At 45.0% G+C, this 72,089-nt stretch overlaps 1 protein-coding gene across 1 annotated transcript; it reads left to right on the top strand.

Moving 5' to 3' along the window:
• The first annotated feature begins 21,185 nt into the window (after nucleotides 1-21,185).
• LOC144766906 (uncharacterized) lies at nucleotides 21,186-69,264 on the top strand. Its single transcript, XM_078650630.1, has 3 exons — nucleotides 21,186-21,414; nucleotides 65,209-65,636; nucleotides 65,686-69,264. The coding sequence occupies exon 3, from the start codon at nucleotides 66,199-66,201 to the stop codon at nucleotides 67,138-67,140; it is 942 nt and encodes a 313-aa protein (XP_078506756.1). The 5' UTR covers nucleotides 21,186-21,414; nucleotides 65,209-65,636; nucleotides 65,686-66,198; the 3' UTR covers nucleotides 67,141-69,264.
• The last annotated feature ends 2,825 nt before the right edge of the window (nucleotides 69,265-72,089 follow it).

Genomic DNA, 72,089 nt, shown 5'->3' with positions numbered 1-72,089 from the left:
AGGAGTATTCTGGTCCGGCTGGACCATCGAGATCGCCATCACGACCGAGCCGACTCGACAGAGGTGAAGCAGCCAGTACGATCGTCATCCCGTACCCCTCCGGCTCGAGGATTGAGAGCTGTGCGCAGGGTACGCCCCGTACTGTCCCAGAGACTAAAAAGACTGTCCCGCTTCCCCCTACCCGAATCCTCAAAGACTTTGTGGTCCCACGACCACTGTGTACATAAGGGTGCTTTCTTCGTTTTACTGCTATATATAAAGAACCAGTTACTATAATCCAACGGTGTGGTGTCTGTTCGTAGTGTGGTGTGCGCTCAGTGGGTACGATCCTAGACTCGAAGTCCTCCCCGGTGAGGACCTCACGATAAAGACTCGGCAAGTTCTGTGGGAGAGGTGGGTCTTGGGGTGACCAGGTGAGCCTTACCTGGCCCTCTGAGATTGCCCCTTCTAACAATAGTCGACAGTGTGGACTGGGCTGTCTGTTTAGCCACTTGATCCGCAAAAGCACTCCCCTCACCCACTTCATCCACCACTGCCTTATGTGCACTGCATTTTATTATGGCTACTTTCTTGGGTAAAGTCAAAGCAGCAAGTAATTGCACCACTAAGGGACCATTCTGTATTTTCTGACCTTGAGAGGTGAGAAAACCTCGTTCTCTCCACAGCCGCCCAAGGCTATGGGCCACGCCAAAGGCGTATTGGCTGTCTGTATAGATGTTAACCTCGAGCCCCTCGCTCAATTCACAGGCTCGTAATAATGCCTCTAGCTCAGCAGCCTGAGCTGATCGATAGGGAACTCGAGAAGTCTCAACTATCGTTTTCAGCGTGGTGATTGCATATGCAGCTGTTGTTGTACCATCTGCTAACTTGAAACAAGACCCATCCACATACAATTCCCCTTGGGGGTCAGATAGAGGAATGTCGGTGAGGTCAATTCTCCCCTTCGTTTCTTCTTCAGTCCGAAATATGCAATCATGTACATCATTTTTAGTTCCACCCGAAGGGAGAGGTAGCAATGTGGCAGGGTTTAAAGTGGCACATCGCTTAATTGTAATATGCGAGGCAAACAAAGTCAATTCATAACCAGTAAGGCGTGCACTTGTAAGATGCTGTGTTTTTGTTTTATTTAGCAATGCATCCACAGCATGAGGCACCATCACCGTTAGACTAGAATTTAGAACGAGGCCCTCCGACTGTCGGATGGCCACCGCTACAGCTGCAGTGGCCCTCAGACAGCTAGGAAGCGCTCTGGCAACATTATCCAATGTGGCCGAGAAATAAGCGCAACCACCAAATCCTTGCGTTAACACTGAAAGCAAGCAACTGTCGACCTCATGCACATAGAGTACAAAAGGTTTACAGTAATCAGGAGTACCCAAGACGGGTGCAGAACAAAGAGCAGATTTCAAAGAGTCAAAAGAATGCTGACATTCATCAGTCCATGGAAGAGGTTCATGCATGTCTTGAGTAGTTAGATGTAGCAAAGGTTTAGCAAGAAGAGAAAAATTAGGAATCCATTGGCGACAGTACCAGTTAATGCCAAGAAAAGCACGAACTTCACGCTGGGGGCAAGGCACAGACATGTTAGAAATAGTAGTAATACGTTCGGGAGTCAGGCGCCTCCCCTCCTTCGACAGCAGATGACCTAAGTAGGTCACCTCCTGTCGACAATAGTGAAACTTGGACAGGGACACCTTATTACCCTTTGCAGCCAGATGGTGTAATAGCTTAACAGTGGCGTCTCGACATCCTTCTTCGGTGTCTGACGCAATCAACAAATCATCCACATATTGCAGGAGCACATTACCATTGGGCAAAACCAAGTCGTCCAAAATCGCTTTAAGGGCTTGGCTATAGATGCTCGGTCTCTCAGTATAGCCTTGAGGTGCACGACAGAATCTAAAGCATCGGCCAGATAACGAGAAGCCGAAGATCTGACGGCTATCAGGATGGACTGGGATGCTGAAGAAAGCATTCTTCAGGTCAATGATCGAGAAATACTTAGCAGTTGGTGGGATCATTGTAAGTATAGTAGTGATATCAGACACCACAGGGTACTGAGGTACTACAATCTTATTAACCTACCGCAGGTCGATTACAAAGCGATACGTATCAACATTTCCAGAAGTCCCAGAATCAAGAGTCTTTTTCAAAATCGTGAGAATAGGGCTGTTACAAATATTTGCAGCTGTTTCCTCAACCACCCCTTTATCCATCAAATCCTGTATAATAGAGAGTAAAGCTCGCTCACCAGCCGGTGAAATTTTATATTGTGGTATCCGAGGCAATTTTACACCAGGCTTCAATGTAAAATGGACGGGAGGGATGTCTAACTTGCCGACATCCGCATCCCCTGTTTCCTGCAAAGTAGTAGCAATGGCATCAAATTCAGGTGGAAGGGGTTCATTTTTAGCAAAGTACTGTTTCATATTTTCATTAGGGGGTTGTATCGTCAAGTAAACACCATCAGGGGAACAGTACATTTTCGCATTCAATCTCTTCAACATATCTAAACCTAATAGATTTTCAGCACAATGTGAAGTCAACAAGAAGGGGGAGTCAATAGTCGCTGGACCAATAGTGAATGGGAGTGGTTTAGAAATGGGGCTTACCACCGGAACTCCTGAAAATCCCACTGAAACATTATTTTGCCTGGACAGAGCCGCCCCTGGAACCAATGATCGAGCAACAGAACTATTCATTGCTGCTGTGTCAATTAGAAAATTCTCGGAAGTCCCCATCAATTCCCCCTTCACATAGGGTCCTTGTTGATTGACTGGTATCGACACTTGGCCCCTACTCTGTCCTTGGCTGTCCTATGTATAAACATACCCATCCTGCTCTCCAAATGCATAGTCCTCATTAAAATATTGCCTACCTTGAGGGTTGTCCAAATGATTCCGTTCGGACTTGACTTGCGCTGCCTCTTCTCAACGCATATCACTTCGGTCTGGGCCACCTCGACCACGTCCCCGCCCTCGAACAGCCCCGTTTTGTGCTAACAGTAACGGACACTGAGCCCTCCAATGTCCTTCCTGTTTACAATAGGCACACTGGTTTATTCCCAATGACGGGGCCGGGCCTCCACCTCTTCCTGTCCCCACCCCTCTGGATACTGGCCCCCGGGCTCCTCTTCCTCCTCCCTGTCCTCTAACAACTTGCTGTAATTACACCTGAGTCTTAAGGTCCTTAGCCTTCTTTTCCATTTTATCCTTACTCTCATTTTCCCAGTGTTCATAGTATTGAGCCATACTCAATATTACCGAAGGAGTGGAGGTAGTCCAGGTGCTCTCGGCGGCCTGTAGCCGGGTAGAGACTTCAGGTAACAAATTTGTCACAAAACGATTCCCAAACAACCGGATCCCGCCTTCCGTGGCAAGGTCCTGTCCACTAAAATCAATAAATGTGCCTTCAAATCGAGTGAAGAAATCAGAAACACTTTCGTCTTTCTTTTGTTTACATGCGGTCAGCTTATCCCAGTCCACCTTTCGCGGGGTAATCAAGGTGTGCATATAAGCAATTATTTTGGCTGGAAGGGTAGTTATTTCATTTTTTGGCTTGACCCTGGGCTTGCGATCCTGATCCCATTCTTTCAGCTGTTCCCAGGTCCCCCCTAACTCCGCTGCATGATCAGTGTCGTGAACCTGTCGCCATAGATCTACATGAACCAACAACCCGAAAAATAATTCAACGTCAGCCAAAGTCATTACAGCTGAGGATGCAGCTTCAGTTAATTCCTTATAGTAAGCTGTGGGATTCTTACGAGGGTCAGGAAGCTGTGATTTTAAAGCCAAGACTTCACTTCTCTTCTATGGCGTGTATACCCACTGTTCCTGAAACCACGCCTCTACTCGGTCTCTTGTAACTATATTTTGATCATTACGTACTTCGGGTACTTCAGGGTGAAAAATGGGATGCACTTCCCTCATGGGATGTTGAGAATCCCAGTTGGGACATTTCACAAACATTCTACCTCGATACTTTACCAACGTTTCTACGTTCTTATACACTTCTGCCGGACTCAAATCAAACTTGTGAGTTTGATCCAAGATATCATACAGTATCTGAGGAGCCAACCCGTCCCGAAAACATTTCTCCCAAATTTCAATGAGGAAGCGAGACATTTGGTGCAAAGCATGCTGTTGCATAACTGGTTCAAGGTCTCTTATAGTACTCCATAAGTCAGCCACTGCATATATATCTTTCCGCATCCATTTAACTGCTTGTTCAGCAATAGCTTCCTTTTCACCATAACCCAATGATGATCTTGTAAATAATCGCCTAGCGTTCAGCCCACTTGGATCTCCTAACGGGGTACGATCCCCCATTTCAGGGGTCGCACCAGCCGATTGAGATGTCAATCAATCAATCAAAGACATTTATAGAGCGCACTACTCACCCGGAGGGCCACAAGGCGCTGGGGGGGGGTGCTGCTACTGCTCGAACAGCCAGGTCTTGAGCTTCTTCCTGAAGGAGAGGTGGTCCTGGGTTAGGCGGAGGTGGGTCGGAAGGGAGTTCCAGGTCTTGGCGGCCAGGTAGGAGAAGGACCTTCCTCCTGTTGTCGCTCTTCGGATGCGGGGGACGGCGGCGAGGGCGTGGTTGGTCGATCGGAGGTGGCGATGGGAGCGTAGAAGTTGAGGCGGCTGTTGAGGTATCCTGGGCCTTGGTTGTGTAGGGCTTTGTGTGTGTGGGTGAGGAGCCGGAAGGTGATTCTTTTGTTGATCGGGAGCCAGTGCAGGTCTCTCAGGTGTCTGGAGATGTGGCTTCGTCTGGGGACGTCGAGGATGAGTCTCGCCGAGGCGTTCTGGATACGCTGGAGTCTCTTCTGGAGCTTGGCGGTGGTTCCGGCGTAGAGGGCGTTGCCGTAGTCCAGACGGCTGGTGACGAGGGCCTGGGTGACCGTCTTCCTGGTCTCGGTGGGGATCCACCGGAAGATCTTGCGTAGCATGCACAGGATGTTGAAACAGGACGAGGTGACGGCGTTGACTTGTCTGGTCATGGAGAGGGAGGAGTCCAGGATGAAGCCCAGGTTGCGTGCGTGGTCTGTCGGTTTGGGTGCAGTGCCCAGGGCGGGGGGCCACCAGGAGTCGTCCCAGGCGGAGGGCGAGGAGCCCAGGATGAGGACTTCCGTCTTGTCTGAGTTCAGTTTCAGGCGGCTGGTTGTCATCCACTCGGCTACGTCTTTCATCCCTTCGTGCAGGTTGGCTCTGGCGGTGGCGGGGTCGTTGGTGAGGGAGAGAATCAGCTGGGTGTCGTCGGCGTAGGAGATGATGTTGAGGTTGTGTTGGCGTGCGATGGCCGCGAGGGGGCTCATGTAGACGTTGAAGAGGGTGGGGCTCAGCGAGGATCCTTGAGGGACGCCGCAGATGACTCCGGTGGCCTCTGACTTGTCCGGTGGTAGACGGACTCTCTGTGTTCTTCCGTCGAGGAAGGAGATGATCCATTCCAGTGCCTTCTCATGGATTCCAACGTTGCTGAGGTGCTGCACTAGGGTGCGGTGGCAGACAGTGTCGAAAGCCGCGGAGAGGTCTAGGAGGATGAGGGCCGCTGTTTCTCCGTTGTCCATCAGGGCTCGGATGTCATCAGTGGCAGCGATGAGGGCGGTCTCGGTGCTGTGGTTGGCTCGGAAGCCAGACTGTGAGGGGTCGAGGGATCCATTCGTCTCGAGGAAGGTGGCCAGCTGTTTGTTGACGATCTTCTCGATGACTTTGGCTGGAAACGGGAGGAGCGAGATGGGGCGGTAATTCTTGAGTTCAGTGGGGTCCGCTGTAGGTTTCTTGAGCAGGGCGCTGAGTTCGGCGTGCTTCCAGCTCTCCGGGAAGGTGGCGGTGTCGAAGGAGGTGTTGATGATGTCCCGCAGGTGGGGTGCGATGACAGCGTCGGCCTTGTTGAAGACGTGGTGAGGGCAGGGGTCGGTTGGAGATCCGGAGTGGATGGAGTTCATCGTGCGGACGGTGTCTTCGGTGCTGATCGGAGTCCAGGCGCGGAGGGTGGTGGTGGGGGGCGGTGGTTCGGTCGTGGCGTGCGTCGGTTGAGTGCTGAAGCTGTTGTGTATGTCCGCGATCTTGTTGTGGAAGTAGGAGGCGAGGGAATTGCAGAGGTCTTGCGAAGGGGTGATGTCGTTGTTTCCGGCGTTGGGGTTGGAGAGCTCTTTCACGATGTTGAAGAGTTCCTTGCAGTTGAGTGCGTTGTTGTCCAGCCGGTCCTTGAATGCAGTTTTCTTGGTGGCGCGGATCAGTTGGTGGTGCTTCCGGGTGGCAAGCTTGAGGGTGGTCATGTTGTCCGGAGTTGGTTCCCTTCTCCAGTCTTTCTCGAGGGCTCGGCAGTTCTTCTTGGAACTCATGAGTTAGTCGGTGAACCATGGGGCCTTCTTGCTGCCGGGTCTGTTGGGCGGGGTCCTCAGTGGGGCGAGTTCGTCCGCACAGTTGCTGATCCACTTCGTGAGGTTGTCGGCGGCCTGGCTGGGGTTCGCTGAGCTGGCGGGAGGGTGCTGGCTCAGGGAAGCGGCGAGCTGGTCGGCTGTGATCTTGTTCCAGCTTCTTCGGGCAACCTGTTGCTGGTGGTGGTGAATCGTCGTTCTTCTGAAGGTGAAGTGGACGCAGCTGTGGTCCAAATGGGACTCGGAGTTGCCAGAATTACACAAGAATTTCCCAGGGGCTGCTGTGTATCAGTGATAAGGGTAGCCGTGTCTCTCAATGAGGTAGGTGTGGCACGAGACATACCTGTAGGGGCTAGAGACACATCTACCTCCGGGGCTGAAGCCAAGGGGGTAGTGGCCGGGTGGAGAGGTACAGCGGGGTATATACATTGTGGAGCATATGGAGGGGGAGGTTGACCATTTAATAAATCCTCTATTTCATCTTCAGCTTCATTTCGAGTAACATAACTTTTGTCTACCTGTAACCTAAACTGTCTATCCGAACAATCAATATTCTGCTCAGTCTGATTTTTATCATATGCAATGGCTTTCTGCGTCACAGTCTGTTCTTATTTTATCTTTATTAATTTCTCTGCTCTAATCCGTCTCCGCTTCGCTTCTTTCTGCCATGTATTGAGAGAGTCAAACATGGCCTGTCTGCTTCGTTTAGCAAACAGAAGGTCCTGTAAATACGGGATCTTTTTTACTATCAAAGGACCCTGTCAGGGGCCACTGCAATTCAACATTGTCTTTGGTGTATTTATGCTGTAAAAATCTAGAATGTCCCTATCGCATATATCTAATGGACAGCTGCTCTAGTCCAGAAGAATCTATGCTTCCAAGATTGAAGTATTATTCTGCTTCTCTTGAACAATTTTAAAACATGGATGTGTACATTTTTTTAAATATCTTGTATAACTATAATGATGTATTGAAATTGATACATGTATGTATTTTTAACTGTGTATGAATATATTTGCATGAAGCAGTATAAATATAAACGTTTTTAAATATAATTTTTTTATTCATTTTTAAAATTTATTGTTGTAAAGACTTGCTGTTTATCTGCATACCTTGTGTTCTGTGAATGGTGTTGATAATTCACCAACATTAGTAAGTTAGACATGGTATTGTCATTTCCCCTGTATATGAGTAAGTTTACAAAATTAGTGGTTGGTTGGTTACCCTTAAGAATAGAGTTATTAACTACTTCAATCTTGGAAGCATAGATTCTTCTGGACTAGAGCAGCTGTCCATTAGATATATGCGGTAGGGACATTCTAGATTTTTACAGCATTATTTCCCCTGGTCCCTTAATTGCTACCTAAGGGGGCCTCCTGTGTTTTTCTCTTTGGTGTATTTATGCTATAAAGTATTAAATAAGAGTGATGCAATCCCATGCTTACAATACATATCATGGCTGGGGCTCCCCTCCGGAGGGGCCGGCTGGCTTTCGTCCAGTCTCATACCCCTCCGGCAAATACAGCCGAAACATAGCTTGCTAAAGCACGGCATTGTCTTTTCTATAGTCTAATTTCTCTAGCTGCAAAGGAAAAAGGTTGTTTACAATACTTTCATACACATGGCCATGTTCAAATCAACTTCAATTACACACATACAATAATTCAAACAACAATCTTTTGAACAACATAAAAAACAAAACAAGTTTTGTACTTAAGCAAAAAGCAGAGCACGTCGACTCCTGCCTATGGAGAACTCGTGTACCTTTCCAAGTTTTTCAAAAGCCCAAAATCAAGTAGTCTTGTCCTTAGACTACCTAGAGATAGCCACACAGGTTTTCAAACCACAGACCGACCTATGGGCCATCCGGCAGCCTTCATGGTTCACCTCCCGGACTATTCTGGTTCAGCCCGCTTTTTCAAGCGTTGCTCCAGATCTGTCCAGGGGCTACACAATCCCGGCTGCCAGCACTCCCGAGAGCAGTCCGGCCGGATGTAAACTTCTTCCACAAGTCACACCAAGGCGTCTGGTTCAGATCTCTATTATTCACCAAGTTTGCCCAAAACAGGAGCGTCTGCCCGTGCAGTCTCAGTACTGCCCCGTCAGACCCCCTTCGAGTTCCCTGTGGTCTTAAACCACCAAATAATCCAAACCAAAACCAAAGGGATATCCAATACAAAACAAGACGAATCACTCACCTGCTTGCACTCCGGTTCAATTGCAAGTTTCTTCACTGCCAACTCCTGAAGACCAACATGGTCTGCTTCCGGGTTACACCAGTAGGACTCCGGCGTGGGGTCCCCCTCGACCAAGATTACCCTTCCCAATGTCCCGCTTTCTTCCGTTTATGGAGGGACGACCCCAACGCGGAGTCCCGGCGGAGTCGCCAACTGAAGTACCGAAAAATAAATAAAACCATATAGAGCTATACTTACTAATAGCCCCCAATACCAATTACCAATAACCAGTCAGTTGGCAGTGTAGAAGGTTCAATCGTTTATTAAACAACAACTCTGCCAGAGGAGCCTCTCATGACCTAACCCCTCGAGGTCCACCGAGAAGACTGTTGGCACATTATCAGGAGATCACATATATACTGTTACATTTTGAAACCGTTACCTAAGAAGGAAAAATACAAGTTGGTACAGGTTGTTGCAAAGGAAAGACCATATATGGGACACAAAGCATCCTCAGTTTAGCTCAGCTCGTTATAGCAAGGTCGATGAGGGTGACTCCCTTCTGCTAGCTTTAGGAGAGTCCGTACAGCGCCTCCTGGAATGTGCTTATCCAAGCTACCCCCACCTATAACCTTGACAGGCCTAACACGCAGAAGCGGCAGCTTGTTACATTTGTCACACTTTCTCAAGAGAACGGCTCTCGCTAAATGCAATGGTAGGTTTCTATGGTGTTGTAATGGTGTTTGTATAACATGAATTTTTAAACACGCAGTATGATATGAAAAGGGTTTTAAGAATTGTAGACCATGGGTTAAATAATGGGTCGCTAATATATGTTCTATTGTTATTTACAGTATGGTCCCTGACGAAGGACCTAACGGGTCCGAAATGCATTGGACAATAAACAAACTGCTTGAATGGAACCTTGCATTACTTCGTGTTTTTGGTCAAGAGGTTCGGATGGCCCGCCATTACATGAGAAACTTTGAAAATTTGCAATTGCCTCGCATGATGAGAAGTTTAAGATAGACGATTTGAATGAACGTGATTGCGCAGTATATAAGTTATGGTTTATAACATGATTATAAAAAGATGAAAAGCTAAACATGAAACAATGGATGCATCAGCACATTTAAAAATAAGGCTGTCGCCGCTGCGGTGGGGTCAAAGAAGTACCCCACCACTTTTGTGTTTAGGTTTCTACTTATGCCACGAACAGATTAGGCCACAAAATGGCGCTGTTCGGGCTAATCTATATTGCTCGACAAAAGACAAAAAGTAATATAAGGTGTGTGTCAATCTCCAAGTTACTATGTGTGCAAGTTTATTAATGCCCCAGCACTCCCACTGAACTAAATAGGTACATCACGCTAATTTCTAGCTATCACTATGTGTCTTTGGTTTGCTCACAGGGCCTAATTCAGATTTCAGTTCCTCACTACAAGGACCTGTGTCAACCCTCTGGTCTACCAACCACTCTACACACCGCCATCCACCATTTCCCTTCTCCTCCACTATCCCCGAAGCATCAACCCTCCTCTGCACAATATTTAGGGCTTTTGATAGTGTTGGTTCATCCCTTGGTGTCTGACAATGTCTGTTTGTTTACGGATAGTTGATAGTGACGGTTCATCTCTGGGTGTCTGACCTTGCCAGTCTATGGGTATTTGATAGTGACGGTTCATCTCTGGATGGCTGACAATGTCTGTTTGTGTATGGGTAGTTATTAGTGACAGTAAGTAAAATTCTTTATTGCGCGGTTAATTAAAACCATTACAATGTATAACATTCTGCAAGATTAAAAACAACTTTTAAGGAATGGGGAAGGAATAATAAGTAGCAAGGGAAGGGGAAGAGAATTTAAAAATGGGGATAAAGCTATGTTACAAAAGACTGTCGCTGGTTCCAGTGGGCTTTGCTGGAGCACAAGATTGTCCTTCAAACAGTGTTCTTAGGTCTCGACGAGAATCGGTTCGATGGCTATGGGCCTTGTTTTTTTCGCAAAACTGTCCAGAAATTTTACTGATCGGCAGATCAGTTGTGGGTCCACTGAACATAGAATCTGTACTATCGCGGATCGACAGGTGCGGACTCCTTGCTCGTTGAGTTTGTCTTTCAGCCAGTGCCTCCGATCTTGATACATGGCAGGACAGATACATACTATGTGCATAATGTCTTGTTTACCTGCCCCACAAAGATCGCATTCGGTTATTTCTTGCGGTCTCCATTTAGGTTGGTCTAGTTTTGTGGGCAGAATGCCCATCCGTAAATGGAGGAATTTACGTTTAAGTGGCAGCGAGAATGCGGTGTCAAGGTAAGCTGCTGGAGTAAGCCTTGTGTACGATTTAATGGTCATCCAGGCGTGGGTTCGAGTGCTGAACGTTATTTTGTCAGTGAGAAACGAGTGTTTCTTAGCAATCCTTTTAACCACCTGGTTGAACGAAGGAACAGGCAATTTTGTTTCCCACAAAGTTCCCAGCTCGGTTGCTTCTAATGAAAGTTTTAGGTACTTTGAGTAGTCGGAGTTCGGACTAGACTGGATTGCTTTCCAGAGAGTGCTGTTCATCATCCAGACATTGTACCAGAATTTGATGGCTTCATATTTTTTCTGCAAAACTTGAGATTGTAGTCCAAACTCAAGTCTAACTTGAGCTGGAGAGGAACTATTTGCTAGCATAAAAACCCGTTTGAAGACTTTAGTTTGTATTTTGTCCAGGAGAGTGGCACTTTTTCCATGATGCAAGACGCTGCCATATGCTAATGTGGGCAGTAATTTTGCATTCATTGCGGTTAGCAAAGGGGATACGAGAGGACCCTTTAGCTCGGTTGCCAATCTGGCAAAGGCGTGCAGTAGGGTTGCCCCCTTATTTTCTATGGCTTTAAAATGCTCTTGGAAGTTTAGGCCCTTGTCTAGGTATACCCCTAAGTATTTGTAGCTGTTCACGGCTTCCAGGTGATCATTATTTATTTGGAAAATTGGCTGATTTTGCGACATCGTGTTATGAGCAATGTCTTTGTTTTCCTAATGTTTATTGTAAGTAAGTTCCTTTTTGTATAGCTGGACAGGTCGTGTAGCAAGCGTTGAAGGCCGATTCTTGTCTGGCTCAACAGTACCACGTCGTCCGCGTAGGATAAGTGCGTTAGGCGAAGGGTACCTAGCCTGGGAGGATGTGCGTTGACCTTGTCTAGGCATTCTGTCAGATCACTCATGAATAAGTTGAATAAGTGTGGAGACAAGACGCAGCCTTGCTTTAGTCCATCATCTGTGTAGATCTTCCTGGTCAGATGGCGTCCGTTGTTTATTTTTACCTGCATCCACATTCCGGTATGTAGGTTGATAATGGGCAAAAGAATTGAGTCCGGTAGGCCCTGATGTTTTAGTTTTGCCCAAAGCATATGCCTGTTGACACGGTCAAAGGCCGCCTTGAAGTCCACGAAGCACGTGTAAAGCTCCTGGGAATTCTGTAGACTTTTTTCAGCGATCAGGCATAGGGCCATAGCGTTCGTCATTGTACCCATGCCGTGCCGAAATCTGGTCTGGTTCGGTGGTATTTTACTGTCCGTTTCAGACCATTCGATCAGATCAGCTAGTATCGATGACGCGTAGTATTTTGATTCTGCGTCGAGGAGGGAGATCAGACGATAGTTGTTCGGATGCTTGCGGTCTCCTCCTTTGTAGATAGGAGTTATGATCGCCCCCCTCCAGCTCTCGGGAATGGCACCTGTGTTGGTTACCGATCGAAACAGTAAATTAAGTTTATTAGCCCAGTACTGTGGATCCTCCTTATAAATGGCTTGCGGAACGCCGTTTGAACCTGGGGCGCTATCTTGTCGACTTTTCCTGATTATTTTTGCAATGCTTTTTTCATCAGCTTGCCTGAGGCATAATGCAGTTGTTTCGGAAGCCTTTGCGCAGTTCCCTTGGTGAGCTCGGGAGGTGTCTTCCTGCTCGTAATTTTCTGTTGTTTCCATGTTCAGGGCTGTGGCTGTGCTCAAGTTGTTGATTGAGAATGTTTCCGTTATATGTTTGGTCCATTCAGACTCGGTTATGCAGGCCATGCTTGCTGATTGGGCTGTCCGATTTACGGAGTTAATTTGTAGCCAGAAGGCCCGCGAGTCCGCTCTCTTTATGTTATGCAGTAGTTTGGACCAGAACTCATTCTGGAGTTTCTGTTTTTCGATCCATAATAATTTGTTATATTGGGTCTTGGCCTTACGTACTGCTGCCCAGACACTGGCATGTTGGGTTTTGCCACGTGCTTGGTGTGTTAATTTATTCAGATGCCTTTTTAGTAGTAGTACTGATCTATTGAGTATGATGTTAGATTTAAAAGGTAATTTTGTTTTATTGATTAAGTTTGTCCTTGGAAGTTGCTCCAAGTAGTTGTTCCAGGCGTCTGGACTCCGACGGAGAGATTCACTTGTCCACTTGAGCCGCTTCAGGTTAATTGTTGTGACATTACCTAGTAGCATAGGAGCAGGTGCAAGTTTAGGTATGTCCGTCATGATCTCAAAATATTGTTTAGAGTGGTCGCTGTCCGAGGAGCAGATTATGTGGAAGTCTTGTATTCGGATGAGCAGGGGTAGTGTGACAAATGTGTAGTCCAGTACAGAGCAGGAGTTGTGGCCTATGTAGGTCATGGAGGGGGGGGTTGTCTTGGTTGATTCTTCCGTTTAATGCTCTTAGGCCAAGGCTTTCAAGGTCCCGCATGAGTTGTTTGCCCTCCTTGTCGGTCTTCCTTACCTGAGGGATCACCTGCGGCGAGAGGTTCCAGATTTCATTTGCGGCGTTAATATTGACCTCATCCTCCGGTTCTTGCAGAAGGTTTGAATTGAAGTCACCCGTTAGAATTATCTCCCAGTCTGGGTGTTCCAAACGCGTATTTGAGATCACAGAAATAATGCGTTGGAACAGTACTTTTTTGAGAGTTTTTTTTGGGTTTGCATATATGTTGATTAGGATCAGCGTTCTGGTGGTGGCCGTTGTTGTGCTCTCTAATTTTAAGATTTGCATGTCCGTGGTTGAGTCAGAAAGTTGTGTTGTTCTCAATTTTAGAGCTGTTGATATATAGACGGAAAGGCCCCCACGGGCTCGCCCAAAACGCTGTAAGCGAGTCGCACTTACGTGATAACTCAAACGGCCTGGGATGTCGATTGGTTCAGTTTGCCACGTTTCCTGTAACGTTATTATTGCGTATGGATCCCAGGTGGCGGCTTTGCCCTTTTTGTTCACAATGTCTTTTGCGCCCGCAATGTTCCAGGAGAGGATTTTTATTACGTGGCTTTCAGTGTTAACGGATCTGTCGGGGGTTCAATTTGGAGGTGACATTTGCGACTGTAGGTGCTCATAGGCTGAGATTTCAGCTCCTCTAGCTCCATGAAGGACCGAGCGTGCTGGTTGGTTCCTCAGTACTAGGTTTGCACTCTTGGTGTGCCTTCTTAGGAGCGGGGATGGATATGCTGGCTTAACCATTTCCTTCAGAAGAATTCCCCATTCCTTAAATTTGACTGTTTCTGAGAGGATGTGGGTCGCTAAACCATCATCCCCCTCCAAGTCGTGACTGTGCATTCTTTCTTTAACTCGTTATCCGTGGTTATAAACTCAACCGACAGGAGGTCAGCTGAAGTGAGATAGCCGAGGCTGGGGATAGCTGATGTTAGACGAAGTATGTTCCTGCTTGCTCATATTCAGGAATAAAAAGAAGTTTCCCCGCTTTGGGGGCATCCTCCTTGTCGATTAGTGGATTGTCACAAGTTCTGACGATTTTGCGCTGGATCGTTCGATTGTAACTTCCAGAATCTTTTGCATTAACGATATGGCTGTTACCAAGAGGGGGGTGAACGCCGTTCAAGGATTGCTTGTGTGGGATGCTTAGAGGTTTTTCTTCATTTTCTGGGTTTGTCGCGTGCCTTGTTGCTGGTAAGCAGTCATTTACGTTAGCTAGGTTCACCGTGCGACGACTTTCCCCCACTTCTTTACTTATTTCGAAGTTAGCCCCCTTTTTGTCAGTTGAAAAGGTTATTTTAAGGAGATCGAGGTTATTCCTAGTCGCATTTGTTACTGCCGCTTGTCTGTCAGGTTCTGCGGCCGTGCTGGGAATGGTGATTAAGATTGAAGATGCTGTGTCATTAGTTGCTGTCTTTTTTGCAACTTCTCTGTTAGGCCTGTATTTTCCAAACGTAACAGTAGTTGGTTCTTCCTCAATACGTGTTGACTGGTTCTGCTTATTCTGTAAACTTGGGATCTGTTTGGGAAGTGATTCGGGTTTTCCCGATATGGATAAATTAGTTACGGGTGGATCAGTAGACTGACCCTCAGGAGGGTCTTCTTGGTCGGTAGTGACGTTTGGTCCCATTAAATCACAAAGCTCTACACCCGGAAGATTCCCTGTGCCCAAGGCTTTTGACGGGGTGACTTCTACTGGGTGTGATGTTCTGTTTGGCGAATTTTTCTGGGGGTACGTATTGTGGGGGTCAATTCTCACGGCATGTGGCTCAGATATTGCTGACGTCCTCTGGTCCACGGTGTTTTTGTCTATCGGCGTTGTTGTCTGAGGTGAGTTAGGAGTTCTGGCACTCGTAATTTTTGCTTTGGTTTGGTCAAAGATAGGGAAGTTTGGTGTCATCTGCTTATGATCAAGCTCGCTGCTGTGACATTGATTTCTATTTTTTCTAGCCCTTTTTTTAACGTTTGGTGAGTCTTATCCCGAGGTCAAGATCAGGGGATTGATCACTGGTAGGAAGTTTAATGCTGCTCTGCTGATTAATCACAGTGGTGTCAGGTTATGGGTTTTGCTTCTCTGGGTGGTTGAGTATAGTGAAAGTCGGATTGATGCATTTGTCGTTTCCTTCTATCAGCTGTTGGCAGGGGACAGCCATGTTAGCTGCCTCTATGGTCATGGGCTTGCTTACGTTGTATGCTTGGAACTCTTTGTGGTCAAAGGAAATCAAGTTGTTACTCGGTCGAGTACTTGCAGCGGTTAGGTTGGTCTGTTTGCATTCCTGCAGGATGTCCTTCAGAATAAGTGGCAACTCCTGAAGTTTTTCCAGTATGGGGTGACAAGTGCAGGGGGCATTGGCTTACTTAGGTAGACTTGTTCTGTTAGGAGGTTAAATGTGCCTGCCATTGCATCAAGTTTTTTGTTTATGCCAGCTATGTGTTCCGCTATTGTGCCCATTAAATATATTTGTACATCTAGTTTGTCCGACTGCATGTTCAGGGTTTTTATCGATGTTTCCAGTATGTGACCCAGCGCCTGGTGTAGCGTGAGTATGGATTCTAAATTACTTTTTACATCTGTTTCAACTGCTGGTTGTGTTGTATGTTCTTTGTTATGAATAGTAACCGGGTCCGGATCGATCTGACCATTTGGCAATTTTGCGTGTTTTGATTCGTGGGTTAACTGTTTAATGGTAGAGTTTCTTTCGATGATTGCAATGTCTGGTGTCAGGGAGCTTGAAATTTCTAATATGGACACTGACTTTGAGTTATCCTTTCCACAGATGCTTGCATATGTAGATAATGCATTTTCTTTTATCAATTCTTGTGCCGGTTTTGTTCCACTGAGGGTTGTTGCCTGGTTGGTGCTCGAAGGACCTGTAATTGGTGAAAGGGGTAGGATTACTGACTGCGTGTCGTGAATCGTTATTGCCGAGTCTAGTGCGGCAAGCAGTGATTTGTCGTTTATGTTGGGTTGCTCCGTTCCACTTCCAGTTGTGTTGGTGGGCGGGTAGTCCCTGCACCTTGTGGGCCTGTCGTTGATGGCTGTTGTGGATGTTTCAGGGTTCCGTACCTGGTTTGAATCTGTTATGTTAGCTGTCTTCAGTTTTAGATTTTCGTTTGAGCGTGGAACCATTCTAGGGGTTGAGTGATAGTTGAGGTAAACCTTGTCTGATGGCTCGCTCTGGTAATTTTTAGGAGGATTGTCCCTTTTACTGACTGGTCGCTGGTTATTACGCGCGTCAAAATTGGGTTCCTGTTTTTTTGGCGTAACGCTGCACGTGTGACCCTCTAGTAAGTGGACCGAAGCTGTGTTTGAGTCTCGCATTATTGCAATTTTTTCCTCTGCATCGGTTCCTGCTGCGGGTTCGTGAGTATTGTTGTTCCTGTGTACTAGGGCATGGCATTGCATTGTGCTTTTCGTTGACTCATAAGCTGGTTCCGTACAGTTGTAAGCCTGCTCTGTTCCGTGCGATGCTGTAGGTGTGACTGGTTGGTCTGGATGGGCTACCGACGATTCATTTTTCTCCGTCGTTATACTACAGATGTTTGGAGTCATTGGCTTCTGAAGCCGTTTGGAGTTGTCGGCGTTGAGTAAATTACTGACATCGGGTCCTTCATGAATGTGAATTTCCCAGAGGGTTTTGCTGATCCGAAAATTGAGTAGGTAGGGGATATTATATTGGGGGGTTGGTCGGCTGACTGGGTGTGGGCAGGCGATTTGGGCTTAGCCTTGGCTTTCTTCCTGATATTTCTTGGTGGATTTACTCTCGGCCTCCCTGATCTCATCTTTCCACTCAATTGGACTTGGGTGGTTTGGTTTATAGTTTTGTACTTTAGTTGTTGTTTTACTTAGTTATTATTTCTCGTGTTTTCTCGCCACTAGTTTGAGGGCTGGCTGGAATGCTTGCAGGAATCAGTGGTGGCCTGTGCCTTTGTCGACACTGGGACTCTTGGTTCCTGCCTGTCCTAGTTGCCTTGTCTCCGGCAGGGTACGGATCGGGAGCAGTACAAGACCTTCTCCTGTCTGCTATTCGCTTTGTCCTTCTATTTTGGCTGTTTAGAGCTTGTTTAGGGCTTGTCGCTGTTATCGTTTGCGCTGATTGTGTGGTGGTGGTTAAGATGGGGAAGCGGCGTTTTGGCATTTTGGGGTGTGCGCAGGAGTGTTGTTATCACGGCGCTTCTCCTCTGTTTCTACTACCAGCGCTCTCACTACCTGCTGCCACAGGCCTGCTGGCAAATGTCGTTTTTGGAGTGTGTTGGAGGGTGTGGGCAGGAGTGTTGTTGTCACAGCGCTGTTCCCTTCCAGCGCTCACACTACCCGCGGCCTCTAGTCCACGGGCCAGCACACCGCACTCCCTCTGTCCTGAGGTTTGATTATTCGGCAATTGGTTCAATAAAGGTTCAATAACGGTTTCCTCCGGTGTCCCCAGCAGGTTCACTGTCCGACCAGCCAATCCGCTGAACAGGGCACTGCTAACCCGCCTGGTCGAACAGCTGGAACCACTGGCTATAACCCCTGGCTGCAGGGCTGAGCCACTCTCTGTTAGACCATTGGGGAGGGGAGGGGGGGCGGGCACCTTCTGCGTCTGCCTGTGCCTGCAATTCCTGCACTTCCAGTCTGCGCGTACTCCCGGCGCGTGCTCCTGGCCGCCGGCGGGTAGCAGGCAAGCAGCAAGCAGCAAGCAGGAAACGGCAGGAGAGCGTTCGCCCCGGTCACAGTCTTTGCTCTTCCCCGCAGCTTCTCGCAGCCTCCCGCGGTGCCCGCACCCGCACCCGCGTCCGCCTCCTACCTCCTTAGGGCTCCCGATCTCTATGTTCGCCCTCTGGATCTTTTCGCAGGAGGAGGAGGAGAGGAGAGCGCATCAAGGTTCCTCTCGGCGCGGTGTGTGGCGTCCCCTGACCATTAGCTCTGCTCGCCACTCGCCACTGTTCGCCACTGCTCGCCACTGACCTCTGCTGACTGGAAGGCACAAGTGTCTAAAAGTACACAACTGTTTCCAGTGACAGTTTATCTCTGGGTGTCTGACAGTAGCTGTTTGTTTACGAATAGTTGATAGTGACGGTTCCTCTCTGGGTGTCAGACCTTGTCTGTCTATGGGTATTTGATAGTGACAGTTCATCTCTGGATGGCTGACAGTGTCTGTTTGTGTATGGGTAGTTATTAGTGACAGTTTATCTCTGGGTGTCTGACAGTGTCTCGTTTGTTTATGGGTAGTTGATAGTAACAGAACATCTCTGGGTGTCTTACCTTGTCTGTCTATGGGTATTTGGTAGTGACCGTTCATCTCTGGAAGGCTGACAGTGTCTGTCTATGGGTAGTTATTAGTGACGGTTTATCTCTGGGTGTCTGACAGTGATTGTTTGTCAATGGGTATTTGATAGCAACAGTTTCTTTGATTAGTTGACAGTGTTGGTTCGTCTCTGGGTGTCTGACAGTGTCTGTTTGTCTATGGTTAATTGACAGTTTAGGTTCGTCTCTGGGTGTCTGACAGTGTCTGTTTGTCTTTGGTTAGTTGACAGTGTTGGTTCGTCTCTGGGTGTCTGATAGAGTCTGTTTGTCTATGGTTAGTTGACAGTGTTGGTTCGTCTCTGGGTGTCTGACAGTGTCTGTTTGTCTATGGTTAGTTGACAGTGTTGGTTTGTCTCTGGGTGTCTGACAGTGTCTGTTTTTTATGGTTAGTTGACAGTGTTGGTTTGTCTCTGGGTGTCTAACAGTGTCTGTTTTTTATGGTTAGTTGACAGTGTTGGTTTGTCTCTGGGTTTCTGACAGTGTCTGTTTTCCAATGGGTGTTTGTTAGTGTTGACTCGTCTCTGGGTAACTGAAAGCATGCCTTGTTTTCAGAGTGTCTGATGGTGTGTTTGGGTCTCTTTGAACTTGACTGTCTCTGCTGGGTCCTTGCTGCCTGAGTGCTGTGTTTTTCAGGCTGTGTGTTTGATGGATGCCTCAATGTTTGTCTTTGCTGAAGGTTAACCTCCGACTGTCTGATAGTTTCTAGTGGTCTGTGTCTAATTCGATCTTTGTCTCTAAGTATGTATGTTATTCTTTGCATTGTCTAATGCTGTTTGTTGATCTGCTTGTTGATCTGTTTTTACTCTACACTGTGTGTCATAGTCTCCCATTTTCCGATAGTATCCACCGGTGTCTATGCATCTGGTGGTAGGCAATGAGTTGGCTTGTTTGTGTTTGATAGTCTCAGTCGTGTCTAGGTGTATGACATTGTGTATTATTGACTGAGTGCCTTGTAGAACACATTGCAATTTGGATGTCTGACATTACTGCTGGTTTCTAATATCAATGGCTAAACTCATGATGGCATTGTGCTTTAGTGTTTATTGGTCTCTGGGTAGACGGTAGCGTATGTTAACTTTTGGCGTTTGATTGTGGATTTAGTCATTCTTTGATAGTGTTTGTTGGTCTCTGAGTCATTGGTAGCGTATATTACCTTTGGGTGTTTGATAGTGGGTTTAGTCATTGTGGGATAGTGTTTGTTGGTCTCTGGGTAGCTGGAAGCATATATTACCTTTGGGTGTTTGATAGTGCGTTTAGTCATTGTGGGATAATGTTTGTTGGTCTCTGGAGGTGTTTGATGGTAGGTTTAGTTATTGTGTGATAATGTTTGTTGGTCTCTGAGTCGCTGGTAGCGTATATTACCTTTGGGTGTTTGATAGTGGGCTTAGTCATTGTGGGATAATGTTTGTTGGTCTCTGAGTCGCTGGTAGCGTATATTACCTGTGGGTGTTTGATCATGGGTTTAGTCATTATGTGATAGTGTTTGTTGGTCTCTGGGTAGCTGGTAGCGTATATTACCTTCAGATGTTTGATTGTGGGCTTAGTCATTGTATGATAGTGTTTGTTAGTCTCTGGAGGTGTTTGATGGTAGGTTTAGGTATTGTGTGATAATGTTTGTTGGTCTCTGAGTCGCTGGTAGCGTATATTACCTTTGGGTGTTTGATGATGGGTTTAGTCATTGGGGATAGTGTTTGTTGGTCTCTGGGTAGCTGGTAGCGTATATTACTGTGATAGTGTTTGCTGGTCTCTGGGTGTGTTTGATGGTAGGTTTAGTAATTGTGTGACAGTGTTTGTTGGTCTCTGGGTATCTAGTAGCATATATTACCTTTGGGTGTTTGATGGTGGGTTTAGTCATTGTGTGATATTCTTTGTTGCTCTCTGGGTAGCTGGTAGGGTATCTTAACTTCGGGTGATTGATAGTGGGTTTAGTCATTGTGTGCTAGTGTGTGTTGGTCTCTGTGGGTGTTTGCAGTGGTGTAGTGCAGGACCCCGCAACCCCCAAGCTCCAGGGGGTCACCTCAGCACAGTACTCTGCATGAAGAGCTCCCAATTGAGTCTGGAGGGGGCCCCTACACATACTTTGCAGGGGGACCCCCTCAAGTTTCGTTACACCACTGATGACTTATGCCACACTGTAATTGGTCTGGTGTATGAAATTGCATGGTATTTTTCTCTATTTACTTTGCTATGTACCGGGATGTGCATCTAAAAAACCCGATAAATGAAGCGTTAAAAAAATGACATGAAAAATGTATAAGCTGTCCAGTTTAATTGCACCACTAACACATATTCTCATTCATTTAATTAAATATAAACTGTCACTTCCAGTTGACAACTTTCTGTAAATACTCTTTAGTCCTCTTTATCAGTGTTTTGAAGATACTCATGGGAAGTGAAGCTGTAAATACTTTCTGAGACATCTAAAAACCCAGGCATTTCCTGCCACAAAATGCTTGTTTGTGTATATTCACTCGACTGGATTTGATGGTTCTTTAAGTGGCCAGCAGAGGGCGCTCCTCGCCTGCTGATGAAATCCACTGAGCACGTTGAATGAAATGGAGGAGGGTTTCCTGTTCCAGATCAGCTGTGGCAGAGACAGTACAAGCAGCAGATGCTGACATCACTTCCGGCCTCTCCCTCTGTGTCCAGCCTGCTGCAGAGGAGGAAGGACGCCCTGTCTGTCTGTGCAGTTATCTTCATCTTCAGAACCTCACAGCCCCCCCCCCACCACCTCTCCCAGACCCCAAATCTGCACCTGCCCCACCCCAGCCATAGGAGGAGGAGAGAGCCTGGTAATGTTTGCACAGATTTCTGCTCAGGTAGGAGATTGTCAGCACCTTGTGCTGTGTTTGTTTAAATAGACTAAATAATCCTGGAAGAAATCTCCTTCAGGAGCCGGGCTCTTCTATCCGGGGACCTCTGGGGCCCTTCCGTCCGGCCCTGGGGGTGTTTCTGGTCATCATTTGTTTTAAAGAGAGGATCCGTGCACATAGCTGCCAAGGTTTCAGATGACTATGTGTGGCATTTTCATAATTGCAGTGTAATTATGAGTGACATTTCAATGACTATGAGTGACACTTTCTCACGAGCAAATTAAACGTATAGGAAAACATATAAATAATAGAAATTACATCCATTTGAGCAGCAAGAAACTCTAAGAAGTCACTGAATTCATCTAAAATTATTTCATGCATTCATTCACTCTTTGTGGATGTAACAAGTTAACCCACATCGCTGCACACATTACTTTTTTGTGCATTTCAAATGAGTGAAATATAAATTAGGAAAACTATGCCTCCGACTCATTTTGCTGTAAACTAATTAGAATTGCGGCCTTCTACTATTTAAACACATGCCAGCAGCGGTCAGAGTGAACTTCAGTACAGAGTCAGAGACTTAGTGCACGACCCCCCAGGCTGCCAGTTCACAAGTGCCTGAGGGAGTGTGTCTGCCCATTGGAGCGCTTCACTTGTGACCTTGCAGTGGTGCTTGTGCTGAGGGCCAGGCTCAGGGCTGCTGTAAGTCCACCTGCATGAGAGTCTGCTGGCTGCAGACATGAAGCCATCCAAGTTGTCACTCTGATATCTGGCGCTAGGATGCAGCAGACCGACTGCTCTCTTGACCTGACCAGGGCAGGCTCGAGCACACCAGGAAAGAGTACATTCACTGCCGCTGCCTGCTGCAAAGCTAGTGGGCTTTTGGTGAGGGGCTGGAATGTCTGCCTCCTGGCAATTCTAAATAGTCATGCAGCGTAGTCACAGCACAGGCACGCCTTGCCAGAACATATCAACAGGCAGGCCTGATTTTGAGTGAGCAGGATACGAAAGGAAGTGAGCTCACTGTGGGTGTACCCTTGCAACCCCCATTAAAGGGTTAAAAACAGAGTGAATGAGTTCTTGGAGAAAGACTGAAAGTGGTGCTGCATTTTAACCAGCCATGTTGGTAGTGACCGCTCCATAAAGTTTTCTGGCAGCAGTAGTTGAATTGCGTAAAACTAATTTCCATTTCAGTTTTAGTTTGGGGCAACAATAGCTAATTTTCATATAAACCTATTCTTACCTGATATGATACCGGCCACCAGGATAAAGTTGAGCACTTGGCAATTAGTTGTAACCAGAAAATGGTCATAATAACAGCATTTTATGTAGTGCTGAAATACCATACATTTTCGTTTCTATACGGTATTCTTCTACTCAATGGATTAACCTTGGAAGGATTAAAGGCTGAGTAGGCTCTACCGAAGTTTACACAGATGGTACACTCACCCCAGCAGCAAAAGTGTACTTGTCTGAGCCTCTTGACAGCATCTGGCAATGAAATTATTCATTAAACTATGTAACCTCCAGGAATAGGCAGCAAAGAGAGTGGGCAATCACCAGAAGTGGATGGTTACTCTGGGCCTTCAGGTGTTCTTACGGCTGCTGCACGCAACCAGCTTTTCACCGCTGTTATCGAGTTTGTATAATAAAATCTATGACAACAAGCACCGTGCCAGACGTCTGGTCCCGCTTCACTATGTCCAGCTACACATCATCAGCAACGGCTACAGGCCTCTCACTGACACTCTCAGCAGAGAGGCCAGGCATTTCATGGGGACGGGGAAAGAATGCACCTCTAAGTTGTCAGGCAATGGCTGGAATGTTCCGCGGGGGAAGGATATGTAGACATATTGTGTGTTGCTGTTGTTTTGAAATCAGAACAGTATTTAACTCAGATGCGCATAAAAGGACACCCTCCCCCACACGACACACACTTCACAGATTCCGTCAGGTGCAACATACCATTTCAAGGCAGTGCACGATGGAACAGACTACACTTTACACAGCCAAAGAAATGAGGGCGGAGGTGAGGGGTCGCCATTATACCTAATTGTAGAACGGTGGGCACGTCAGATCTTTATCTCGCTTTGACACAGTGCCCATATTTTTACCAAAAATATGATAACTTTCAAAATTGGCAACCTCTAGTTAATTTTGCAAAGGGGCAAACCGAACTGTAACATTTACACCTCTAGTTTATTTTGCAAATGTGCAAGCCGAACATTTACACCTACGCAACCATCTCAAAAATACTTAGCAATTAAAATCGACATTAACCCACCTATCTGCGGGCAGGCACCGTGGGAAGTTGTGGACAGCACACGACGGCGGCCGGGCCCTGGCAGGTGTGAGCAGCAGGCAGCGCTTCAAGCTCCATAACTGGGGCGGCGCCTGCCAATCCAGCCCAAGAAGCGGCCCGTTTCCTCTGAAAAAAACACTCCCCGCCTTTAGTGGCAGGACGTGACGCCACCTCCTACCCCCATGGCGCCAGACTTCTAATTACACTGGGCACTACCGTGACGTCGGGCTGTAAGAACCGCGCCACGGGAAATATTGACAATGAAACATTGTTGCACATCAGACAGTGAGCCAGCAGCCTTAACTGCAAGACTCAAGCTTGCATGGGAACCGCGCGCCCGCCACCAGCGGTGCGCTACCAGCTGCCAAGTCACTCCGTGAAATATGTTATGTTATGTTATGTTATGCGTTTTTATTAGGCGCACAGATGCTCCAGCCAAGGAGCGTCCTGGCGCCCGACAAGGCAGCTGCACAACAATATGTTAAGGTAGAGCTTCAGTGAGGCTGCTAAAGCACTATGCACATGCGTGACAATGCAATTCAGTGCGGTAATGCGGATCACCACACTGCAATGCGTTAGAGTCACGTCTAAGGCGTGATACTTGACAGGACTGCACTGCATCTTAATGCACTGTGAGAAATATGTGCACACTGCACTGAATTTCACTGCACTATGAGTAATCTGTGCACTCTGCACTGCATCTTACTGCACTGTGAGGAATCTGTGCACTGCATCTTACTGCACTATGAGGAATATGTGCACGCTGCACTGCATCATAATGCACTGTGACAGATCTTTGCACACTGCCCTTTAATGCTCTATGAGGAATCTGTGACACTACAATGCATCTTACTGTACTGAGGAATTTGTGCCACTTCACTGCATCTTACTGCACTGTGAAAAATCTGTTCACATTGCACTGCATCTTAGCGCTCTATGAGAAATCTGTGCACACTCTTTGCTCGGCTCTCGCTGTTCGTTTGTTGACTTGCCCCCTGTGACTGAATGCTTCAATCTCTTACCCAATGAGAACCGCATTTAGTTTGTGAACAGTTGAGGGGGAAAAGAAAACTGTGGTTTTCCCACACGGGGTTCGATCCGTGTGAAGATCACCTTCTTCAGATAGCAACCGTTGTATCCTCTCTGGTTAATTACTTGATGTCTTCAATACTACGTGGAATACACATCCAGTCTCCTGTGATCCCATACACCAAGAGACTATAAACGGCCAAAGTGTACCCCAATCACACTGAGAGTGCATAGTTCCCCTTCTAACAATGCTATGATGTGACTGGCTGTGATGGCAGCAGATTATTCGTCAGGGTACCACTGTGTTCGTTTGCATCCCTAAGGGGAATGCTGCTGGCTGATGGTGGGGAGGGCAGGTATGTGTCCGTCTGTCTGGCTGTCTGGCTGTTTGCTGTTACATGCTGGTTGTCCTGTGTCCCTGATGTGCCTGACAACCTGACCATTTCTATTGCTTTGGCTCCCCTACCTGATACTGGAAGTAGGTGGGGAAGTGTGTGTGTGTGGGGGTGGGGGGGTTACTTGAAATCCCTTTCATTGTAGGAGCAGTTTTCCTCTGAGTTGCTCCATGCATGTCCAGGCCTAGTACTTAGTTTACATCCAAACCAATCAAGTTGAAAGTTACCAAATTTCCCAATTGAAGGCAAATTTAATCATCATTTTTTTTTATCAGAGTATTTCCTCAAAAAAGTAGTGATTTTTTTTAGTGCTTTTCCCCTGAAAATATAGGGTGAGTTAAAGCGTTATTAAACCGTTAAACAAAGAAAATGCTTTGCGGAACTGATGAAGTTCACAAAGATTGCAAAGTTTGTAAAAACTTTACAGTGTTGCGGACATAAAGCCCTTGCAACTTCACTCACCTCTAGCACAAACGGAAAACAAACACTCAAATAATTCAAACAACATTAAGCAGTGTAATCATAATATATGTGGGTCTTAGCTGCTGATTTTCACCAATAATTAATAAAAGGTGTACACAATGAATATAAAATCGCACAGTCACACTTAAAACCCATGAGCATCTCACCCAGTCACTCATCACCCAAAAGCTGTTCCTTTTCTAGTGGAAATTCTGACTTTCAACGGTCCACAGGCAGCAGCACTCCTCAGCTATGTAGGGTTATGTTATGTTATTAAAATTTATAAAGCGCAGTTGTACTGCCAAAATGGTTTCCGCAAAGTGATGTTTCTATGCTGTAAAAAGCTACGTTTTCAGATCCCTTCTAAAGGAAAGGAGCCCAGTTGCATTTCTAAGTTGGAATGTAGGTCATTCTAGTCCTTAGATGCGGAGGTAATAAAACTCCTACCACCCCATGAGCCCTTTTGACTGAAGGAATGATCACTTGTTTTGCTGTCAAAGAGAGCAAGGTTTTGCTATGGACGTACCATTGAAATCGTTGATTCAAAAGAAATAGGGCCATTACCATTTAGTGCCTTGAAAACTGTGCAGGGGGCTTTGAACTGAGCTCGCTGTTTCACAGGGAGCCAGTGGAGCTGCCTTAGTTCCCTCTTAACTGAGACAAACCTAGGCGTACCCATCAACAGCCTCGCTGCAGCGTTCTGCACTTCTTGGAGTTTGTTCAAAAGTCTCTTTTGAATGTTCAGATAGAGACAGTTACAGTAGTCCAAGCGTGCCATGATAAGTGCTGTAACTGCAGTCCTCAGACTGTCTCCAGAAAGAAGAAATTTACTTTCCTCAGAATTCTGAGGACAAAAAACATTAGGAGACCAACCCGTTGATCTGGTCTTCTAAAGTGAGTTTCCTGTCAACAATCACCCCCAAGTTCTTCACCTTTTCAACTGGTTCTGGTAGCTTTCCTAGTTCACTAGGCCACCTTTCCGGTGTCCAGATGTTGATGTTATTCCTGAAGATAATGACTTTGGTTTTCCTGGAATTCAATCTCAGGCAATTGGATGCCATCCAACCCGAGATAGCTTTCATGCAGTCATGACATTTCCTACCAGCTTCCACTTCCTGGCCCCGCTGAAGGGACAGTACTATCTGCGTGTCATCTGCATAGGACGTCAATTGGAACCCGAATGTTCTTATCAGGGCTCCCAGCGGTGACATATATACGTTAAAAAGTGTGTGACTTAAGGAGGACCCCTGGGGTACCTCACTTGGCAAGGAGAGAGGCTTGGACCTGGCCTTATCCAGATCCATTGATTATGATCTATCAGTAAGGAATGGTTTAAGGAGGTTCCAGGCCATGCCTTGAACTCCACTTTTGGATAGCCGGTCCATCAAAACTTTATGATGGACCATATCGCAGGCCGCCGAGAGATATAACATGATCAGAATTGCGACGCCTCCTTGGTACATGGCCTCTCTAACCTCCAGGGTGGATTGATCAAAGCTAGTTTGGTGCTGTGCTCCGCTCTAAAGCCAAACTGCGTTGGGTCTAAAATGTTGTTAATCTGCAGGAATTAACTGAGTTGCACATTCAGGGCTTTCTCGATCATTTTCGCGAGTAGTGGGAGGCGAGAGATAGGTCTGTAGTTGTTCAGGGCTTTGGGGTCGAGGTTCTGTTTTTTCAGCAAGGGCAGATTTGATGCCATTTTCAATTTCTCCTGGAACTGTCCCATATTAAAAATGTTATTAAATAAAGGAGTGAGAGCTACCGCAATGGTATCTGGAATTAACTTTATCACGACGGCAGGGCATGGATCCAACGGATAGGCCACAGTTGCATCGTCAACTCCCTTCTGTAGGTCCTGGGCAGTCTCTATGAGTAGGGTTCCTAGTTTTATGCTGTTGATAACTTTCCAGACCCTTGTGGCTATCTTATTCTTGGGCTCAGGTTTACCTTGAGGATATATTAACTGTGCCACTTGGAATAGATTTGCAGAGTGATCTGTCCAAGGGAGCGGCAGCACTGCTGTACAGCTCAAATTGGGAAGATTAGACTAGATCCCATCCAGAGTATGCCCTGCTGCACGGGTAGATCCTTCTACCCTCTACTTGAGATCCCCACCGCTCATCATTTGGCACAGCTTTACTGTATCTGGGTCTTGGGCATCTTCAAGATAGAGGTTGAAGTCCCCCATGACAGTAAAAACAATTGAGCATAGCCCATCTTCTAATAGTGTCTCAATGGATTCCAGAAACTCTCCTCTGGGACCAGGAGGCCAATAGAGAAGAATTACCTTAAATGTGTCATGACCGGAGGTGCGTACACTGAACGCTAGGGCTTTGCAAGCAGCATTTGAGGCTGGGAGTAAGGAGGGTTCCAATGAGTTATGGTAAATAACTGCCAGCCCCCCACCTCTCCTGATGGGTCTGTCATGAGAATAGCAAAGAAAGCCCAGCGGTGTTACTTTAATTAATACTGGTTGGGATGATTGTGCCCTGGGTGGAGATGGCGCTCACTATTCTCGGTGTGTATCTAGTTACTCACTGCGGCCATACTGAGGGGCTGGGAATCTGTTACGGCGCAAACCCTGCCATATTCGGCGTAATAGTGGCTGACTTTACACGCAGCCTGTATTCAAGCACAAGACTGATTTTATATCGTGGATCGCTGATACTTGATAGGATAGAACATCTGGTGGAATGATTGAAATTTTCCCAGCCACAATTAGGCTGGGACGGAATTATAACCAGTCAGAAGGCACATATGACTGTTCCATCTATACTAAGCCCTGAGAAAATTGCCGGTGTCTTGTCTCGAGCGTCGAAACACGTGTCGGCTGGAGTCACAACAAGAAAATCATTAAACTTCTCACATTATTTATGACTGTACCTTGAATATAAGTTATTGACTTGTAATAATCTCCGTATATGTGTGCCAGGGTTTGATTTTACGGTGTTACTTTAAATAGATTGGGTCCAGAGGTATTGTCAAACCTGGTCTCTGTTAAATGCCTCCTTGATGTTATGTTCGTTAAGCAATAATGCACATTCCGAGCTGTTTGTTTTTTTATTTTTTTATTTATTACCCCACAGTATCTAAACAATATAATACATCCTGTTTCATACATTCATATGCTCGTAAAATGCCCCCCAAATAGAATTACCAGTCTTTCGTTTCCTTGAGCCTTTTGCCGAGTACAGACTAAATTCTAAATTAAATATATTATACATTTTGGCTCGCCACCTTTCAAAAGCAGGGGCCTCAGACTGAAGCCAAACAGCAGCAATACAGAGACGAGCAACAACCATGGCCATAAAAATTAAATAACGATGTTTGAACATAGGTTTCCCAATTTCTAGATCCTGTCAATACCTAATAGCATCATAGCTGCAGTAATTTTAATAGGTATTCCAGTAATCTCTGACAAAAACATTTTGATATCCGAAATACAGCTAGACAGTTTGCTACAAGAATAAAAAATATGTAAATCATCAGCATTGTCCCTCCCACAGCGAAAGAATTTACCACCCGCCCCCCCCCCCATTTCAGCATCTTTGCGGGAGTATAATATAAATTTAAAGCAGTTTTAGAAAATCGGGCCTTTAGGTTTGCCGATAGAAGGGTTTCCCTAGACATTATGATGGCTTTCTCTAAGTATATCTCATGTTCTCCCAATGCATTAGCCCATTTAATATTATGTTTCTCCAAATCGTCTACTGTAGAGGATAAAATAATCTTATACAGCACCCCTATTTTCTCCTGGCGCCTTATACTTTCAATGAGTTTATGCGGTTCTGGTACTAACTTTTTCCTACCAAGGAAGTCCCGAATAGGAAGAAATTTTAAAAACTGCATCTTGCGTAGATTGTATTGCCTTGCAAAGTCCCAAAAAATAGGGCAAAGCCCCCCAGCCTCATAAAAGTCACCAATTTGCAGGATGCCTTTATTTCTCCAACTTAGCGCAACATGGTCCCAAAACATGGGTGGGAGGAACTTTGAGGCATTTGTAGGTGTATAATATGTTAACTCCTTCAAAGAAAAAAATGTGCGTATACCTTTCCACACCTTAAAGACAGCATCAATGACTTTAAAGCGTGTCCTCTTATAGTAACTACCATCAACTTCTTTGAACAGACAATTTTTTACCTCCGCCTCAAGCAACAATTGAAAAATTGACGGAGCTTCTGCTATATTAGTAACCTCTTCTCCAGTCAACGTTACCCGCATTTTATCAAAAAACATGCATAATAATTAAATGTAAAGTCGGGTATCGACCAGCTCCCCCTTTCTCTTGGAAGAGTCATAAACCTTGTAACTCATCTAGGTTTACCCGGGGCCCAAAGGAATTTAACACACAGAGATTGCAGTTGTTGAACTTGAGCCCGTGTCATTTCTAAAGTGATAGATCTAAAAAAATATAAAACCCTAGGCAATATGTTAGTTTTTAAGATGTTACCTCAGCCCAGCAATGTAAGATGAAGCCGTCCCCATCTTTCTAAGGATTCTTTAATCCTAGTCATTATATCTAACCAGTTGACTTCTACCAGTTCTTTCCTAAATACTCGAATTTTAATCCCTAAATACGTTACTTCTTTAACCTTTCTTAAATCATCTGACATAATATTATTTGTACATAATATTTGCGTTTTTGTTATATTTAGCTTATAACCTGATATCTGCCCAAATTCTTGTGCTAAGCATTCCACCTCTGTAATAGCAGTGACCGGATCTACAGTAGTAATGGCTATATCGTCCGCATAAGCAAACACAGAATGTGAAATCTCCCGAACTATAAAGGGTTTAACTAGGGAACTTTTTCCCAGCATGTCTACAAAAGGGTTGATATACAGAACGAACAGCAGGGGGGAGCAGGGGCATCCTTGTCGAGTTCCTCTAGTTATTTTAACTGGTTCCGATACCATACCCATTGCAAAAATTCTGGCAAACAGGGACTAGTACAATATCTGTAAGGCCTGCATAAACCTGTGTCCAAATCCTGCTCGATACATGATGTTCCATAAATAGTCCCAAACAACGCGATCAAATGCTTTTTCATTAACCCCAAGTCCCGCCCTTCGGCCTGATCAATAACAAATAAAGTCACAACCTTATTAACATGAGCCACCATCCCTCTACGAGGTAGGAACCCATGCTGATTCATATTCTCTGTAGGAACTCAAAGGAATATCGTTTTTAGGTTCATATTCCTTTGAGTTCCTACAGAGCTGTCCCTCCCTCTCTTTCCACGCAGCAGCACCTTACCAGCACTGTTGCCTTGGAATCATAACATTCCACGTCAGCTACAGCGTCATTTGACCTGCAGTGGACACCGCCCTAGTGAAAGGCTCTGATTGGCTGACGCCACGTCCCCACCACACGCCCCGCCCAACACGGAAGCAACCAGGAGTTTACTTCCCGGCGCTGCAGACCGAACAGAACACTCCACGGGGCATTGAGGAATGACCAAGTAGGTTTTTCTTCCTGACGAGCAGAAGTCGCAAGTAAGTGCTGTGAACCTTTACCTAACTTGGTGAACCACGTCGCAGACCGTTTATAGGTATCGCGTAACGTGACGGTGTCACTAACTACAAAATCTGCCCATATATTTCTTTCGCTTTCAAGGTGGCGAAACTTGCCGTCTTGGAGACCCTCATGTCCATGAAGCGACAGTGACCGCTTCTAAATGTAAGCTGTGCCCAATACCACGTTGAGCACGATTGAATGTTTTCACATACAAAACGGCATGACGGTGTAGCCGGCGTTCACTCCGCTAAGCCACGACGCCGTTTTCTAGTTCATAGTCACTCCGCCTCACTCAGTTGCCTGCCACAACGCCGATTTTTAATATTTTAACATTTGTATCTAGGCTATGAACTGAATGCGTTGGTAGTCCACCGCTTTGAACGTCTCAGTCAACCACTGCCCACAGACCATCACACGAATAAGTTGTTGAATAAACAGCACAGATACCCGCTCTAGGAGCCTTGCAACCGAGCACTTCGCTGTGTGATTGACAACTGAACACTGGTGCGACCGAACCTAAATATAGGTGTGATTCTGACACCTATTCTGGTGATTCCACTAAGCGCTACCTTTGTCTTGTGTCTTCCCTTTCTACGTTTTTTCCTGCAGGTTTTTCTCCTGATTCAGGGAAAACACCTTTTTACACCGAGACCACTATTTATGGTCTTTAATTGAACGAGGGCAGGACGCACCTTAGCGTGTGCGGACCACCCCGTTCAAACACCACGGTCCTGACGAAAACCTATAATTTCTTAATGGTTGAAACATGTAGACCTAATTTTCACTTAGCACATAGCACACTATGCTATTTTTAATATTTTGTACACTTCTTTAGACACCAAAGCCTTCCTAATAAGGCATAGGTGCCACACTGGATTTTACGAGGGTCCAAACACTCAAGAATAAAGTCTTGTTGTGAGTAGATTTGGCCCTCTTTTAAAACACGTTTTGTTCTAACACTGTGCACATATAAATAAAAGAACCCGCTCCACTGTAATCAGGTGTCGCAGCACACACTATGGGCAATCGGCCTATGGGGTGGGACCCCGATGATGAAGCATGTCACCAACTAGGTTGGTGAGTGAGGGGTCTTCTTCAAGGACACGCCTTGTCCTGTTAGGGGTTGGGGCACATTGTGCTAACCTGAGCTTCACACTCTAGACACAGAAAAGATTGTTTTCTGTTTCTTCTCCCTAGGGGGTACTCCTCCATTGTTGATAACATTTATTCCGGGGACCAGGAGTTCGTACCACACATAACCAGTGTAATCTCCCTTACTCTCTCCCTTGTTATATACATACTAGGCAGCGTACAGCTGCGAGAGCTTCACATAACTATAGTCTAACCTACACAACCATGGCGGAAAACCAAGGTCTTTCCTACACCTCGGAGGAGGTGGAGGAGGTGATGAGTGACCTCTCTATCTTTGCGGATACCAACATAGCTCAAAGTATCTCAGCTACGAAAGATTGGGAAAACCTAACCAAACTCAAAAGGAATAGAATCAGGACGATTTTGCATGGGACGATTCTTAAACAATACTTGAGCAACAACATGGCACCTAAAGGACTCTTAGTCTCCAATGCTCCACGCATCTTTTTAGAAGATAAAAAGGTTCCGGAAAGATTGGGCTGCAATAGCATGGCACTGCACACACGACTGGATAGTGCTGATATTAAAAACTGCCTTAAGACTTTCTGAGAAGATCTTAGTGGAAATACAAGTGACTGAAGGAAACATGAAAGCCACTATCACAGGCTTTAAAAAGAAATTAGATGAGTTGAACAAAGAAATGACGGACTACAAAGACAACTTGACCCAACAAAAAGTGCAGAAATTTCAAAAGGACCTTAAGAGGTTCTCAATGGTAAAGGCATACCCTTACTCAGATCCTGATTACGCACCACCATCCAAAGGAGATGACAACTCGGACGCTTCAAGCAACGCATCGAGCAATACCTCCAACTCCAGTGGAAATTCCAGCAGTGGGAACACGAAGCAGAGGGGCAGAGGACGAGGCAGGGGAAAGGGCAACTGGCCGACTTTTAATCCAATGCCAATGCCAGCCTTCCAGGATGTATACAATCATCCGCCTAACTACCCGATGTATGGGTGGCAGCCACCCTTCCAACAACCTTTTTTTCCACAGAACCCCTAGGCCCCCCCTTTTTTAAACCGGGGCGGGAGAGGACGGGGAAGGAGAAAAAATGCAAACCAAGGCAACCAAGTACACTGGGCACCGGAAGACCACAACAGGCAGGACCGAGCAGTCGGAAAACCTAATAACTAATCTCTCTACCAGACCCCTGAGCAAGGACGAGGAATCTGTTCTAAACAAAGGGCTAGGTTTCGTACCCACAGCGAAACTGGATAAATTTAAACTTCATTGCGAACTAGCATCCTTCTTTCGCAAGCTGAGACTGAAGGCTTTCTTTGAGAAGAGAACTAGCCTGGAGGACAATCCTGATACAAACGAAACAGGTTTACGAAACAAATCCACATTCACACCACCAGCGCACTTGGTCCCTGTGGAAATCTCCACATTTGAACAAGCGGTTTTCAATGAGGTTGAAAAATCCTCCCCCAAAAAAACGTACATGAACCTCACGAAGTGCGAAAGAACTGCACTTGAAAATTTACAAAAGTCTGACACCATCATAATCAAACCCGCGGACAAAGGCGGAGGAATAGTCATACAGGACAAAACAGCATATCAAACTGAATGCCTCAGATTGTTGGCTGATCACAGAAATTATCGGAGATTACCGGTCGATCCCACAGAAGATCTTAGTACTGAGATTACCTCACTGGTGGAACACGGAGAGGCAGAAGGCTACATTTCCAAACAAGAGGCGGATTACCTGTGTAAAAGTGAGGGAAGGATCCCCTATTTTTATACGCTCCCGAAAATGCACAAAAACAAAATACCTCCACCTGGCAGACCCATTGTCTCTGGGCTTGGGTCCCTACTGGAACCCTTGTCCAGTTTTTGCAATGTGTTCTTCAAAACCATGGTACAGAAAACAAGCACCTACCTACAAGACACCAAAAGTGTGCTACAACTCTTAGATCAACTCACCATAGATGACGACATCATACTGGTGAGTTTTGATATAGAGAGTCTTTATACCAACATTCCCCAAGACGCCACTTTAGAGGTCTTAAGAAGGGCCCTTGAGAAGGAAGAGTGGACTTCAAGAACACCAAGAGAATTCATTCTGGAGTGTGCCCGTCTGGCCCTCAAAAGGAATTATTTCCAATTTGAAGACATGATCTTTCTCCAGATTGGGGGGACATCTATGGGCAGTACTTTTGCTCCAAGTGTAGCGGGTCTATATGTACACGACTTCGAAGAGAAATATATCCTCAACGACACAAACCCGTACAGTCCCAATATCTTACTGTGGAGAAGATATATAGACGACGTGCTCACAATCTGGAAAGGCACTGAAGATACTCTGTCTTCATTCTTTGATTGGATCAATACACTGGATGACAATCTAAAGTTTACATATGTGATGGACCAGAATTCGCTGGTCTTCCTTGACCTCACCATAACAAAATCTAATGGGAAGCTGACGACGGTCACCCATCACAAACCGACTGCCAAAAATAACCTACTCCGTTTTGAAAGTTTTCATCCGAGACCACTGCGTGAAAACTTGCCTTATGGACAATACCTACGGGTGCGCAGAAATTGTAGCGAGCTTGACGACTACAAACAACATGCCCAAGATCTAACTCACAAACTGAAGACCCGGATAAGATTTTATACAAAAGCCAGAAACGCGCTCGAAATCAAAACAGAAGCGCTCTGTTGGAAAATCAGTCAAAAACAGTGGAGGAAATTCCCCTAACGTGTGTCACAACGTATTATACCATCTCCAATGAAGTAACGAAAATCATAGGCAAAAACTGGAGTATACTGAACACCGGTAATCTGAAATGGGAGAAACCGTTGTTCTCATATAAAAGGGCACGCAGCATCAAAGATGCAGTAGTGAACACCAGACTTAAGCTAAAACAAGTTGCCAATGAAACTGTCTTGAGCGCCTGGGGTCTACCAAGAGTAACAGGCCACTATAAATGTGGGAATTGCAGTGTTTGCCCGTTCACTAACAACACCAAGACTTTACAGCTAGAACCTACTAAAATCTGGACAATCAGAGGACAGACGAATTGCAATAGCGAGAACGTCGTGTACAGACTGACATGCCCCTGTAACCTACATTACGTAGGTATGACCAGCAGAAAAATTAAAATCCGCATCGGTGAACACAGAAGCACCATCAGGTGCAAAAAGGCCAATAGCAAGCTCACTGAACACTATTTGCTGAAAGGGCATAGCGCGGATGATTTACAGTGGACTATTATCGAACAGGTCCAACATGGACCCAATATGAACCAACGCCTCTTTGAAAAGGAACAGAGGTGGGTCTACAGACTTTCCACTCAGACAACCGGCCTCAACGATAATATCCCATGGAACACTGTGATGGGATAAAATCACTTAGCAAAGTACATCATGATGACACTGAATGATATTGCCTATTTTAGCTATTGATTTTCACCATGATCCTGAACCTAGAAACTACAATGCTTCGGTCTAGGGATTTATTTATTTTATTTATTCTACTCTTTCCGAGTACACCATGATGTCATTGTATTACTCAGCAGAATAAGTCCTGAATGTAACTAAGATCCTGAACCTAAAAACGATATTCCTTTGAGTTCCTACAGACCTGTCCCTCCCTCTCTTTCCACGCAGCAGCACCTTACCAGCACTGTTGCCTTGGAATCATAACATTCCGCGTCAGCTACAGCGTCATTTGACCTGCAGTGGACACCGCCCTAGTGAAAGGCTCTGATTGGCTGACGCCACGTCCCCACCACATGCCCCGCCCAACACGGAAGCAACCAGGAGTTTACTTCCCGGCGCTGCAGACCGAACAGGACACTCCACGGGGCATTGAGGAATGACCAAGTAGGTTTTTCTTCCTGACGAGCAGAAGTCGCAAGTAAGTGCTGTGAACCTTTACCTAACTTGGTGAACCACGTCGCAGACCGTTTATAGGTATCGCGTAACGTGACGGTGTCACTAACTACAAAATCTGCCCATATATTTCTTTCGCTTTCAAGGTGGCGAAACTTGCCGTCTTGGAGACCCTCATGTCCATGAAGCGACAGTGACCGCTTCTAAATGTAAGCTGTGCCCAATACCACGTTGAGCACGATTGAATGTTTTCACATACAAAACGGCATGACGGTGTAGCCGGCGTTCACTCCGCTAAGCCACGACGCCGTTTTCTAGTTCATAGTCACTCCGCCTCACTCAGTTGCCTGCCACAACGCCGATTTTTAATATTTTAACATTTGTATCTAGGCTATGAACTGAATGCGTTGGTAGTCCACCGCTTTGAACGTCTCAGTCAACCACTGCCCACAGACCATCACACGAATAAGTTGTTGAATAAACAGCACAGATACCCGCTCTAGGAGCCTTGCAACCGAGCACTTCGCTGTGTGATTGACAACTGAACACTGGTGCGACCGAACCTAAATATAGGTGTGATTCTGACACCTATTCTGGTGATTCCACTAAGCGCTACCTTTGTCTTGTGTCTTCCCCTTTCTACGTTTTTTCTTGCAGGTTTTTCTCCTGATTCAGGGAAAACACCTTTTTACACAGAGACCACTATTTATGGTCTTTAATTGAACGAGGGCAGGACGCACCTTAGCGTGTGCGGACCACCCCGTTCAAACACCACGGTCCTGACGAAAACCTATAATTTCTTAATGGTTGAAACATGTAGACCTAATTTTCATTTAGCACATAGCACACTACGCTATTTTTAATATTTTGTACACTTCTTTAGACACCAAAGCCTTCCTAATAAGGCATAGGTGCCACACTGGATTTTACGAGGGTCCAAACACTCAAGAATAAAGTCTTGTTGTGAGTAGATTAGGCCCTCTTTTAAAACACGTTTTGTTCTAACACTTTGCACATATAAATAAAAGAACCCGCTCCACTGTAATCAGGTGTTGCAGCACACCCTATGGGCATTCGGCCTATGGGGTGGGACCCCGATGATGAAGCATGTCACCAACTAGGTTGGTGAGTGAGGGGTCTTCTTCAAGGACACGCCTTGTCCTGTTAGGGGTTGGGGCACATTGTGCTAACCTGAGCTTCACGCTCTAGACACAGAAAAGATTTTTTTCTGTTTCTTCTCCCTAGGGGGTACTCCTCCATTGTTGATAACATTTCTGATGGTTTCCCCTTCTTCTAAAAAAACACTATTGTGGCCTCATCCCACGATTTAGGTGCATGCCCATATTGTGCGGCTCGAATAGTAGCTAACATCTCATTCTTAATATCATGAAAAAGACCCTGTAAACCTCCCCTGGGAGTTTGTCCGGCCCAGCAGCTTTCCCAATCGCCAGATTGTTGATAGCCATCTCTAACTCCTCCATTGTAATTGGACTATCTAATACCTCTGCCTCCTCTGGATCTACCTGTAATATATCCCCTACAATAGATAAGTTATTTACTGCATCCTGTGGTTTCTGCTGAGTGTATAAATCTGTGTAGAACTGATGAAAAATTGCAAGTATCCCTTGAGGGTCATGAATAATTACCCCTGAGTTATCCCTAAGACCCAAAATGCTCTGGGAAGCTTCCATCATCCGTAATCGTAACGCTAAGCAGCGACCTACCGCCTCACCATACTTATGACATTGTCTTTTATAAATCAGATATTTCCTAGTATGTTTTTTGTTCCAAAGAGTATTCATATTTGCGCTGCGTCTTGCAGCCTTGGTTTCAAGATCTGCTACATCTTTTCGTTGTGTAATTCCCTGTGTCAATTTTCCCTCAGCCAATCTCAGTTTAGAATATTATTCTTGTAACTCCAATTTAACTTTCTTTCGATAGTGTATGCCAAAGCTCAGTACTTCACCTCCAAAACAGGCTTTAAAAGTATCCCACCCAGCCGCTACATGAGCTGATTGTCGATTATAATCAAAAAAGTCCTTAATCCATCTATGCATATGTTCTTTAAAGTTATCATCAAGGCATAGTTTCCTATCAAATGAGAAAGTTCTTGGAATGTAACTAACAGAAAGTGTAGGTATTTCTAAGACTATGGAAGCATGGTCAGAGGTGATCCTATGAAATATATGCTCCAGCGCCCCGTAAGATATGCAGCAGATATAAAAAAAGTATTCAAGACGTACCAATTTCTGGTGAGGAAAACAATAAAAAGTATAACCAGGCGCTGTTGGTTGGAAATTATCCCATGCATCTAATAGACCATGATCATTTATCAGATTATATAAAGCTTTAAATACTCTAGGTTTCCGACCCGTGTATCCTTGTAACCCAATTTCTAATTCTTTTTTTACCAAATTAATATTAAAGTCTCCACAAACAGCCATGGTGCAAGTTCTATATTTAATTCTTTCAGAACTACCGATTCATCAAGATTAGAACCGTAAATAGTGCAAAGTGTAAATTTAATACTACCCAAGACACATTCCACAATAGCCCACCGCCCCATTTTACCCGCAAAACAACTACCTGTAGTCTGTATAGCAGGTTTAGCAAGTATTGCAACACCACGCGTCACTGACGATTGTTGTGAGGAGACAAGATGTGAAAGCCCTAAGTCTGTCAGCATGTTACGTTTCCTCCAAGAAATATGTGTCTCTTGAATGCATAATAAATCTGGTTGGATCGTGCGGAGATCTGTAGCAACCCTTTTTCTCTTATTATAATTATTGAGGCCACATACATTTAAGGAACATATTTTGACCCCCCTGCTAGCTATTGAAAAACAAATAAAAAGAGAGAAACAGAACGCAGGCCAATCATTACTGCAATTTTACAAAATGTACCATATCTTCGGTATCCAAATTGTTTCTCAAATTGATACTGTGGAATTTATTGTTACTTTTACCCCACCAAAACACCCATACCCCCTCCCACCCATCCCCTGTTCCTACCCAACCCCCCACACTCCCACAGCCCTTCCCTGAAAACAACCCCCTTTAACCCCTTGGGTGCTCATGACGAGGTCAGCTCGTCATGACACACAGTGCTCGTGTACTCATGATGAGCTCAGCTCGTCATGACACCCAGCACCGGAAATCCCTCTGGGATTCCCTTTTCTCTCCGCCGCCGAGCACAGGGCCAAAAACCCAGATGACCCCCCCTTGCAAAACCAAAGGGTTTTGAGATAGGCAATTTTGATGTCGCCTCACTACGTTTTGGGCCCTTGCATGTCGCGGGTACTTGGGCCTCCCACACAAGTGAGGCACCATTTTTATAGGGAGACCTACGCTGGGTGGTAGGAAATTTGTGTGAGCCCTGTGATGCCACACTTTCCCACGCACAAATGTCTGAAAAAAGTGCTTTTTTTCAGCTAAAATTGAGGTTTGAAGGGGATTCTGGGTAAGGAAACGTTGGGGGATCCACGCAAGCCATACCTCCTTGGAAGCCCCATGGTTTCTACTTTTCAGAAATGTATGGGTTTGGTAGGTTTCCCTAGATGGCTGCGGACCATGGGGCCAAAAACCCAGGTGACCCCCCTTGCAAAACCAGGTGGTTTTGAGATAGGCAATTTTGATGTCGCCTCACTACGTTTTGGGCCCTTGCATGTCGCGCGTACTTGGGCCTCCCACACAAGTGAAGCACCATTTTTATCGGGAGACCTGGGGGAACGCTGGGTGGTAGGAAATTTGTGTGAGACCGGTGATGCCACACTTTCCCACGCATAAATGGCTGAAAAAAGTGCTTTTTTTCAGCTAAAATTGAGGTTTGCAGGGGATTCTGGGTAAGGAAACTTTGGGGGTTCCACGTAAGCCATACCTCCTTGGAAGCCCCCAGGTGTCTACTTTTCAGAAATGTGTGGGTTTGGTAGGTTTCTCTAGGTGCTGGCAGAACTAGGGTTAAAAAACGACAGCTAGGCACTTTGCCAAAAAAGGCTAATTTTACACTACGAAATTGAGGTGTGACCACGTTGTGTTTTGCGCCGTTTCTTGATGCAGGCACTAGGGCAACCCACACAAGTGAGGTACCATTTTTCTCTGAAGACTTTGGTGAACGTGGGGTGGGTGAAAATTTCTGGATCCACGCAGATTCCAGAACTTTCCACCACACAAATGTGGGGAAATGTGTTTTATTTGACATTTTTTTTAGGTTTGCAAGGGATTATGGGTACCAGAACCTGGTGGGAGGCAGTCAAGTCACCCCATCCTGGATTCTCCTGGGTGTCGAGTTTTTAAAAATGCATAGGTTTGTTAGGTTTCCCTAGGTGCCGGCAGTTCTAAGGTTCAAAAACTACAGCTAGGCCCTTTGCCAAAAAAGGGTCATTTTACACTGCGAAATTGAGGTGTGACCACGTTGCGTTTTGCACCGTTCCCTGTCACAGTCACTAGGCCGACCCACACAATTGAGGTACCATTTTTCTCGTAAGACTTTGGGGAACGTGGGATTGGTGGAAAATTGTGGATCAACACAGATTCAAGAACTTTGCACAACAGAAATGTGGGGAAAATGTGTTTTTCTAACCATTTTTAGGTTTGCAAGGGATTCTGGGTAATAGAACCTGGTGGGAGGCAGTCAAGTCACCCCATCCTGGATTCCTTTGGGTGTCTAGTTTTAAAAAATGCATAGGTTTTCTAGGTTTCCCTAGGTGCCAGCAGAGCTAGGGTTAAAAAACTACAGCTAGGCACTTTGCCAAAAACGGGTCATTTTTCACTGCGAAATTGAGGTGTGACCACGTTGCATTTTGCGCCGTTTCCTGTTGCGGGCACTAGGCAGACCCACACAAGTGAGGTACCATTTTTCTCAGAAGACTTTGGGGAACACGCTGTAGGTAGAAATGTGTGGATCTATGCAGATTCCAGAACTTTCCATCACAGAAAAGTGGGGAAACTGTGGCTTTTTTGACAATTTTTTAACAGAACCTGGTGGGAGGCAGTCAGGTCACCCTATCCTGGATCCCCTGGGTATCTAGTTTTCAAAAATGAATAGGTTTTCTAGGTTTCCCTAGCTGCCGGCAGAGCTAGGGTTCAAAAACGACAGCTACACACTTCGCAAAAAAAGGGTACATTTTCATTGTGAAAATGTGGTGTGTTCACGTTGGGATTTGAGCCCTTTCCGGTCGTGGTCACTATTCCTACCCACACAAGTGAGGTACCATTTTTATTGGGAGACTTACGGTAATTCAGATTTGTAAAGCAACTGTTATTACCAATTGATTTTTGATGCATTTCTATCTTCCAAATGAAAGACATTGTGTAAAAAAGAAGTCATTTTGAAAAATGACCAATAATTCTCATGTTAGTATGAGTATTCCAAATTTAGAAAATGTGCAAATATGTACTATTTCTAAACTCTATAATTTGTTCCCATTTCAGAAATACATAGGTGTTTTTCATACCGATTTTTCCATGTATACATTTTCATTCAATAATTGCTATATACCCGGTACATAATAAAAAGCCATTGCAAACTGCTACTCAGTTTTTGACTCTGGGTTCGTCTGGTTCTTGCTGAACCTACAAGTCCTATATATCCCCACAACCAGATAGGTCCAGCGGATGTAACGGTATATTATTTTTAAAAAGCTGTCATAATTACAAGAAGTTACAGGTGAAAACGTTGACACAAAAGGCTGTTATTTTCAACTAATTTTCAATTTTTCCAATATTTAACTGTTAGTTTCTATAAAGAAACCTTGATGGATCTACACAAATGACCCCTTGCTGAATTCAGAATGGTATCTACTTTTCTAAAATGTATAGCTTTCCAGTTACAGGGGCCTAAGCGCACACTACCTCAAATAGCAAAAAAAAGGCTTAGCACAGAGGGGGTGGGGGGGGCGGGGTGAAGGCCTAGCAGCGAAGGGGTTAACAAGCCTTTAGGACCAATGGTCCTAAATTACATCCTGTAGATGACCAGCTTCGAGTCACCAAATGCCATTGCGCGCAAACCCCATCCCAGTCATATGAAGAGGGAGAGAATCTTCCCTCTCATGGCTGGGCGGAGAACACATATACATAAAACATAATAAAGAGAAGTGGGGAAAAAAGACAAAAAAGAAAAACCAATAGAGCAGCATTACATAGGGGTGGGATATGCCTGTTCAGCTAAAAACAATTCTGCCCAAGACTACCAAAAGCAGATAATCCAGAACAAAATCTAGTACGATCCTGAAAGATCACTTTAAGTTTAGTCGGGTTCATCAAGAACACTTTATCTTGAAACAGCGGGATATGCTGGAGTAGCTGTCAGCGATTCTCTACAGTAAAATGACAAAAATCTGGCCTTACAAAAAACTCAAAATCCTTCCCTGCTCTTGTTTTGTCTGGCCGGGCTAACTGAAAGACATTTTCCTAGCTAAAAAGCTATTGAAAGAGATCAAAAAAAGCTCTCGGTCTATCAGGCGTTTGACCTACTTTCGTGCAAATATTAAATGGCAAGCGATGTACTTGTTCAATCTCTTTATTCCAATCCCATCTAGTAAGCTTGGGAAAAGCATCTGTAAACAAGTCAACTATAAACATAAAATATGGTATCCACTATTCTAGTGGGCACCTTGCACCAGTCCAAATGACTCTTATTGATAGTAGGTTTAGACAACCTTTATAGAAAGCTATCCTAGTGGTAGCTGTGGAGATCAGCCTTCAGGCTAAGTCTTGAAGGAATGTAAAGCTGCTTGTTTTACCAGTCTATAATCTTTCTATTCCAATCCCAACTAGTAAGCTCTGGAAAAGCATCTGTAAACAAGTCAACTATAAATTTACGAGAGTCCTGCCCTTCCCACCCCTTCGGAATCTGTAACACTCTGAGGTTTGTTCTTCGTGCACGATTTTCTAAGTCGGCCAACTTCCACTGTGTGTCCTCTTTAAGAGTGCGCAGATTAAGTCAGAGCCTTTTGAGCCACAAGTTTGTCTTCTAAATTTGAAATGCGTGCCTCCGCTTCATTGAATCTTGAGGTGAAATCCGAACAGGACTTAGCAACATGTTGTACTGAGGTTTGCAGTTTCCAGCCCAGATTCTGTACTCTCTGACTTTACAATCTTATTTTCTCCCGGTGGGACATAACTGAATGGTAAATTAGAGTCAAAGATATGTTTTCTGGAGGTTGAGTTGTGTCTGTTTGTAGACCACCCAGCTGTTCTTTTTCAAACTCAGAGTTAACAGTTTTATGCTCCACTCTCTTATGAACAGTATGGGGGCTACCTTCCAGGAATTCACCCGAGTCTTCCAAATACACACTGCTGTGGTCGCTGTTACCGACCCCATTCACCTGTGTGGGAAAAATTGCCACCAAGTCCTCACATGATGAAGTGGACTGATCAGATAAAGAGAAAAAATCTCCAGATTCAGCATCTTGTATTTGTGTTTGGATATCACCATTTTCAGCTACAGTTACCCCAATGTTAAGATCCCTAATAGTACTTGCCCTTCTAGGCTTGGAGGTAACATTACACTTTGGAGTATCCACCATCAGCGCCACACCTGGGGTACTGGTAGGAATATGAGAGCCAAAGTCGTCTCGTATAGAATGCTGATCCTTATCCTTCTGATTTTCAGGTATATCTTCACTAAGGGAGGGGGTTAATGTCCGACTATCTGAAGGCATAAAAACTGCGTTTTCCCCAATCCTTTTATCCTCATTAAGTTCCATATTTTTTCCATACTATCTCGTTCCCCCATTCCATCCATTACCTCAGTTTGTATATGGCCCATCTTTTTACTCTTTTTTTTAATGTTTAACTGCTGAAAAAAGTTCCGGAATAGTTTTAGTTGACACAGCATCCGCTTTAACCCCAACAATGTTTATATCCGTTTTTGTGCTTTAAGCAAAATTACCTGGCGTCTTATTTACAACACTAGCGTTTCCTTCAGCATGTACATCTTCCTGAGGACGGAAGAGGTGTGGCGCCGCGGCCAGGGCGACTGACTCCGGAAGCTGGGGATCACGGTTCGATCCCTGGCACCGGCGGCAGATTAGTCCAGCACCATGTGACTCTGGGCAATAGCTTGCTTAATCTTCCCGACGGCCCCCAGCGCCTAGAGACCCTAACGGGTGATTGTGCGCTTTACAAATGTGGATTATTATTATTATTCCTGCGGCCGCGGTCTCCCGTGCGTTCCTTTAGGAAGCATTACCATAGACTGTAAGGATTTCCCTCCTAAGCCTCTGAATCGCCTCCAGGTGGAGTCAGCAGCCCAACAGCGAAGTCTGCACAATGTACCCGCCCAACGGCTCTGGCGGAGTACGCACAGCCTTGCTGCGAGCACCGCAGAAACAATCAGCATCCCATACCGCAAGTGAGCACCAGGTCAGTGATTTTCCGGTGTTGCACCAAGTACATGATTTTCCGGCGTTCTTTCCCTTTCTTTTTTTTTCCGTCCACTGTATTCCTCTACATGGTCCTCCACAGTGTCCTCCACACTGTCGATTCTTCTGTAGCATGTTTGTCTCCTTTTTCCCCAAGACTAGCGTTTTGCGAGCTCCGGCATCGGTAGCTGTCAGCCTACATGTCTGGACTTGCGGACGCCATCTTGCCTCTCCTCCGCTGCAGTCCGAGCTGTGTTTGACCAGTGACCTTACATTTAAAAGTAGACATTTAAGGGGGAAGAGTGTCTTGTCTTTTTAGATGCTACCTCCTTTATAGCATGGTCACCCAGCAACCGATTTACGATGATGGAATCGGTCTGACCACACATGGGGCACGTCCCTGCTTGGTCTGTGGCCATAGCATCTGGAGAGAGCCCAGGGCAATGAGCTTTCCCATGACAAGGATTTCATCTAATGAGGAAGTCTTTAGAATAGGTGATGAAATCTGACCCCAGTGAACCAGGGGGACAGGCCCTGAGCCCGGTCCGAGCGCGGACTGGCGCAGACGGGCCTACCTTAGACGCGCCTTCGGCGCGCGCTGCATGCGTCCGTTGTGCGGTTGGGTCCGCGTACCTTTTGTAGGTGGCGGCCGGAACACTAGCCCGCTACCTCCCAGAGATTTTATCAAACTCTCCAACCCCCCCCGGTTCCCTCTTGGAACAAAGTGATTACTAGCAGCGGAACAAAGTGTAGCATACAAAATTAGTCAGGTCAGTTTAAAAAAAATACAATTAGATCCAATGTCTAAGTAATAATTAAAACAAAGCGAGTGATCAGTTTAAAATCACAATGTCCTAGTGAGCATTGAACACAACTTTGTACCCAGGAAGGCCACGCTGCGCGGTCGACCAAGCGTGACTTTTGTAGGTGGCGGCCGAAACACTAGCTCGCTTACCCCACAGTAATTATCCAACTCTCCAACCCCCGGTTCCCTCTTGGAACAAAGTGATTACTAGCAGCGGAACAAAGTGTAGCATGCAAAATTAGTCAGATCAGTTTAAAAAAAATACAATTAGCCCCAATGTCTGAGTAATAATTAAAACAAAGCGAGTGATCAGTTTAAAATCACAATGTCCTAGCGAGCATTGAACACAACTTGGTAACCAGGAAGGCAGCGTTGCGTGGTCGCGTCAGCTTGCTTTTTGTAGGTGGGGGCCGGAACACTAACCCGCTAACCCCACAGTAATTATCCAACTCTCTAACTCCCGGTTCCCTCTTGGAACGGAGTGATTAGTAGCAGCGGAACAAAGTCCAGCGTGCAAAATTAGTCAGATCAGTTTTTTGTTTTTTTAATTCTTTGTATTAACAATTAACAAACAAAAAAGAGAAACATCAGGTGACATTGTTCAATTACAAAACCGTCAGGTGCAAAGTCCATACTTCAAACAATACATGCGGGATAATAATCAAGGGATCATGGGGACTCCTGCGCCCCCTCTTCTTCCTGTGTGGTGAGGGGCGAACAAATGTCACCACGATGGCCGTTCCAGGCTGCCCAGATCTTACCCCATTTTTGGGGACAACCGCTAGACGTGTAGACCGACCTCTCCCTGAACATGCACCAGTCCATGTCATCTGCCCATGTCCCGCTCCCCACAGCTGGGCGATGTTGCCCTTGGCAACCATATATGCGAGCGTTAACCACTGTCTCTTGTATGCACACAAATCTGTTGGTGCCCAAACATTTAAAATACATCAATGAGCCTCTGGCCTAATATCCACACCCAGGACATCACGCAATGTATCGTGGATCTCTACCCAATAGACCTGTATCTCCCTACAGTGCCACAGAATATGCATAAATGTGCCAGGTTCCCCGCACCCCCTGCGACATTCCCCACTCTCCGACCTACCCATTAAGACCAGACAGGGCCCAGTGATATACGATCTATGGAGAATCTTTAGCTGCACCAAATTAAGCCTTATGTGTATTGCAACTACCCGTGGAGAGGATACCGCCTCCCGCCAGTCCTCATCATCCAGCTCGAGTCCGTCTGTTCACCAGTGTGTTCTTATTAGTACGAGCGGGTCCTCTGAGTTGTTGATTAGTTTTTTGTATATTAGGGAGATGGTCTTCTTAGGAAGCAGACCATCCAAAACACGGTCCTCAAGGAGGGAAGCATCTGGAGGTGTCGTGCCAACAGGGACGTGTGTGAGCAATGCATGTCTGACCTGGAGATAGCGGAAGTGTTCCCCATCATGAAGGTGATATTGCAGCTTAAGGGAATCCAACGTGTGAATTGTGTCTTTCCCCCAGACGTCTTTAATCTGTGAGATCCCGATTGTTTCCCACTTGTCGAACCCCTTAGATTTCCATAGGCTTCCTAATCACTCTGAACTCAATAGTGGGGTGTGAAGTGTTAGCCTCCCTTCTCACTTGAGGTGTCTGTTGACCTCATGCCATACCTGTACAGCGTGTGCCGTGGGACCTGTAAGGGGGAACCGTCCCGATTTAGCGAACAGTGCCCTAACAAATTCGCCCCCCGGCACTTGCCAGCGGTCCATTGCATAGCCTGGGTCCATTGGGGCCCCATATATAGTGTGATTTACCACCGCCAACTGGGAGGCCCAGTAGTATTTCCGCAGGTCTGGCAACCCTATTCCCCCATCATACCAGGGGAGGGTGAGCTTCGAAAAGGCTATACGGGGCCTACCATCCCAAAGAAGCTGCCTCTGGAAAGCCTCTATTTCCTTGAAATAAGATGCTGGTACAGGGTCCATAGCATTCTGGAGAGCGTATAAAAATCGGGGAAGGGCCAACATCTTAAAAAGCACTGCCCTGCCCAGTAGAGACAACGGCAGTGCCCGCCAACGAGCCACATCTCGTTGTAATCAGGCCATAGGGGGACCCAAGTTGTTATTGTATCTTAATTTCGGGTCAATTGTGACATAGATGCCAAGGTATCGAAACCCCAACGGCTCAACTGGTATCGGACAGTTCTCCGGGAGGATTGGTGGGTCACCTTTGAGAACAAAGAGCACCGACTCAGACCAGTTGATTGCAAACCCAGAGTACCTCGCAAATATGGCGAGTACATCCAGGAAAACTATCAGGGAGCCTCTTGGATTGATGAGAGATAGCAGAATATCATCAGCATACAACGAGATTTTATCTTCCCAATCTAGCGTCCATCGCAGTCCTCGTATCGACCGATCCCATCGAACCCACGCCGCGAGTGGCTTCAAAGCTAAAGCAAACAAAAGTGGGGACAAGGGGCATCCCTGCCTCGTGACTCTACCAAGGGGAAAGTCAGCAGACTTGTGATTATTTACCACCACTCTGGCAAGGGGATCGGCATACAATAGTCGCACCCAGCCAATGAACTCTGGGCCGATGCCTATCTTACTCAGGACCGCAAACAAGTAAGGCCACTCAACTCTGTCAAATGCCATCGTGGCATCGAGCAACACGAAAACCGCTGGCTCCTGGATCGTTGGGGTCCTACCTAAAACTCTGTGTAACCTGCGCAGGTTAAGAGCAGTATTAGGGTGAGGCATAAAGCCAGATTGGTCCGGATGAACCAGAGTAGTGACAACCTGGACGAGTCTTGTCACCAGCAATTTAGCTAGTGCCTTCGGTTCAGTATTTAGCAACGAAATGGGCCGAGAGGATGAGCAGAGGGTCTTGGGCTTGGCTGTCTTATGGATTACCACTATATTTGCAACTCACTGGTCATAGGGAAGCCGCCCCTTCTCTGTGCTCTCAACAAACATGGACCGTACAAAGGAGGCCAATCTGTTAGCGCTCAATGTATACAGTTATATAGGGATTCCGTTCGGGCCCGTAGCTTTCCCGGAATGAACCCTTCTGATGGCATGTGCCACCTCATCGTTGGTGAATGGTGAGTCCAAATATTCCCGATTTTCTACTGATAGAGTGGGCATCTGGATGTCCTTAATCATTTCTACATTATCCGTCTCCGAGTACGTCTAGGCAGCAGAGTATACCCCCTTATAGTATTCAGATAACTCGTTGGTTACTGCCTGCGGGTCTCGTATCATACTGGAATTTTCCCCTTGTATCTCCGGCACCACCCTTGACGCCAACTCCCCCTGTTCGAGCCACGTTATTAATTTGCCGGCCTTGTCCCCATGTTCATAGATCCGACTCTGTGTCTCATCATTTTGTGCTCTAGCTCTATTCCCAGCAAGTCTCCGATATTCATCCTGGCACAGCTTTAAGCGGTGCACATCATCTGGGGCAGCTATTCGAGACACCTCCTTCTCCAGCCCCATCACTTGAGCCTCTACCCTATCAATTTCGGCCCGTCGCTTCTTCTTTTTCCCGGCGACCAGAGACACTGCCTCCCCATGGATCACAGTTTTAAAGGCTTCCCACAGAGTCTGCGCCAAATCTACTGTGCCACTATTTTCTAGAAAGGCCTGGACTCATTCCTGTTCTGCGTCCGTTGCCTCCTCATCTTGACCCGAGACTCTGAGCCGTCGGGGGGGACGGCTATCGATCCAGTCGGACACCACTTCTGGGTTATCAAAACACCATGCCTTTCCCTCTGCCTCCACCCTCAGATGAGCCGGGAAGTCAGATCAGTTTTAAAAAAATACAATTAGCCCTAATGTCTGAGTAATAATTAAAACAAAGCGAGTGACAAGTTTAAAATCACAATGTCCTAGCGAGCATTGAACACAACTTGGTAACCAGAAAGGCAGCGTTGCATGGTCGCGTCTGCGTGCCTTTTGTAGGTGGCGGCCGGAACACTAGCCTGCTAACCCCACAGTAATTATCAAACTCTCTAACCCCCGGTTCCCTCTTGGAACGGAGTGATTACTAGCAGCGGAACAAAGTGCAGCTTGCAAAATTAGTCAGGTCCGTTTTTAAAAAATACAATTATCCCCAATGTCGGAGTAATAATTAAAACAAAGCGAGTGACAAGTTTAAAATCACAGTGTCTTGGCAAGCATTGAACAAAGCTCGGTAACCAGGAAGGCAGCGGTGTTCAGAAATACTGTTTTTTAGAAATATTTGTGTCTATTGGCACAGGGTTCAACAACTAGACACAAAGACATTAACCCCTTCCATGCTGATGACGGCACCCGTCCGTCATGCAACGCGGTGGGCGTGTGCTGATGATCCCGCCCACTCTTTAGAAGTGCTGCACAGGCGCAGAATCGCGGCCGCGCCCAAGGGGTTAATAAGGATGTCAGCATATCGCGAGCAATAAGCAAAAGTAGATACACTGACACTTTATTTGCACTTTACTAATTTTTCATTGTCTTCATCCACACATAACTGTTGTTTTTGAATTGCTTACTTGTTTTCAACATTTTTCTAAAGCAAAAAGCAAATTCAAACTCCAAAAATATACAGTCATTTAATGCAGGGTCATTGGGTAACAACTACTTACACATCAACAGGAAATTAAATCAGCATATTCCACAAGGCAAGCCATGGGTGTTTGCTAAGCATTTTGATACAGACTGTTATTCTTAAAATAGTATGGACATTTTGAGGAAACAGAAAACAGAATACAGAAGAAATGCAAGGTGCAGGAAGTCTAACAAAGTCTCAAAAATTGTAATTAACAAAAAAAACCCTATTTGTGAATTCCTTTATCCTTCCAAAGTGGGTGTGGTGCCAGAGAACTGTGGTCCTAATATTGTCGGACATAAACATTGTGGCCTGTTGAACCATTGCTACACTGGAGTAATAACATAAAATCTAAACCATATTTAGGACAAAATATTTGCCATACATAATTTCTAATTACGATATTCAGACATAGAGCCCAGAGTAGGGTGTACAAACTTGTAATTATATTATTTTCAGTTTTATATAACACACCGCCAAGATTAAAAAGGATTAAGAGTGTTTGCTTCCTAAATGCTAATATTTCAAGGAGAAAGTTGTTATTACAAGTCTGTAGCCCACCTAAAATATCCGATGTATCCGAGTTGTGGGTTCTCAAAAATATGCCTGATGACTTCTTTTGGGGAGTTTAATATAGCTCGAACTAGACTTGAAGGTATCAGAGCCCTTTACATGAGCACCAGTTGCTTACAGACTCATACATTATTTTTTGTTATGCTTGGGAAGATTAAGTGATTTGCCCAGAATCACAGGATGTTGAGCATCCCTGCTGAGACTCGAACCCAGCTTCAAGCCTTCACTCTAGATGTATTTAAAGAGGCCATCCAGTGTAGAGATGAAAAAAAAGGTTCACTTTGCCCAATTCTGCATCTTTATCAATAGGCCTTCCAGAATGTTCCTTTATTCGATGAAATCAGTTGGGGTGTGGATATCCAGTGTAACATAATTCACCGAATGGTCCATTTAATGCTTAGCCACCCCTTACAGTTTTTTGTGTGTTTACAAGTGCTTTGTCAGCAGAGAGCCAACAGAAACTAGAGTGCTGCAAGGCGGCACCGGGATACAGCATAACACTTCCTGCAAAAACCAAGTAACAGATATTACAAATTAGCAAAAAAATATTCACCAGGAGAAAGCAGAAAATAACACTAATTTATTGACTCACGCACATTAGACTGAGCTTGCTTGGGACAGACTTTTAATCACAGCTGCTAGTACAGAATCACAAAACAATAATCACTTCAGATGAAGGAACCATTTAATTGGACATGGACGAAACTGAAAAACAAATTATGCCACCTTAGCATTATATCTAAAACACAACAAGTTTCTGAAAGAATAAAGCGACCACCCAATATATATCGGATGGGCAGTCATATGGTGCCTACTTCGTTTACAACAGATGGTGACTAGAGTAATTTAATTCATATTATGGACCGATTTTACCTCACCACGAGGACAAGGAGATCATATCCACTATAATGCATCTTCAATCTGGCAAAGCCCAGGGGCCGGAAGGCCTCCCGGCCAAGTTCTATAAAGCGTGTTGCCATTTACTCATCCCTGTGCTGCGACATGTGTTCGAAGAGGCACGAGAAATGGGCATACTGCCTCAGACAATGTGAGAAGCCCTCATAGTCTCTCTGCCGAAACCGTGCAAGCCGACCTTGCAGTGCCACTCATACAGACCCCTCTCCCTCATCAATGTTGACTCTAAGATCATAGCGAAGTTGATCTCCAATCGCATCAACCCCCTCATGACCGTCCTGGTCCTCCCTGACCAATCTGGGTTTGTACCAAGCAGAGGCACGTCTCACAACCTGCGCACCCTGTTTGCTATCCTCCAAGATATCGAACTTGACATGAACGCTGCAGCCGTCTTCCTTGACACCACTAAGGCATTTGATTCCCTAGAATGGGATTATCTAGCCTTTGTCCTACAATGTATGGGGTTCCCCGCTCCTTTTGTAGCCTGGATTAGCCTGCTATATACTGGCCTACGGGCTAGCGGCATGGTCAACGGCGTTCGATCCTCTCCCTTCACAATAGCCAGGGGCACTAGTCAAGGGTGCCCCCTCTTGCCCCTACTTTTTGCCCTGGCTGTTGAGCCCCTGGCTGCCAAAATCCGACAGCACTATCGTGACCATGCTCTCATCTATCCAGAGAGACAAATACTAATCTTATATGCCGACGACCTCACCCTATACCTCCGCAATCCAGGCGAAAGTCTAAATCCCATTCTTCGCCTACTGATTCTCTTTGGGCACATTTCTGGGGTTAACATTAATTGGGGGAAATCCCAGATTTACCTTTTCACTGATGCCACCATGCGCTTCATGCCTGATTTTCCCCTCACATGGTGTGACGACACCCTCACCTATCTCGGCATTGTTATCTCCTGAATCTGGAGTGACCTGATGAAGCCCAACTACGGACAGGCGCTTGATATACTAACTGAGAAAATCACCAAGTGGATAGCGTTACCCCTGTCTATGGCTGGGAGAGTCTTTTGCCTTGTTTGGGGTGGGAAGCAAGCAGACTCTGCTGGGACACCCTCAAGCGACCTTTCAGCGCCGGAGGCTTCGAGGTATGAGACCTGGAGTTATACTTTAGCTGCGCGCAGTCCCGTTTCACGTACTACTGGATTAACCCTCCTCCTACATGCCCCACCAGGTGATAGAAGATAGTTACATGGCCCCAACACCGTGCTCCGCCTACCTGAGCTCTCCCGCCGTCCTGCAACGCTCAGCCTCCACCACTGTACAATGCACCACCAGCGCTTGGCACGACCTAGCTAGACGGCTACATTGCACTTTACTCTACTCCCCCCCTCCTCCCCCTCCGCGACAGACACAACCTCCCGGTCACAAAGGAAGGGGGTTGCCCTCGACTCCTCCGCAAACTATCCATCCAGACCGGGGGGGGGGGATCTACGCCAATGGCAGGTTTTTCACCAGCAAAGAATTTTTGGGCACTTCACCCCCCACCTCACTTGAGCGGTTCTTCTATGTCAGACTGCGCAGGATGTGAGATCCCTAACCCCATGTTTTCCGCAGGAACCTCCCATTATGTCCCCCCTGCACGCCCTTTTGCAACAAACTACCCCCACACACGTGGTGTCAATCCTATACCGCACCATCCAAAGCAACCGTGACTACGGCCTACCCCCGGCCAAGGGTCGCTGGGAGGAGGAATTGGGGTCACCCCTCACTGAAGAACAATGGTCCTTCTGCTGCCACCAAACTGGAACTATCTCCGCCAGCAGCAGATTGTGCATCATTCACTACAAATATATTCACTGCCTTTATTACACACCGGCGCACTTACACCGTCTGCACCTTCGAGATAACGATCAATGTGATCATTGCGGCTGCGCGGGAGTAGACTTGAGACACCTTGCCTGAGATTGCCCACCCATACAAAGTTATTGGACGGAGGTCTTGCTGGCACTGGACCAAATGACTGGTCTACATATTCCTGCTGACCACACTACTAGGGGTACACTGAGCCGCTCGCCGCTAAGTTGCGGCGCTATACTTCCCTGGCACTCCGCGTGGCCAAACGACGGATTGCCTGCAGGTAGGGAAGGGGGGGAGCCCCCAATTTCAAAGATTGGCTACATGATCTTATCTATTGTCAAGAGCAATTACACGTCTACTCCGAACTCCTACCATCTTCCTCCTGCCCATGCGATATATGGACACCCCTTCAGACCTACATCCTGGATCATACCACCCCCACAGACAAGGCTATTTAGCCTTGTACCCACGACGACAGGTAGAGATGTGAAACAATACATGTGGGATCTTGCTTAGGCCAGAGTATAGCGGCCAATTTGGCTCCAGGGTGCAGGATAACATCACCTACTAGATTGTATGTTCAGCAGGAGTCGGCGTAAATGGGCACCTTCTCCTCTCAAACGTGCATAAAGTGGCAATGTAGTTTTTCTTCATGTTCTAGAGAAAAAGAAAATGTTTATGACGTTTTAACCCTCCTAATTGAACCCGTCCCACCTAACGCGGCCGGCCCGAAGTGGTTGTAGGAGGCTTGCTGTGTACACCCTACCCGCCTATAATGGTTTACAGAAGTCTACATCGCACTGCCGGCCCGCCAAGGGATGTAGGCATCATGCTGGACCCAGGGGCGTAGCCAGAGCTTGTGGCGCCCGGGGCTATCCCTCAGATTGCCGCCCCTGGGGAGAGTGGTGAGGGTGTTAAGGGGTCCTGGGGAAAAAGGACCGAGAGACACATAGTATCGCCACTAATAGTTACCTCGATCATGCAAGTTACATGCACATACATGACACGGTCCAAGGCTACACAGTTTAATACACCGGTGACCGGCAGTACAAAGAAGAACACAGACTGCCACCCTGCAGGATTTCAGGAAGGGCCTAAAAACATGGTTATTCAATTAACGTCCCTCATCAGTAGCACCGCCCCCACCCCACAGTGCCTAGAGACCCTCACAGGTGATAAGTAGCGCTATGCAAATCCTGTTTGTTTGATTGATTGACACCCGATTTCCACACATCGCTTGTGCGCTATATTAGTTTTATCTGCTTTAATGATATATCTGCAACATTGTGAGTTCAGTGATGAACCATTGATGGCAGCAACACCACTCTGAAAATTATTCGAGCACCACTGGGTGTTCCCAATCCTTGGTTATTTCTCTTGGTTATTAAATCTCTGAAAATGCTCTGACGTCATCCTGAACATTTCTTTGTAAATATGTATGATTATTATTTGAAATAATTTCTCACATTTTTTTTGTAAAAAAAAAAACTGTAGAGTACTTTGTCTGCGTGTGGTATAAAATTTTAAATAAAGAAATAAAAATGTAGAAATTACCAGCATTCGCACGGTTCTATACTTTATGGAATGTTCTCCGACACTCCACTGTACAACCGGCGGCCATGTCTACGTCTCTGCAGTTGCAGGGCAATGCCTGCAATGGTCAGCTCATGGTTTGTGCACGTGGAGGGCCGCAGCTGGCACGGGATGTACAGCTAACAGCAGACCGGGCATAAAGGAAGGAAGAGTTAGTCAAATCTGAACTAGGGAATGGCGGAGTGAAAAGGTGGGAGTGGCGGCGGCGCCCCCACCTTCCCACCAGTCTTCTGCCGCGGTTGGGAAGGCTTTGACTGCTTGATCTGCCATCTGTCCCTCTTCTCTCTCTGCTGTACTCTCGCAGAGGATGAAGAGCCCACTAGTCGCCCCAATGCTACCGATCCTCGACCTCATCCAGCAGCCGGCTTGCTCAGGCCTAGTCCAAGAATACTCCCCCCTTACCACCATAGCTGCCAAGGTTTCAGAATGCTATGTGTGACATTTTCATAATTTTAGTGTGATTATGAGTGGCATTTCCACAAATATGAGTGGCGCTTTATAGCAAGCAAATCAAGCAATGAAGACAAGGGAAACATATAAATATTAGAGATTACACCCATTTAAGCACATCTGCTAATGTTTCAAATTGCTTATGAGTGAAATTTTTATAGATTCAGTGGATGTATGAGAGACATTCCGTGAATAAATGTGTGACATTTAAAGGGATTCTTTCTTGCAACCAAAATTATGCAATGAAGTCCATGGAAACAGACAAAAATCGGAAATCACACTCATTTGTGCAACAAGAAAGTCAAACTGCAGCAGGTGCTTTTAAAGCTATTATTTAATTTTTAAATAATCAGCACCCTCCACCCCGACCTCAGCTCCAGGTGCGCCTGAACCACAAGTAAGAAAGGGATCTCTGTCCGACTGGCGTGCAGTAAATTGAACATCCTGCCACAGCCTGGGCCCACCGGATACGTCTCCTCCCCCAACCAAGTGTTTCCATGTGGGACCTGGCGGTACCTGTGGAACATCTACAGAAAGCAGGTTTGGCGCTACGTTAAAGAGCTCTCTGATATAACAAAGAAAGCCTTCTTTAAAAACAATAAATATCTTTGGCTCGAATTCACGCAAAGATGAACTGCTCAAGAAGATATAGTGGGCCAAGGAGGCACAAAAGTTCTAGTGATTTAGCTGCATCAGAACTGAACTGCATATTGAACAAAGCCTGCTGAGGCCGCGCCACCACTCTGCAGCAGCTTGGCCATTGCACGTGGGGCGGCGCGCTCCCAAAAAAACAGTTAAACTATGGCAGCAGGGCTGGTCCGCCTCTAGAGATGTGTGTGTCACGAGTCAGTGTCAGCCCTGGCTATTTCAGAGTTATGTACAAATATCAAAAAGGACTAGCTAGGTTAGTAGAATATAGAAGACTCTATAGGTACGTCGAGAAGCAACATAAAGTGGGGAAAAGCATTGTTTTCCTCATAAAGCCCTCACCCACCGACCTAGTCGGTGGCATGCTTCATCATCGGGCCCACCACAGTGGCACCGAATGTGCCCCGGGTGTGCTTCAACGCCAGGAGACTGCGGAGCTGGTATGCTGCTGAGTGTGCAGTGAGAAAGGGTGAGACAGTGTAAATTAAAAGCTATGCAAGAGGTCCCAGCACCCGAGGGTAGTTTATCTTTAATGAACTGGGCCTTTGCTAGCAGATAAAAAGGCAAAGAGACGTGGTGGAGTGCTGATTATGACCTCCAGCGTCTAGTGCGGTCTACATGTTTCAGCCAGTGCCTTGTTGAATTTAAGCTGGCTTTCCTCAGGACCATTTAATATGTGCAGGGTGCAAAAATAAACTTAATTTAAGTGAGGGTGGTAATTTGGCTATGTGTCGCGCTCGCTAAGGCGCTATAACTGTTTTGAGGGGATTCCCTCAAGCTTGATCTGTTTTTCCTTGTAAAAAGCTTCATGGGTCGCTTGGCAGAGAAAGAGACCGAGATTTTCGGTCTGGTTCCTCCTTGGACCTATTCGTCCTTCCGCGGCGCCCGTTATGACATACATGACGGGCGCCGCGGAAGGACGAATAGGTCCAAGGAGGAACCAGACCGAAAATCTCGGTCTCTTTCTCTGCCAAGCGACCCATGAAGCTTTTTACAAGGAAAAACAGATCAAGCTTGAGGGAATCCCCTCAAAACAGTTATAGCGCCTTAGCGAGCGCGACACATAGCCAAATTACCACCCTCACTTAAATTAAGTTTATTTTTGCACCCTGCACATATTAAATGGTCCTGAGGAAAGCCAGCTTAAATTCAACAAGGCACTGGCTGAAACATGTAGACCGCACTAGACGCTGGAGGTCATAATCAGCACTCCACCACGTCTCTTTGCCTTTTTATCTGCTAGCAAAGGCCCAGTTCATTAAAGATAAACTACCCTCGGGTGCTGGGACCTCTTGCATAGCTTTTAATTTACACTGTCTCACCCTTTCTCACTGCACACTCAGCAACATACCAGCTCCGCAGTCTCCTGGCGTTGAAGCACACCCGGGGCACATTCGGTGCCACTTTGGTGGGCCCGATGATGAAGCATGCCACCGACTAGGTCGGTGGGTGAGGGCTTTATGAGGAAAACAATGCTTTTCCCCACTTTATGTTGCTTCTCGACGTACCTATAGAGTCTTCTATATTCTACTAACCTAGCTAGTCCTTTTTGATATTTGTACATATAACCCAGGGGATCTGGCCTAGCTTACCTAGTCCTCTCTCTCCCTTTGATCTAATCATATTTCAGAGTTATTACATCGGATTGGTAAAAGAAAATATAACAGGCTCACCGGAATCTGAACTACGTCGGTGTTCTGCAGAGGTCACGCACGCACCTCACATTTTCATTTGGCTCTGGCTGCGACGGTCTTGCGCACCTCGGCCCGATGACGTCAGGCGTAGCTGTAGTCAGTGAGTGAGTGACCCGCCTACCGGTGAGTTTGCTTTCACTTCAAGCGTGGGCGTGCAAAACAGTGATGCCTGGGGCGATCCGCCCCCCTCACCCCCTCCTAGCTACGCGGGTGGCTGGACCAACAACTTTCAACATCAATCAAGGTCTTTAAAAAAAATAAAAAAACAAGTAAAGGTGCTAGTAGCCATGGGAGGATACAAATGGCTACATGCCCGACTTAAGGAGGGACGAGGGACTAATAAGCCTCCTAATGAATCAGACACCAGCATTTACGAAGGACAAAGACACAAGCCAATCAAAAATAAGGGCGGGAGAGTGAGCGAAGCTTCTCTCCGAACCGTACAGAACTACCACAGATCTCCGCAGAGCAGCAACTGCACGCTGGCTCAGGCCAGACCTAATAAAGGACTCTACCCATTCCAGAGAAATACTTTTTCCTTCCCAGTCCCGCTGTCATAACAAAGGTTTATGATTTGTTAACAAGCAGACCCAGTTCAGCCTTGAAAATTAAACAAGAGCCAATCAAGCGCTGTAGGGCTAGCAGTGTCCTGGCCATCAAACCTGCAACATCTGCATTGAAGAGAGCAGGCAGCGATAAGCCACCTGCTGATGGAACATCTCTGCACTGCACGGTCGAAACTTCATTACAGTTATTGGTGTACAAGGAAAACAGAAAGAGGGCAAGGACACACACCTGTCGCACCCCTTTTTCAATTTTAAATATTTCCGAACATTCCCCCATTTACCAAACCTGACTACTGCCCCTGCCTCTCTATACGTCTCCCTAATAAAAGAATTATGGAGTTGTCCACACCCATCAACTCCTAAAGAACCCACAATTCTGAGTGGTCTACGCAGTCGAAGGCCGTGGACAAGTCCACAAAAGCCATATAAAACTGGCCCTTTTTTGCACAAACATATTTTGCTGCAAGTAAGGGTGAATTTTGTCTGTGGTCGAACAAACCCCTCCTCTTTCTAAACCCGTATTTTGTCTCAGCTAAAACATTATTAACAAATGCTCACTCCTCCGGTCTATTTAGGAGCAATCTCCCCATTAGTTTGTCAGTTCTATCCAGCAGGGCGATTGGGCGGTAATTTGCCAGATTGAAGGGATTCCCTTCTTATATATGGGGATAATCATGGATTGTTTCCAAGATACCAGGGGTCCCACTTTGGAAACAGTATTTAAAACTTGGGTCAAGAGTGGAGCCCATAAATTTTGATGTACAAAGAAAATATCCAGAGGAACCCCATCTGACCCTGCCGCCATTAGGGCAGGCGATTGAGAGAGTGCAAGCTCAATTTCCTCTAATGAGAATTCCATCCCCAGATGGGCAGTCATTAAGTCCTAAGGTTTTTTGTAGCGCTTTCCATCTCTAAATTAAAATTGCTCTGGAAGTGAGACACCCAGGTCGATTGATCTATATGAATATCAAGAGAGGGGCCGCCCTGATCCTGCAGAAGAAGGGCATTTACCACCCTCCAAAATGCCTTGATATCTTTACTCCTCGAAGCCTCACACAAATTTACCCATGCTTAATCCCGTAAATCCTTTTTTCTCACTGCCCTACCTGTGTTATAGTCAGCTCGTAGCTTCCTTATCAAATCTTTGTTTCTGGGACTTGTTTTAAGAGCAGTGTGAAGTTCTTTGGAGGCCTTTGAGCAATTTGTCTCAAACCCCCTTATTGTCGATGGAGTGTTTCTTGTAGCTGGATGTGAAAGATTACAATTTATAGATCTGAAAATTTTACTAATTGCTATTACTACTTGATGACTATCAGTGTTGTTGTCTAAGCAGGATTCAATGTCAGGTAACACCTCCTTTGCGACCTTTGGGAGGAAGGAAATAGGGTTAATTTTCTCCCATTTAAGAGTCGATAAATTTTTCCTACTCAGAATCGGTTTTGAGGCAAATATAGAGCTTGACTTAGCAGAAAGAGGCTAAACAAAACAAAAAAAGAAGGAAAGCATGATCACTGAACTCTGTCAACTCGACTATGGAGGACTTAATACATCTCTTAAAATTAGTCTGAATAATTATAAAATCAGATGTCGAGGTAACTCCAGTCATTTGAAAGCTGGGGAGGGGTTGACCAGTCATGGGTTGACACAGGTTTTTATAACTAGGTCCCAAGTTAATGAAAAACTGTTTGAAATGTTTCCGTAGTTATGATGCATAAAATGGACTAGGAACGAATCATTTGTGTCAATTACCCCACAAATACATTGGTCTGAATTGGGGCTACAGTACACATGAAAATCCCCAGCTCAAATAAAACAAATTGAACGTGTGTGGAATGTTAACAGAGATTCCAATATTCCAGCCAACTCAGCAGTCACCTGTGTAGGATTCTTAAAATTATTATTATAGAAATTAATCTGTAACAAATCAATTTTCCTAGAACCTTCAGCCAAGATAACATGAAAATGAGGCGAGTTATTGACAAAGGTTACCTTAACTATGTTGATCGTGTTTGCTATAATTCTGAGTAAGCCCCCCTTAGATCTACCTGTTGCTGATGGAATTGCTTTTGTAACAAAGGAGCTGTAGCCATTTACATAGACTGACTGCTCTGCCCAATTCCCCTGAAAGCAGATATCAGAATTCGTAAACTCTTTATGCCAATTTTGATTATCCTTTTTGTTTTCATAACCCGCTATAGTCCTAGAGAGAACTTTATATCACTTAGCGACTCCTGCGACCAAATCTCTGTCCGTACTGGTGAGAAGGATGATGTAGGGTCAATTGGTAAGAATGTAATACTGCTTAGTGAACCTAAAATGACCAAACCTCTCCATGGGTACCAAACCAGAAACCGTTTTATAATCGTTATAAAAAACAGACTGAGGAGGCAAATGATTCAGTAGAGAGATCGGTCAATCAAATGCCTTCATATCTTCTAACAATGAGTACCTATTTGATAGAGCAAGGGCATCAAAAGCCACCTGGGCAGGCTTATGACCAGTTCTCACTAAGGAAAGGCCCTGAGTGAGTACGCTGGAACTACGTACTGGTGCAGACCTATAAAAAAAAGCCCAACGAGACTGCATAAATCTGAGAATGGAGTGAAGGGGCAACCAGTAAACTCACTAATAGGTCTCTCTCTACCCATTCATTTTCAGAGCTTAAAATAACCAGTCATTATTGGTTGTTTTTATATCAGTCCCAATTCACTGCGTTCTTCTGGCCATTATCAAATGATTTTGGATGAGATTACCTTGATTAATGTTTTGAGTCATCCAGTGTCGAGCCTTGGCCATCAGCTGAAGTGAAGATTTTCTAAGATTGGGACGTAGTAAAGCCACGTTGACTAAAATTTGAACATAGTGACAAGCTGCAGGAGGGAAGTCCATGTATTGCTGATTTGGTCTGCTATGGGCCCGAGTAGACTGGGGATTTACCTTAATCCGTGGTCTTGATAAGTCGTGTGATTGCCCCTTACCCATACAATCTTGCATGGTCACCTGCGGTGGGCAACACCTAGGGACCAAATCTACATGGTCTGGACCAATAGGATCCCTGTTTTCAATACAAGGATGACCAATAGAAGTAGAGGTCGATTTAACTAACTCACGACCAAGGATCATGTTTTCACAATTAAAACACAAATTATGACTTCCACAATTATAGTTTTTAAGAGTTTTACAGACATCAGAGAGAATGACCTTTTGTGCGATCTATAGAATCTAAATGGGCATAGATCGGTTTCAAAAGTTGTTTAAAGTTATCAAGAAGATCACACCAATATGAGAGAAATGTAGTCTCTGAATGTTGCTGGCCATTCATACATGTGGAATCGCTGGCATAGCGGCCTTTCTGATCTTCTTGACAGGACACTTGGAGGGCCGTATCTCATAACCTCTTTTTCATTTACCATTTACGAAAATAGCGTCAGTTGGTTTCCAGCTAAATGTAGAGGCTGGCTGTGAATGTTCGGGGGTTGGTGCAGACACTACCGGCAATTCTGGAAGAGAAACCCATATAGTTTCATTACACCCCCTTAGTTGGAGAAACAACTAGATTAGATGACTTTCCTGCCCCTAAACGCAACCAAAGACTTTTTTCTGTAAGTGCGATTTATTTTTCTAATGCCGATGTTGCCTTGGCCAGAAAGGTATCTAAAGAGGTAACAGTTACCTCCTCTGTTACCCATGGTGGGCATGTAACGGGGAAGTGAAGAAGTTAGAGGGGGGCCCCAGCCTCCTCCGGGCCCCAACAGGCGTGGTTGAGCCCGCCCTTAGCCCGGGCGAGTCCCATGCAGAGGTACCACGCAACTGCCTTGAAGCATCTCCGGGTGCCAGAAGAGTGATGCTTTGTGCAGTGGAGCCTGGGGGCTGTAGTCCATGCCCTGGCTCTGATCCGATGCGTCCCCCACAGCGGGACCTCGCTGCTGCCTTTAACCACCTCCGGGTACAGGAAGAGTGATGTGGCGTGTGCTGGAGCCTCGGGGCTGTAGTCAGTCCCCCGGCTCTGCTCCGATGCGTCCCCCACAGTGGGACCTCTATGCTGCCTTTAAGCGCCTCCGGGTGCAAGAAGAGTAATGAAGAGTGTGGTGGAGCCTGGGGACTGTAGTCAGTGCCCTGGACCTTCTCCGATGCGTCCCCAGGGAATCTCTAACAGAGTGCTCTACCTTGCACTCCCTTCAATTGTCCAACTTGAGCATAATTGGAGACTTGAATCTTCATCTTGATCTAATCAACAATAAAGAAATCCAGGCCTTTACTAATGACCTGGCCACTTTCCAATTAGCTAGTAGTGTGCCCTTTAATGTACTCTAATATAGAATGGGCGGAGACTTCCACCAAAGCATGGCTCAATTCTGCCTTGGATCATTTTATTTCTGCCAAGCTCTATAAAAGTAGGAAGCAGCCCCCCAGCTGCTTTGTTCAATGAAGCATTGCTCATAAAAGAAGCAATTCAAAGAACTAGATTGTGCTTGGCACAAATCCTATGATGCTGCAGTATGAATGCAATACCTGAGAGCGATTAAATGCTACAAGAAACTGATTAAAACTGCCTGTGTCGAATTGTTTGCAGACAAATCAAAAACAGCAGCAAGCTTTCAAAGGAAATCTTCTCTATTGCGAACAACCTGATTAAACCCACCTCCACTCCTGGATTAGCGGAAGCGTCTAACAGCCACTGCACCAAGCTTGGTTAGTGATCTTTATCTTTACTTTAACAGGGGTGAGAAAACAGTCAAACCTGTCTCTCTTGACACAGGAACCTACCACACACAATGGGCTACCTTGGACCAATTGGCTCTACTTGACACAGATTCTATTTCCACCTTAATGCGTCAAGTGAAATCTGGATCTGCGGCGACCCATTTAAACCTGATTATATTTTAAAATTTCAAGAACGCGTCACACCCACATTTCTAGCATTAGCCAAACTCTTGCTGAGCAGTGAAGAAGTATCAATATCATAGAAACACGCCAAGGTTATCCGTCTTCTAAAAAAGACTTTGCTAAATGCTGCTTAGCCAGATAACTATCAACCCATTTCTCTTCTGTCGTTTCTGCCCAAGGATGGTGAGAAACATGTGAACAATCTCCTAACCAAAATATTTGAACAATATAAAATATTAGATTATTCCCAAAATAGATTTAGATCATACAGCACAGAAATTGCTCTTTTAACAGTTACTGTATTCCTTTGCAGTACTGCAGATGCTGGCAAATCCCAGGCTCTGATACTCCTAGATTTAAGTTCGGCCTTCGACACTGTCTCACATGCAATAATATTAACTTCTCTCACTGACCTGAGGGTACAGGGCAAAGGTCTAGCCTGGTTTACCTTCTTTTTAAAGGAGTGGTCTTTTAAAGTTATACCCCCCCCCCCTTTCGCCTCATCACAAAGAGGACTGACTCCTGGCGTCCCTCTGGGTTCGGAGCTCAGTCCTACCCTTTTTAATATTCACAGCAGACTTCTGGCGGAGGTAGTGCAACATTTTGGAATATCTCACTAGTGTCGCATGCTGATGACACTCAGCTAATTATTTCCCTTTCGGCAGAATTGACTGGCTTTTGTGTCAAATCTAAAAACTGTATATCAGCGTTGGCCAAATGGATGCACGACAACTGTTTAAAGACTTAACTAAAAAAAAAAAACAGAGATCCAAGGAGTACCCAGCCTAGCTGCCTGGATTTGATTTTACATGCTCTCCAGAAGACTACGCTCCACCAATCTAAACCTGGCCCACATCCCACGTCACAGCAGAGCCAGGTGTTGTGCTTTCTAAGGCTCTGCTCCCCTCCCCTCTTGTAAAGGGTCAAAGTGGTAACACCCTTGCAGCAAGTGCCTTTATCAGCCGCAGGATTAAGATACAGTGCACACCAATTCCCAGCCCAGTTAAAGCCTGAAACAGACCCGAAATGGAGCATGTACCTACATGTTCGCCTCCTCTGTTTATACCTCATAAGTAGCTACCTGTGCACTTCCTCTTTTTTATATCCAGGGCGAGCTTCACTAAAGACGCTTTTGATTCTTCTACTGCCAACTATGGCGTTTGTCTATCAGATCATTACCTGACGTGTGCTGTGTGCATCGAGTCACTCCTCTGCTTTAGCTGTCAATGAACCCTGCTGAGCGAGTACACCGACATAAGGGAGTATGGAAGGTGATGAACAGGGAGTAAGGTAAAGGTGATTTTAAGAAATTCCCAATGGTGTAAATGCTGCATTCACCGGAAAGCAATGGACATCTTGTCTTACTCTGCCAATGCTCCATCCCCTGACCGAGAAGCATGCTGGCACCAAACGGAAGACATTGAGTCAGATACCCTGGTAAGGTAGAAAAAGACAAAAGCAGACCTGTATTTGCAGCAGAGATATCGCAGGTATATTACTGGTTGTGATGGAATCTCTATAATAAATGCTGCAATCTTCCAACAAATGCTTGAACCATCCCTAGGAATGTGGCAAAGATAACTTAACAAACAGAAAAGTAAAGACAGGAGTTGGAACTTCAGCTGCTCCAGAGTGAACTGGAAAGTACTGTCAAGAAGAGTGTGAATGGAGCTGCATTTGTTATATACTTCCTGGAGCGTTACCATTATTATATACTTCCTGAAGCGTTACCTTTATTATATACTTCCTGGAGCGTTACCTTTATTATATACTTCCTGGAGCGTTACCATTATTATATACTTCCTGAAGCGTTACCTTTATTATATACTTCCTGGAGCGTTACCTTTATTATATACTTCCTGGAGCGTTACCATTATTATACACTTCATTAAGAGTTTTCTTTGTCATGTGGTCTTGAAAGGGTTGCTGCTGTTCTACAATTCCAGAAACTGAAGTGACAGCAACACATCCTTATCCATCTCTTCTTACACAATCCTTTCTTGTTTAAATGAAATGTTAGCCATGTGCGTCTTCGTAAAGCTGTACCTCTAGCGAGTGGGCGCTCCATGTGTACTCTTTCTGTACTAAGTTACTGTGTGAACACCGGAAAATCACCTCCTTTTCTGAATTAAGTAAAATGTGACATGTTCTATAGAACATTTAGTTAAATATCTGTGTATGGGGAAATATCTCTTGGTAACTTTCATAAATGGTAATGACCAGATGTCTTTTACAACTAGTTAAATATTGTGTATTCACATTGTCTTACATTTCCATTTAGTGATTTTAAATCTCTTTACATCCAATAGGAAACCAGCCTTGAATGCACAGATGATCTTGAATAATGGCAGTAATCGTGCAAATCTGAAAAAAGTGGTTGGAAAAAATGAGGTCCAATATTTAGGAAAAGATCTGCAGACTGAGGAACCTGAACATAAACTGGTAGATCCTGGAAGAGGCAGTCAAGAGTAATTCAGTGGATGTAAGAGTCTGAGCTGTGCACCTCCACGCAACAGGATAAAGAATGACCTCTAGAAAATTAATGCAACAACACTGACAAACCACATACAGTATAAACAGGCCTCCACCACCAGCTTTGATCATGCGTTCGGTATGAGGTAGATACAGCATTGCTCTGCTTCCTGTAATAATGGCAGACCACCATTCAGCACGCTAGGTGTATTGTAAACTCTTTCTGGCCAAACCACAAGAACAAGAGAAAAGCACAAGGGAGTGGAGCCAGACAACTGAAGGGTAAATGAAAGAGAGAGTCTCTGATCTACAACAGACTGTCCCAATTTGCTTCGACCAGAAGGAAGACTGATTTTCACTCATAAGCTTGCAAAACCATTCCGCGACCTAAAGACATAGCCACCGACAAAGAAGCTTTACTTGCCACAATTATATTTATATTTGGTGAGTCTTGTATTTCATTGTGAAATCTAAAATCAACCATCCAAAATACCACAGACATACAGGGAATATGAGAATAACACAAGTGCTTTATCAACCATGTTAGCTCCTCAGGAAACGCAGTCATGGGATGCAGACAAATATAAACCTGACCCAAGACACTAGCCAAGAAAGAAAAATCATACACAAGCAGCAAGAGCTTTCGTTTGTCATCAGTACTAAAGAGCCATCACCAAACACACACAGGAAAAGGAACGTGTAATTGCAATGAATGTGTGAAGAACTTAGCACTCCTAAAAGATCATCAGCAAACACACATGGGGGAAAAACCATACCATTGCACTGAATGTGTGAAGAGCTTCAGTCAGTTATCACAACTCCAAGTTCATCAGCGAACACACACAGGGGAAAAACCATACCATTGCAATGAATGTGTGAAGGCATTCAGTCAGTTATCACATCTTCAAAGACATCAGCAAACACACACAGGTGAAAAACCATACCATTGCACTGAATGTGTGAAGAGCTTCTGTCGGTTATCACACCTACAAAGACATCAGCAAACACATACTGGGGAAAAACCGTACCATTGCACTGAATGTGGAAAGAGCTTCAGTCGGTTATCAATTCTTCAAAGTCATCAGCGAACACACACAGGAGAAAAACCATACCATTGCACTGAATGTGTGAAGAGCTTCTGTCGGTTATCAACCCTACAAAGACATCAGCGAACACATACTGGGGAAAAACCATACCATTGCAGTGAATGTGGAAGTAGTTTTAGTGATTCATCAAGTCTCAGGATTCATCAGCGAACACACACAGGGGAAAAACCATACCATTGCACTGAATGTGGAAGTAGCTTCAGTGATTCATCAAATCTCAGGATTCATCAGCGAACACATACTGGGGAAAAACCATACCATTGCAGTGAATGTGGAAGTAGTTTTAGTGATTCATCAAATCTCAGGATTCATCAGCGAACACATACTGGGGAAAAACCACACCATTGCAGTGAATGTGGAAGTAGTTTTAGTAATTCATCAAATCTCAGGATTCATCAGCGAACACACACAGGGGAAAAGCCATTCCAGTGCGGTGAATGTGTGAAGAGCTTCAGTCTGTTATCACAACTCCAAACACATCAGCAAACACACACTGGGGAAAAACCATACCATTGCAATAAATGTGTGAAGAGATTCAGTATGTTATCAAATCTTCGAAGACATCAACAAACACACACAGGAGAAAAAGCATAGCATTGCAGTGAATGTGTGAAGATCTTCAGTCGGTTATTGGCCTACAAAAACATAAATGAACACACACTGGGGGGAAAAACATACTATTGCAATGATTGTGGAAGTAGTTTTAGTGATTCCTCAAATCTCAGGAGTCATCAGCGAACACACACAGGGGAAAAGCCATTCCAGTGCTGTGAATGTATAAAGAGCATTGGTCTGTTATCAATTCTGCAGAGAGATCAGCGAACACACACAGGGGAAAAACATCTGATTGCAATGAATGTGGAAATAGTTTTAGTCATTCCTCAAAGTTAAGGAATAATCAGCGATCACACACAGTGGAAAAAGCTTGCAAGTGCAGGGAGTGTGTTAAGTGCTTAATCAATTATCAGAAATACAAAGACATCAATGAACACACACATGTGATAAACCCCTACCACTGCAGTGAATGAGGAAGTAGTTTTAGTGCCCCTTCAACATTAAGAAATCTCCAGTGAACCCACTTAGGGGAAATGCCATTCAAGTGCACTAACAAACACTAACAGGGGAGAAACCATAACATTGTGGTGGATTTGGAAGTGTTTGACAGAAGGATTTTCAGCTAACTACAGGGATTAGTGATAAAACTTATAAACACAACACAATTGAATAAGTTTACCAAGCACAGACTGGAGAATATTTCTAGCTGATTTTGGTGTTTGTTCATTTTGTGCAATAACTGGTTCAATGACAGCAGCTAGAGAACAACGTCCAAAGACACAAGAAGTAAAAGTAGGACATTGTGACCTGTAACTCTGAGAGTTAATGCTTACAGCCTACAACATGTACCTCTGAAGCACTGACTTGGGAGACATTATGCTTATTTCACTCATCACATGCGTCTGTTATTGCACCCACCATAGTAGCCCTTCCCCAGAGGTGTCCAATATCAAGCTGGACCCTGGTGAAATTTGCTGGCTCACCACTGACTGTAAATGATTAACGCACAGATTAATTTTATATGAATATATTTTAGACCTTTCTTATTTACAGAGAATCAACCAACCAACTCCTAACTGGTGAAAGGACAAAATCTGTGCATGGTGACGAAAGTATTGATCGCAGAGAGAGCTGAAGATAAGTTTAGTTCTGAATACGTTTCTTAAAACTTGACGATTAGGTAAAGATTGAATCTTGAGCGGTAAAGAATTCAGCTCTAAGAGTCCAGAACTATCGACTTTCTGCTTTACATTTCTGGAACTTTGTCTCTGGAAAACAAATCTGGATTTAGAAGCAAAGGAACACAAAAGATTCAGATTTTTGACACAAATTATATTCAGGATTGTTTTTACAAGTAAAAAGAAACTCTTGTTTTATAAACTGTCAACGAATGAATGGACATAAAAAGTATGTGCTGCCTCGTAAGCAAGCAGTGAAACTTTGCGATGCAGTTGGGATGTCCTCCGACCACAAATAAGATAAATCGTAGCATTCTGAATCATCTGTAAGGTGCTTTTGTGTTGCTGTCAAATAAACAGTGTTCTTATAGCCCAGCCTTGCCTAGAGAAAGGTGTTCACCGATGTAATATGCACATCAGAAGAAAGGATACATCTTCAGTAGCCAAAGATAGTAGAAACAAATGCTTTAGACCGAGTTCATTTTAACAAATTGTTGAGTCTAGGATGTTCTTTCTGCTGCCGACCATCATCATCATCACCACACCACCACACAGCCAGTCAGGAATGAGACTGCTCTTCAGCACACCCATCCTTATACGCAACACACTACAGGGGTTTGCCCCCGGGCCAAACTCACTTTGCTTTCACGTTATCAGCAACAAGTTCTAAACTGAGCAAGTTGTTTATACGGCCATTAGTGGGATAAGAAATTTGAAACCCAATACTTTAGAAATCTGTATTAATGATACATAACCAAACATCCAAACACCACATATGTATGGACATCAAGAGCCTTTAAAAACCACACTACAGACGTGTGTACCAGGATCAAACTCAATTTCCTTTAACATTAACATGAACAAAATTATGGTACAGCAAGAACAATCATGATGCTATGAAATGTACACAATGATGACTAGATTTTACATATTAATACGAAATGCATTTTTTTAGATATGTAATAAAACAACACATTTATTTGAATTTATGCTATTCGACTGCTGATTGTATAGGAGATCTTAAATTTGATTTATTCCATAAACTACAAAGATAATTTGTGATGTCAGCAAGGAACCTAAATGTGATTTATTCCCTAAACTCCAAAGATCATTTGTGATGTCAGCAAGAAGCCTAGTTTATTTGGCAATAGAGTGGTCAAATCTTAATAGCATGACTGCTTTCAGCAGGGAGTCTGGTACAGGTGCAATCATAGGGGACTATTCTCGCCAGTGTGCCTTCTCTCAGGGTGAAAGGAATTTTTTTGCTTGAGATGGTACTGCCTCTCTTTTGTGTTAATGAAGAGAGAAGTGCTACCTGTAATACTGAGATCTGGGCTTCACTCTTGTTTTGGGAACATAATTCAGTCGTTTCAACTCAATTTATACCCGATTTGTTTAGGAAACCTAAAAATATGTCTGTATCCTGGCACTAGTCTTGTTAATAATCCATAAAAATACCGAAGAATGTCGAGTACTTGAAAGCAGTCTGCCACACAAGGGATTTAAATATGAATTTGTCAAATACAATATTGTCTTTTTTTTAAGGTTCTTATATTGCGCTGCTTTATCTAATAATGTCTGATGGGTTTTCTTCAAGAGCCCGTTCTTCTTCGGAAGAAGTTTTCTATCGACAGACCCAATGGGATTTCCGATGAAAGGCTGAAAATCCGTCCAACTCTAAACCGGGCTGGTGAGTGAACCATTGGTATGGCTGGTATAACGCTTTGTTGCATTTTTGATAGAGTGACCTGAATCCAGCCTGTCTTTCTTTAGTGATTTTTGTATTTTGAGTTACATTTGAAGACTGTCCTCCTCATTTATAGTTTGACAGTTGGTCCACGGTCTGCCAGAGGAACAAGCGTAACAACGTCCACTACCCCGTTAGACTACCGTCCACCATATTTAGCGATCTCCACCAACCTGGCTACCCCTGTGTCTTCAGAAGAGCAACAGGAGACCCTCTAAAACCACCTAAAGTTTGCTGAGTTTCTGCCATTTTTCACAGTTGCCCAACAGACTTTTTTGTTTTACTCCTAAAGTGAGAGTTTGCTTTTTTCAAAAACAATAAATAATGTACTTGATACACTGAGATCTTTCTACAAGGGAGTTAGGTCATTTTTCCTAGATTTTTTCTGTTTGAGACATCCAGTCTTTTCATAGTGTTCCTGAAGAGAAACAAGTTGGTCAGAATGCCTACCACAAGTACGGCGGATGGTCTGATGTATGTACACCAACGGCCCCAGGTATGTCTGTCATTGTTGTGAGGTTTCCTGAGGTTCTGACCTCTGTTCAAACAGATGGGTACAGTGATAGCTTCTTCTCACCAACCTCCAAAATTCTCCAATTTAATTGTATAATCCGTTTAATACAAACAGTTAATATGGGTCAAGTTCACGCTATATAAACCTCTGTGAAAAAAACAAAAAAAAAAGTCCAGTCACAATTAGTCAAATTGACACACTCGGGTAAATGCTGTGGCTCTGTCTCTATTGTGGCAAATATCTTAATCTACCTAGCATCTTTATCTAAGTCTTACAGAATGGTGAACACACTTAGATCGACCATTGTGGACACCATACTTCATTGATGGGAGCATCCATTAATTCGACTATTTAAAATGGAATAAGGATAAGCATACCTCCTTTACTAAAATATCAGATGTTATGATGTGGTAACGTAGTCTTTATTGTGTTAAATGCCTAGCCTGAGAATCCCTATCTCTCTCTGATAGGTCTATCCAGTCTAATTGACCATGCTTTTGCGTTTCAGACAGCAATCCTTTGGATGTTTCATCTAGGCAGTGTTCTCTTGGAATTCTATTCTCAATTTCCAGCTGTACAAAACATTTTTAACACCAGTGGATTATCTTGCCTTTCCGGAGCAACCAAATCTCTGTGTAGCTACCTGTCTGAAAGAATAGGAAGCTTGAACATCTGGTCTCAAAATGCATTATTCTCAAATCCTTTTTCACTTTACGAAATGTCATTCTCCTTTCTCCTCTGTTACTCTTTCCGGATGGGTTAACGTGATCCATGAAACAATCTGGAATTGATAGAACCTGTTTCATGGGGCCTGCCATGGCTTCCTAAACGTTTGCAATAACAGAACATTGTGAGAGCTGCTAATTGGTTTCAGTTTCCACTTTCAAAACTTTCCATTGCAAACCAATTGTTCATGCTTCTTCTGCTATTAAGCAGCTTTTAAATGACACAATGGTAGTCTCCAGTCTTGCAAGAAAATCTAAATTTGACCACTGTCAATGATGGAAAGTCCTAATTTCATTAAATACACTTAGTTGACTATCTATAATTTTGTGGATAGTGGTTTAAAGCTCTTTTATATGTATTGTCCCTCCCTAATTAGCTCTTTGATGCAGTGGTTCTTAACCTGTGGTCCGAGGACCCCTGTGGGTGTGCAAGGCCTTCACAGGGGTCTGCAAACGTTTTGCAAAATGTAATTTTATTTCAATTAGTAAATCAAAAGTAATAATTTATGTTCGAATGAAGAACCAAAACTGAAAATTGTGAACCCTTTATAAATATTTGAATGTGAATTAAACAAAAGATTTCAATATTTGAGAATTTGTTCCATGTATTCTTGTGCTTATATTTTTTAGTATTATTTTAAGGTCCAAGTCAAATAAATACAATAATGACTGGATTGCAGTAATGAATCAGTGGGGTGCCTCAGAATTGAAAAGTTGAAGAACTGCTGCTCTAATGTATTGTGTCATTAACATATCAATCTTAAAACTGGCTATTTCGGGAAATGAAAGAAACAGACTGGGAGAGGCAGTGACCTGCATGTACT

This window comes from Lissotriton helveticus, chromosome 1_1 (genome assembly GCF_964261635.1).
Source record: "Lissotriton helveticus chromosome 1_1, aLisHel1.1, whole genome shotgun sequence".
NCBI lineage: Eukaryota > Metazoa > Chordata > Amphibia > Caudata > Salamandridae > Lissotriton > Lissotriton helveticus.
This window is presented reverse-complemented; position numbering and strand designations above follow the sequence as displayed.

What these genes read in the sequence shown, in the direction of transcription:
- LOC144766906 (XM_078650630.1), top strand. Translation starts at nt 66,199, where the DNA reads ATGGGGGAAAAACCATACCATTGCACTGAATGTGTGAAGAGCTTCAGT.